This window comes from Lissotriton helveticus, chromosome 10, assembly GCF_964261635.1.
Source record: "Lissotriton helveticus chromosome 10, aLisHel1.1, whole genome shotgun sequence".
Lineage (NCBI taxonomy): Eukaryota > Metazoa > Chordata > Amphibia > Caudata > Salamandridae > Lissotriton > Lissotriton helveticus.
Genome location: NC_136071.1, coordinates 101,681,327 through 101,753,415, shown reverse-complemented (window position 1 = coordinate 101,753,415; position 72,089 = coordinate 101,681,327).

Sequence of the window (72,089 nt, the reverse complement as noted above, 5' to 3'; positions counted from 1 at the left end):
ACTGTGGTAGAGGCTTTTGGTTCATCAGGCCCCATATCTATCTTCTTCTTTGTTAAGAAACTATCTAATTTTGTTAACTTGCTAAGCTCTTCTTCAGCTCTGTGCTTCTTTTTCCTCTTTTGAGCTCCACTTTTATAACTTCTGGTTGACATCTTGCAAACTGTGGGCAGAATATTTAATATAACTATAAACATACTACATTTAAAAGTAATATAATGCATGACATTTTTTTTCATTGAAAATTTCCTGTGATATTACCACTACTTACCAGCAAGCGATATTTTTATAATAAATAACCATGCAAAGAGAAAATTAACAATATCCTCTCAAGTTTTAATATTAGTTTAATTAATTAAATTAACGAAGAAAAAAACAATTAACATATACATTAATACTTAATTTAATACAATCAAAACAAAATAATATGTATTTTTTAATGTGCAGTTCTTTCAAATATATATTTATTAATAACAAATTGTAAATTTATATATTAAACTTACAATTTCTTATTATACTGACAAAAAAAGTTGAAAATATATATGCTATAAGAGCACGCAAGCACTTTGGATTTAACATTGGCGGCCACCGTGTTAACGGAAAGTGCCTGGCTGTAAGGACCTTTGATGTTAACCTCTGCTTCCACCATGCTTTATTCCTTAACTCAGATGTAATGCACGGTGGCATGGCAGCCGATGTTAAAATCCAAGGTACTTGCATGCACTGATCCGCTTTCACCGACTACTACGCAAAGGCAAATGAAAGCATAACGCGTGTTTAAGTCAGTGAAAGCGGATTAGTGCAGGCAAGAAACTTGCATTTAACATCGGATGCCCAGTACCTAAAAGGACTTCTAATTTTAACGTTGCCTGCCCCTGCACTCTATTACTGAAGGCAGATCTAAAGCGCAGAGGCAGCCAACATTAAAATCAAGGGGCCTTTCAGGCATTCCTTCAATTTTATCAACGCTGCTACGGCTGAGTTAGAGGCCCACTTACCTCATAACTGCCCGATTTTACAGACTCTGCAACTGCTCGATTAGGGGCCCACTTAACTCACAGCTGCTCCGGGAGGCCCAGATCAAAAACAAATGCAAAAGTGCGGTTCCAGGCTGCGATGTACTGTTTCAGGCTGCAAATCGCGGTGCTAGCCCGGAAATGACAGGTGGCGCATGACTAAGAGGAAGAACATCAAGTTCTTCAGCCCGCCCCGCCCCAGCTAAGCTCACTTCAGCCAATCGGAGCAGCTGGTTTGTGTGAGGGCGGGCAAGGGCGATGATAGCTGTGAAAGACAATGAAGGATTACAAAATACAATGCTTATAAAGCCTTATATGACGTCTCAATAATTAGATAGCAGCGCGAGCTACTCTTAGAGGGTCGGCGAGCTACTACCGGTAGCTCGCGATCGACCGGTTGGAGTTGGAGACCCTGCCTGCCCCTGCCCTATGCAAATAGCGCTTTGTTCTTCGAAAAGACGCGCTTAAAAAATTGGGTGAAGAGTATGGGACATCCAGGACGTGCAGCATTGGGACTAATAATATTTTTTGGGGGCCCCCAAGAAAGTGGGGGCTCCAAGCTATAGCTTGTGTAGCTTATACGTAAATCCTGAGCTGCTTCTAGGGGCCCCAGCCAACCCTCCAAGCGGGCCCTGAGCCAATCTAGGGAAACTGGACCATTATTCACCAGGGATCGATATATGCGGGACATCCCCCCTCTGCCCAAGTTCCCCATCATAACCTGAGCCTCCAATGGGCTAACCTCTGGAAGGGAGACATGAGGTGAGACATGCGTGTAGAGGGCGTGTCTGAGTTGCAAGTACCGATAGAGTTGGGAGTGAGGAAGAGCGTGGCGCTGCTGCGGGTCTGCGATGGAACGGATGTGGTCTCCCACCCAGACATCTCTGAGCACTGAAACTCCAATGAGGTCCCACCTGCGGAACCCCTGCAGGGACGAGACCTCCCACATCCAGGACCCATGCCAAAGTGGTGTCTGACGAGTGAGTTTCCGGTCCCACCCCACGTGACGTAGGGCCGGGCGCCAAGCCAGAAACACCGTCCTGGTGACCGGGGCCATCGCCTGAGGCACTGGACTACCATACAGAAACGCCTGGACCTGTGTGAAGTCCAACACATTGAGTTCCACACGATAGGCAGGGTCGGACCAGCCGCCCGCATACCAGTCGTGGATGATGATAAGTTTTGTGGCCAGGTAGTAGAGGTGGAGATTGGTCACCCCCATACCCCCGTCAAAGGGGGGAATGCGACAGTGTGCCAGGGATAGGCGTGGTCTCCCGCCTCTCCAAAGAAACCGGGTGAGGACGCCATCAAGCTCGCGAAACCAACTACCCGGAAGGTGGACCGTGATGTTCTGCAGTATGTAAAGGAAGCGTCGGAGGACCATCATTTTGTAGAGCGCACTTCTGCTTTAAGGGGTTTAGAGGGAAGGTCTGGCACTTCTTGAGGTCCGCATTCATCCTGACGACCAAGGGCGTGACGTTCAGGGCCCACTCAAGCTCCGGTAGAAGAGCTACCCAGACGCCAAGGTATTTGATCGAGTACCTCCTAAGAGGGATAACCGACTGCCAGTCGAACCACTCTCTGGAGGAATGCAGTGGGACCAAAATGGATTTCGCCACGTTGAGACGAAGTCCAGAGACCCTCTCGAAATCCGAGAGGACCTTCAGGCATCTGGGGCCGGAACTTTCGGGGTCCGCCAGATAGAGCAGCACATCGTCTGCATATAGGGCTATCTTGTCCACTTGGCTCGAGTCCCAGGCTCATCCCCGAATAAGTGGGTCCTGTCGTATGAGAGCCGCCAGGGGCTCCATTGCCAATGCGAACAAGAGTGGCGAGAGAGGACACCCCTGACGCGTGCCCCTCCGGATCGGGAAGGCTTCGGAGAGCTCTCCGTTAATGAGTACACGGGCTCGGGGGTTAGTGTAGAGAACTTTAATGAGATGGCGGAACGAGGGACCGAAACCCATCATGTCCAGCACATCCTGCAGGTAATCCCAATTCACCATGTCAAAGGCCTTTTCGAAGTCTATGAAAAGGAGGGCTAGGTATGGGGTTAGCCGATCACGGTGGGCCAGGGCCAGGTGTAGGCGATGAATGCAGTTTCGGGTGCCTCTAGCCGGCATGAACGCGCATTGGTCGGGGTGGACCACTTCCTGCAGGAGGGGTCGGAGTCTCTGAGCCAAGACCGTGGCGAAGAGCTTGATCTCCGTGTTGATCAGCGAGATCGGGCGGTAGTCTGCACAACTCAATGATGGCGGCTGCGTCTTCGGAATAACCACTACCGTGGCCAAACCTGACACCGGTGGGAATGTGCCAGTCTCCGCCACATGGCGGAAGAGATCCAGCAATTGGGGGTCCAAAATATCTCGCAAGGCTGCGTAGTACTCCTGAGGGTACCCGTCGGGACCAGGCCTTTTACTGGGGTGGAGGAGCGAGATGGTGTCCTGGACCTCCTCCAGGGTGAAGGGGCGGTCCAGAGTGTTCGCAGTCTCTTGAGAAAGAGAAGGCAGTCGGGTTCCAGTTCCGTCTAGCAGAGCGGCCAGAGGAGCGCCAGAGGGACAAGCAGCGTAGAGGGGCGTGTAGAAGGTAGCAAAAGTTTGTGCTATGGCCGCGGAAGTCACTTGGGGGTTCCATCGTTTGAGCGGATCTCAGGAATAATACGGTTAACTTTGGGATAATCCACCAAATTGGGTGATGTGTTCCCTACTGTGGTGGGGAGCACATAGTGTTTTTAAAATACCCCTCACACACCAAAAAGGACCCTTGGTGTCATGCTTCATCATTCGGGTCTTCGCACCCCTCTACGGGATGCGGCGTGCTGCGACCTATGACTACGCGGGAGCACTGGTAATGCAGACAATGCGTGCTGCATGTGAAGGTTGGGTGTGAGTATGTGGTGGGGTAGTGTGAGTTGGTGAATGTTTAAAAAGTCCCTGGCTCGTGGGGTAGGTCAGAACTAATTTAATGAGCCCCCGGGCAGGTACTATTAAAAATTGTGCAGATTGAGGTGATTATGTGTAAGTAAGCACATCGCCTCTTGGGTGCGTCAACATGTTTCGGAGATCAACTCCTTCTTCAGGACAGGGTGCACCACACCCCACTTTACTCACGTTTTCTTAAGTAAAAAAGTGTATTTACAAAAGAGTGGGGATGTAGTACTATAATGTGCCTACAAATGGATTGAAATTCTTTGCCAATATGCAAACAACCTAAAAGGGAAAAAGAAGACCACAAATGTAGTGCTCCACTCCTCAAATTCGTACAGGGTGCAGTGACCTGTAACAAATGTATCAATAGTGTTGGGTCACAAGACAAATATATGTCATGCTACTTGTGCAGGTGACCCTGTAAAAAATAAGACAAAATACAGTACAAACACACACAGAACAGGAAACACACACTCTAGAGCATTATATTCCTTGTGCCCTTAGGACATAACTTAATAGAGTGGGAAAAACAAGTCATAGAGGGAAAGTAAAGGCATACTTTTTGGTCTTGGTACAGTGCCTCATGAGCCTCCCGACATTGGTGGGTAGCTCTGGCCCAATGGCTCCTGAATGCGGTAGAGCGTCCTAAGGGCAGTATTTACAGTGTTTGCAGCCCTCGTTTGTTAGCTAAATTGTTAAATTGATAGGCGGAAGGGCCTAATAAGGGTATTCCGCTTTCCGGAGATATTGGCGGTTTGTTAATTGTTCCGGAGTCTTAGGGGCTCATGCGCGACTGCTTCAGCGGTAGCGTTCAGAGGTACGCGCATGCGCGGTAGTTCAATCGGACCGCACATGCTCGACTGCTTCTACGGCAGCGATCAAAAGGATGCACATGTGCGGTAGTTGCATGGGGTCGCACATGCACGAGAGGGAGATATCTCTCTCGCGTGTCATTGGATATTGTGAAGGGAGTGGTCGGACATGTGATCACTCCCTTTATTTGGACTGCAATTGGAAAACGATACGAGCTGCTTTTTCATTTAATTAATAAATTCTACACTATGGTTTTTGTAGAGGCTTTTACCTTGAGTAGACCCCATGGCTACTAGGTATTTAGCAAGTCCTCAATGTATACATAGTTTTTTGGGTGACTTTATAAAAAGCAGGTGACAGACACTTGTGTAATCCGAGGGTAGTAATACTTTGTATTGAACTGTGAATAGTCAATCAGGTTACTTGGCCCCAGGGCATTTCATCATTGAGTCCATCAATGTGTGTACCCAGACGGAACACTCAACGCTGCTCCTTTTGGAAAAGACTTTTATCCGTTGGTAGTTGCTAGATTATGGTCCATTTGATGTCATTTACACAATGTTGTGCTTCCAGAAAATGTTTTGCCATTTTGGTGGTTCTTTTTCTACACCTTATGTTACTTTTGTGTTCATTCATACGTGTTTTGATGGCTCTGGTTGTCATTCCCACGTACTCCAATGCACAAGGACACGTAATCATGTAAATTAAATTTTTACTGTTACAGGTGGTGAGACTCCTTTGTTCCCATGTTGTTCCATTTTTGAATGTTAGGTGTCTGCTCTTACTAGTGAGGTGGCAACTGCTGCAGTTTCCGCATGGGAAGTGTCCGTGTATCCCATGTATTGAGGGTGTGAGTGGTTGGCATTCTTTAGGGCGAGTATGGACTAACATGTCCTTGAGATTCCTCCCACGTTTGTGTGCGAACATGGGTTTTTCCAGGGCCAGTTCGCCGCAGGTCAGGATTCGCCTGTTTTTATTGATGATTTTGGTGACCTCATTCGAGTGTGTGTTGTATGTTGTCACACATACTTGTCTTTTAAGGTCATTGTCTGTTCTCGTCTTGTCTTCGAGTAGAGCATCTCGGTTGTTGTTCCTTTCCCGTTTCATTGCGGCATCAATTATGCGATCTGGGTATTGCCTATGTTGTAATTTTGTTTTTAGGTCTTTTGCTTGTGTCTTAAACTGGGCAATGTCAGTGCAATTCCGCATAAGGCGGAGGAATTGGCCATATGGTAAGTTGGTTCGTAGGTGCCGAGGATGGAAACTGTCAAACCTCAGTAGGCAGTTCCTGGCAGTTGACTATGCGTGGTGCATGTGAGGGTTGGGCATGAGTATGTGGTTAGGTAGTGTGAGTTGGTGAATATTTAAAAAGTCCCTGGCTCGTGGGGTAGGTCAGAACTAATTTAATGAGCCCCCGGGCTGGTACTATTAAAAATGGTGCAGATTGAGGTGATTATGTGTAATTAAGTACATCGCCTCTTGGGTGCGTCGACATGTTTCGGAGATCAAGTCCTTCTTCAGGACAGGGTGCACCACACCCCACCTTACTCACGTTTTCTTAAGTTAAAAAGTGTATTTACAAAAGAGTGGAGATGTAGTACTATAATGTGCCTACAAATGGAATGAAATCCTTTGCCAATATGCAAACAACCTAAAAGGGAAAAAGAAGACCACATATGTAGTGCTTCACTCCTCAAATTCGTACATGGTGCAGTGACCTGTAACAAATGTATCAATAGTGTTAGTATGTCATGCTACTTGTGCAGGTGACCCTGTAAAAAAGAAGACAAAATACAGTACAAACACACACAGAACATTAAACACACACTCTAGAGCATTAGATTCCTTGTGCCCTTAGGACATAACTTAATAGAGTGGGAAAAACAAGTCATAGAGGGAAAGTAAAGGCCTACTTCTTGGTCTTGGTTCAGTGCCTCATGAGCCTCCAGACGATGGGGGTAGCTCTGGCCCAATGGCTCCTGTAATTAATATATAGTATAACAGTAGTGAGTACTTACAGGCTGGTGCAGCACAATGGCCCCTTCTTTCTATGGACATTTTACTCACGAGTTACAGCAGTCGTAACGTCCTTCTTCCCCCGAACGCGGCTCCGCAGTGAATGCGGTAGAGCGTCCTAAGGGCAGTATTTATAGTGTTTGCAACCCTCGTTTGTTAGCTAAATTGGTAAATTGATAGGCAGAAGGGCCTAATAAGGGTATTCCGCTTTCCGGAGATATTGGCGGTTTGTTAATTGTTCCGGAGTCTTAGGGGCTGATGCGCGACTGCTTCAGCGGTAGCGTTCAGAGGGACGCGCATGTGCGGTAGTTCAATCGGAGCGCACATGCGCGACTGCTTCTACGGCAGCGATCAAAAGGACGCGCATGCGCGGTAGCTGCATGGGGTCACACATGCGCGAGAGGGAGATATCTCTCTCGCGTGTCATTGGATATTGTGAAGGGAGTGGTCGGACATGTGATCACTCCCTTTATTTGGACTGCAATTGGAAAACGATACGAGCTGCTTTTTCATTTAATTAATACATTCTACACTATGGTTTTTGTAGAGGCTTTTACCTTGAGTAGACCCCAGGGCTACTAGGTATTTAGCAAGTCCTCAATGTATACATAGTTTTTTGGGTGACTTTATAAAAAGCAGGTGACAGACACTTGTGTAATCCGAGGGTAGTAGTACTTTGTATTGAACTGTGAATAGTCAATCAGGTTACTTGGCCCCAGCGGATTTCATCATTGAGTCCGTCAATGTGTGTACCCAGACGGAACACCCAACGCTGCTCCTTCTGGAACAGACCCTTTTCCGTTGGTAGTTGCTCGATTAAGATCCATTTGATGTCATTTACACAATATTGTGCTTCCAGAAAATGTGTTGCCATTTTGGTGGTGCTTTTTCTACACCTTATGTTACTTTTGTGTTCATTCATACGTGTTTTGATGGCTCTGGTTGTCATTCCCACGTACTCCAATGCACAAGGACAGGTAATCATGTAAATTACATTTTTACTGTTACAGGTGGTGAGACTCCTTTGGTCACATGTTGTTCCATTTTTTAATGTTAGGTGTCTGCTCTTACTAGTGAGGTGGCAACTGCTGCAGTTTCCGCATGGGAAGTGTCCGTGTATCTCATGTATTGAGGGTGTGAGCGGTTGGCATTCTTTAGGGCGAGTATGGACTAACAAGTCCTTGAGATTCCTCCCACGTTTGTGTGGGAACATGGGTTTTTCCAGGGCCAGTTCGCCGCAGGGTCAGGATTCGCCAGTTTTTATTGATGATTTTGGTGACCTCATTCGACTGTGTGTTGTATGTTGTCACACATACTTGTCTTTTAAGGTCATTGTCGGTTCTCGTCTTGTCTTTGAGTAGAGCATCTCGGTTGTTGTTCCTTGCCCGTTTCATTGCGGCATCAATTATGCGATCTGGGTATTGCCTATGTTGTAATTTTGTTTTTAGGTCTTTTGCTTGTGTCTTAAACTGGGCAATGTCAGTGCAATTCCGCCTAAGGCGGAGGAATCGGCGATATGGTAAGTTGGTTCGTAGGTGCCGAGGATGGAAACTGTCAAACCTCAGTAGGCAGTTCCTGGCAGTTGGCTTAAAGTGGGTAGTTGTCTTCAGTGTACCAGCTTCTTGGTAGATGTTCAAATCTAGGAATACTAGAGACTTGTTGGAGACAGAGCTGGTGAATTTGAGGAAAGCATTCTGAGAGTTCAGCCATGTCATGAAGTTGGTAACTGACGGTAAATCACCTTCCCAGATTACAAAGACATCGTCTATGTATCTCCTTCAGACGAGAATTTTGTCTCTGAAGGGATTGCTTGAATTCAGGATCTTATTAGTTTCCAAATGGTGGACATATAGGCCCGCTATGCTAGGAGCAAAAGTACTGCCCATGCTGGTCCCATGGCTTTGGAGGTACAGGGTGGTATTGTATCTAAAGAAGTTTTTCTGAGTGTCAGTGAAATGCACTCCAGGACCACACCTCTGGGTGTCTGATATTTCCAAGGGTTGCTAAATAGTACTTCCTCGATGATACATTGCGTTTCGTCATGGGGCAGACTGGTATAGAGGCTCTCAATGTCTAGACTGATCAGTAGTTGAGTATTTGGGTTGAAAGGTATGTCCTTCAGCAGTTGGAGGACCGCTTTTGTATCCTTGAGATACGTGTCAGTGGCCTATACAAGGGGGCGGAGGAAGGCGTCAGCAAATTTTTAAAAGGGCTCGAGGATAGAGCCGATCCCCGAGACAATAGGTCTCCCTGGGGGATTTTCAATGTCTTTGTGTATCTTGGGGATACTGTAGAAGTATGGTGTCTTTGGTGTTTTTTGGATTAGAAACTCCCCTTCTTTTTTTGGAAGCCAGTCATGCGCTAGCGCCTCTTCTACCATCGCCCAGATCCCTACTCGTAATGACTCTGTCGGGTCAGTTGTTAAGACTGTGTAGTTACGTCTGTCAGAGAGAAGTCTCAGACACTCTTGGTCGTATGCCGTTGAGGTTTGTAGGACAATTGCTCCCCCTTTGTCTGCTGGTTTTATCGTGATTTTATTGTTGGTAGCTAACTGCCCGATAGCTTCCTGTTCCACACTACTAGTGTTATGGAAGGTTTTGGGTTGTGTGAGGTCTAAGGTGTTCAACTCCCTCATCCCTGCTTTCTCAAAAGTAAGAACCTCAATGGGTAACATGGCATCTGGTGGGGTGAAGGTGGATTTTGGTTTTAGACCTGAATTAGTAGTCGTCATTTGTGGTTCCTTGTCATGAAAGAATGCCTGCAATTTTATCTTACGGACAAATTCCTTCATTTCAACATGTAGTTTGAATGTGTCCGGTTTATTGGTTGGAACAAACCCAAGGCCTTTGTTAAGTACAGTATGTTGGGCTTTTGTGAGAGGCCAAGGTGTGAGGTTCACCACTAAGTCGGTCTCTTGTTGGCCGAGGTTGATGCTTGGTTGGGGAGGGTCCCTGTCATGCTCCGTGTGTTCATCCTGGGGTCCTCTTGTTCCGTGTCTTGCCACGCCACGGTGTTGCCTTTCCTGTTCCTGCCTCTCTGTGGTCCAGGGCGCATCCCTAAAAAAGGCTGGGCATTGTAATATGGCCCTTCATAATCTGGATTCCATTGTGGATAATTCGGGCCTTGCGGGGTTGGACCATATTGAAATTGAGGGAACTGTGGGGGGCCCATGTACTGATGGTATTGGGGTGGTGCAGGTTGGTAACCCCTCCATCCTCTTTGTTTCGGGTATTGCTGCCTATTTTGCCTATAGCCCCCCTGTTTTGTTTTAACCTCTGTTGTCCACTAGAGTTAGAGCCTGATGATCCACATTCAGAACCCTCACTCTCAGACCCGCTATAGTTGTTTTTGGCGACGTAGCCACTTTTAGTATAGGGGTATGCCTCTTCAGGAACAAAGCGTTCCTTGTCCTTTTTTTTTTTTTTTTTTTTAAAACCTTTATTGTGCATGAAAAGAACAAATACGGGCCCACAACCGTCAGGTCGGACACGATACTTTAACGCACAAATGCAAGCAAAACAGTCCCCCAGCGGAATCAGGTAAATTAGCAAAAATCAATGGACCTTACAGTGAAGAGACGCATGGCGCCGGGGAGAAGGAACAATGAAGGTTACATTTTAAAGTTTTCTGGTCGAAATAATTCAAGAAAGAATAAGAACAAAGGAATACTGAGCCCGTACACTCGCCACATTACATGAGCAGGCGGCATCAATACAAAAAACCAACAATGGAGGTGAATACAACTGACAAAATGGCGGTACAAAGAAAACTACAAAAGCAGTAACCAGGATTCACGTACCCCCAACTGTGCCACCCCCCCCACTAACCCCTATCGCGGACCCAGAAAAGAAACAGGTAAAGAAAGCGCAGAAAAATAGTAAATAAGGCCCATAGAAACTAAATGACAAAAACTAAAACCCTCCCCCCACCCTACAGCAATGCGGAGGCTACGGCCTACCCCACCCCCAGCAGAGTGTCTGTCGCCCACTAAGGAACCCGAAATATAGACAAGAAAGGAAGAAAGAAAAAGGGAAAAATAAAGAAAAAGGAAGAAACAGCCCTAACAGCAGAGAGAAGGGAGCGAGGAAAGAATAAACCAATCCACAACTCCCAGAAAAAGAAAAGATGAGGAGGAGCCAACCCAATATCAGGATCTCCCGGACATCCCAGTCATATAAACCATCTACGCCACATGCAGCAATAAATTTGGAGGACATGAAACAAAAAGAGGGTCAAATTCTGTTACACCCAGAACCCCGGGCCAGCACACAACCCCCCGCCAGTACATCAGGAAGAATAAAGAACCGGACATTTCAAATAAATCGTAGGCAGGGAAAGACAGCACCTGAAACGCAAGCAACACAAAAATAAAACAAAGATTTGCAGTTCAGTCCGGATCTCCGCTAGCCGAGCAACCAAAACCAATGAGTAAAAGAACCGTCAGCCCTGTCCTGAACGTCCAAATTTCTCGAGGCACGGCCACCACTGCGAGTACTCCCCAGGCAGAATCAAGAAAGGCCGAGAAGAGGGCTAGTCATACATATGCACGAACACCGCCGGCCCAATAAACATTTCCCACCCCAATATTGGCAACAAATATAGTCAACAGAAGGTTAACAATTAGGGAGAGCAATTCACATTTCGTAATGAAACAGGCCGAGGTCGGATCCCACACAATCTCCACCCACCAGCCCAGCAATTCAACAAAGGGGACCGCCTAGCCCTGGCCCGATCTGGGGCTCGCCCTCTCACTCACTCTCCGTGATAGTCCAGTGCAGTCCAGGTTGACGAGAGAAAATGGCTGCCTAGAGGAGGGGGGAGGTGCATGTACTTGGAAAGAGCGTCGTCTGTCCCCAGAAAATGAACCTCCCCTGGTCACTAGCTTCTCCGATGTATCCAAGCGACAAAAGTCACAGAGCAGGGAGGTCAAAGTCCGTGATAAAGGAGCAGAGGAAGAGGCATGAGGACAGGCAACTGCCATCCAGGGGTGTGAAGCCATGAAACAACACATACAGTCAGGCACGGAACAAAGGGGAGACAATGCAGCAGCGACAGACCTGGTGGGTGGCAAACAGTCGTTACAAGCCGCAGCAATAGCTACTGTAACCTCCACAGCAGCACTCTGAGGCGGCGGTGTGCCGATAGATTGTAGCAATTCCAAGTCAAAACTTTGTCGAGGATGGACCCCCTGCTCTCGACATCAAGCACGGGCACACGCATCAAGTTTAACACCCAGTACACTGTAGTTGTGCCTCACCGCCGATCGCAGCTCACCCAAAGTCGTCAACACGTCTTGATATGTCCATTCAGGCTGTGGTTCACATAGTTCTGCACTCCCGGGGGAAGTATGCACCCCGGCCCCCTGCACGCAAGTGGGCTCGCTGTTCCACGATGAGGGTGCGTAGTCGTCCGCACAATGGCGAGAGGCAGGCATCGCCATCTTGCCCTCAATCCACCGGAGCGCTGGGGGGGGGAAGGGGGTCGCAGGGCACGACCGATCCACAGCTGTCGTTCCCCGGGTACACTATATCCCCTGCGGTCCGCAGCGTAATCGGGAATTCGCCGGCAGTGCGGCGAGTCAGGCAGACCGAGCGGGGCTCACCGATGTCGGGCAGAGGGACAATAGGAGCCGACCAGAATCATGGCGGCCACGGACAAAGAACTCGTAGACAAAGCACGTCTTCCACCCTGCTCCGTGCAACTCAGCGCGTACAAGGCAATTCTTGGCAGCAGGCGGTGGCCGGGCAGTCTGCGGAGGAAGATGATGTTTCGCTGTCGCCCAGCCCCCGCGGCAGAGCGGCCGTGTCCAAGCACGCGAGGTCCAGCAATGCCCTGCAGAAGAGGCAAGGTCCCGGGCCAGGGCGGTCCGTCCGATAACGTCTGTTTCCGGGCGGGTGGAAAGGTCGGAGGAACACCATCAGAACCAGCTCCGCTTCCCGCACGTTTCGGTTCAAGAGACACCAGGATGACATGCAGGATTGAGGTGCGGGATTCCGGGGCCGGCGGTGCCGAGAGGCTGCACGTCCGCTCAGGTCGCCATCTTGGCTCCTCCCCCCTTGTCCTTTTTTAACTTGTTAAATTTGCTCTGTTTGAGGGTGAGTTCAAAATCGGTCATCTCTTGTTTGAGTTCTTCCAACCTCTTTTTCATCACACTCGGTTTTTCGTATGTTCTAAGTTGGACCTCTATTTTTTGGATGTCTATCTTTAGCTCCTGAGTGATTCTGGTAGCTGTCTTGACTATGAGTACGAGCCAGTCCCTCGTACAATGCCAAGAAATGAGGCACCACTCTTTTTTTTAAATGTACATCCGTTTGGAAGATAAAGGGTTCATTCTTCACTATTAAACCCTGGGGTGATATTTTATTCCTAAGGTACTCCGTCATGAGTAATCCATGTAGGGCAGTTTTTTTTTTGTTTTTAAAAAAAATGTTTTTATTTTTCAGTTAAACATTGTAAACATGACAGCACTGCAAGAATACGTTACAGCAGTTACATAAGTACTGTTAGCGGGCAAAATACAATTACAGCCAGTTCCCGATCATAAATATTGAACATAATAATCTGAGTACAGTGTAACCTTATTACACATATCTTGACCAGTTCCACTAGTCCGAATCTTCACCCTCCTCAGTGACACTTGGTGGTTCGCAAATGTTACCCATGAATGTGTTCCAGGCCCCCCAGATTCTACCCCACTTTCTGGGGCGGCCGCGGTGGATGTAGACCGCCTTCTCTGCCACCATCGCTTCATCCACATCCCTACACCAATCTCGCAGCGTCGGCGAAAGTGCCAAACCCCAGAGCCTGGCGATATTACGTTTTGCTATCAACATGCCCAGCATTGCCCAGTCTTGTTGGCGATGGTTCAGGTCATTGGGCTCCCACACATTTAACAGGCAGCGGCGAGGTTCAGGGAGCAGCGAGATGTCTAAGGTCTGGAAAATCGTGCGCATCACTGCCGCCCAGTAGGTCGCCGTGTATCTGCAGTCCCATATGGTGTGGAAGAACGTTCCCTCCTCACCACAGTTACGTAAGCAGAATTTATGCGTGGCTCTTCCTATCCTGAAGAAAGTTGTTTTAGTGTAGTATGTGCGGTGGAGTATTTTGAGTTGTATCAGTTTCAATCTGGAGGGGATAGCGGTCTCCCTAGGTAAGGCGAGGGCCTCCTGCCATTCAGAGTCTTTGAATGGGCCCACCTCCTCCGACCAGTGCTGTTTCAGGATAGTAGTCACGTCTGGGAGGTTATTTATGAGCTGTCTATATGTGAGAGAGGTTGCCTTCTCCTGCATGTGTTCGGTCAGAAGTCTGTGGATCATCAGGCTCTAACTCTAGTGGACAACAGAGGTTTAAATAAAACAGGGGGGGCTACAGGCAAAATAGGCAACAATACCCGAAACAAAGAGGATGGAGGGGTTACCAACCTGCGCCACCCCAATACCAACAGTACATGTGCCCCCCACAGTTCCCTCAATTTCAAATGATGACTACTAATTCAGGTCTAAAACCAAAATCCACCTTCACCCCACCAGATGCCATGTTACCCATTAAGGTTCTTACTTTTGAGAAAGCAGTGATGAGGGAGTTGAACACCTTAGACCTCACACAACCCAAAACCTTCCACAACACTAGTAGTGCGGAACAGGAAGCTATCAGGCAGTTAGCTACCAACGATAAAATCACGATAAAACCAGCAGACAAAGGGGGAGCAATTGTCCTACAAACCTCAACGGCATACGATCAAGAGTGTCTGAGACTTCTCTCTGACAGACGTAACTACACAGTCTTAACAACTGACCCAACAGAGTCCTTATGAGTAAGGATCGGGGCGATGGTAGAAGAGGCGCTAGCGCATGACTGGCTTACAAAAAAAGAAGGGGAGTTTCTAATCCAAAAAACACCAAAGACACCATACTTCTACAGTATCCCCAAGATACACAAAGACATTGAAAACCCCCCAGGGAGACCTATTGTCTCGGGGATCGGCTCTATCCTCGAGCCCCTCTCAAAATTTGCTGATGCCTTCCTCCGCCCCCTTGTGCAGGCCACTGACATGTATCTCAAGGATACAAAAGTGGTCCTCCAACTGCTGAAGGACATACCTTTCAACCGAAATACTCAACTACTGCTCAGTCTAGATGTCGAGAGCCTCTATACCAGTCTGCCCCATGACGAAACTCAATGTATCATCGAGGAAGTACTATTTAGCAACCCTTGGAAATATCAAACACCCAGAGGTGTGGTCCTGGAGTGCATTTCACTGGCACTCACAAAAAACTTCTTTAGATACAACACCACCCTGTACCTCCAAAGCCATGGGATCAGCATGGGCAGTACTTTTGCTCCTAGCATAGCGGGCCTATATGTCCACCATTTGGAAACTAATAAGATCCTGAATTCGAACAATCCCTTCAGAGACAAAATTCTCGTCTGGAGGAGATACATAGACGATGTCTTTGTAATCTGGGAAGGTGATTTACAGTCAGTTACCAACTTCATGACATGGCTGAACTCTCAGAATGCTTTCCTCAAATTCACCAGCTCTGTCTTCAACGAGTCTCTAGTATTCCTAGATTTGAACATCTACCCAGAAGCTGGTACACTGAAGACAACTTCCCACTTTAAGCCAACTGCCAGGAACTGCCTACTGAGGTTTGACAGTTTCCATCCTCGGCACCTACGAACCAACTTACCATATGGCCATTTCCTCCACCTTAGGCGGAATTGCACTGACATTGCCCAGTTTAAGACACAAGCAAAAGACCTAAAAACAAAATTACAACATAGGCAATACCCAGATCGTATAATTGATGCCGCAATGAAACGGGCAAGGAACAACAACCGAGATGCTCTACTCGAAGACAAGACGAGAACAGACAATGACCTTAAAAGACAAGTATGTGTGACAACATACAACACACACTCGAATGAGGTCACCAAAATCATCAATAAAAACAGGCGAATCCTGACCTGCGGCGAACTGGCCCTGGAAAAACCCATGTTCGCACACAAACGTGGGAGGAATCTCAAGGACATGTTAGTCCATACTCGCCCTAAAGAATGCCAACCACTCACACCCTCAATACATGGGATACACGGACACTTCCCATGCGGATCTGCAGCAGTTGCCACCTCACTAGTAAGAGCAGACACCTAACATTCAAAAATGGAACAACATGGGAACAAAGGAGTCTCACCACCTGTAACAGTAAAAATTTAATTTACATGATTACCTGTCCTTGTGCATTGGAGTACGTGGGAATGACAACCAGAGCCATCAAAACACGTATGAATGAACACAAAAGTAACATAAGGTGTTGAAAAAGAACCACCAAAATGGCAACACATTTTCTGGAAGCACAACATTGTGTAAATGACATCAAATGGACCATAATCGAGCAACTACCAACGGATAAAGGTCTGTTCCAGAGGGAGCAGCGTTGAGTGTTCCGTCTGGGTACACACATTGATGGACTCAATGATGAAATGCCCTGGGGCCAAGTAACCTGATTGACTATTCACAGTTCAATACAAAGTATTACTACCCTCGGATTACACAAGTGTCTGTCACCTGCTTTTTATAAAGTCACCCAAAAAACTATGTTTACATTGAGGACTTGCTAAATACCTCGTAGCCCTGGGGTCTACTCAAGGTAAAAGCCTCTACAAAAACCATAGTGTAGAATTTATTAATTAAATGAAAAAGCAGCTCGTATCGTTTTCCAATTGCAGTCCAAATAAAGGGAGTGATCACATGTCCGACCACTCCCTTCACAATATCCAATGACGCGCGAGAGAGATATCTCCCTCTCGCGCATGTGCGACCCCATGCAACTACCGCACATGCGCGTCCTTTTGATCACTGCCGTAGAAGCAGTCGAGCATGTGCGGTCCGATTGAACTACCGCGCATGCGCGTACCTCTGAACGCTACCGCTGAAGCAGTCGCGCATGAGCCCCTAAGACTCCGGAACAATTAACAAACCGCCAATATCTCCGGAAAGCGGAATACCCTTATTAGGCCTTTCCGCCTATCAATTTAACAATTTAGCTAACAAACGAGGGTTGCAAACACTATAAATACTGCCCTTAGGACGCTCTACCGCATTCACCGCGGAGCCACGTTCGGGGGGAGAAGGACGTTACGACTGCTGTAACTTGATGAGTAAAATGTCCATAGAAAGAAGGGGCCATTGTGCTGCACCAGCCTCTAAGTACTCACTACTGTTATACTATATATTAATTACAGGAGCCATTGGGCCAGAGCTACCCACCAATGTCTGGAGGCTCATGAGGCACTGTACCAAGACCAAAAAGTATGCCTTTACTTTCCCTCTATGACTTGTTTTTTCCACTCTATTAAGTTATGTCCTAAGGGCACATGGAATCTAATGCTCTAGAGTGTGTGTTTCATGTTCTGTGTGTGTTTGTACTGTATTTTGTCTTCTTTTTTACAGGGTCACCTGCACAAGTAGCATGACATATTTTTGTCTTGTGACCCAACACTATTGATACATTTGTTACAGGTCACTGCACCCTGTACGAATTTGAGGAGTGGAGCACTACATTTGTGGTCTTCTTTTTCCCTTTTAGGTTGTTTGCATATTGGCAAAGAATCTCAATCCATTTGAAGGCACATTATAGTACTACTTCCCCACTCTTTTGTAAATACACTTTTTTACTTAAGAAAACGTGAGTAAAGTGGGGTGTGGTGCACCCTGTCCTGAAGAAGGAGTTGATCTCCGAAACATGTTGACGCACCCAAGAGGCGATGTGCTTACTTACACATAATCACCTCAATCTGCACCATTTTTAATAGTACCTGCCCGGGGGCTCATTAAATTAGTTCTGACCTACCCCACGAGCCAGGGACTTTTTAAACATTCACCAACTCACACTACCCCACCACATACTCACACCCAACCTTCACATGCAGCACGCATTGTCTGCATTACCAGTGCTCCCGTGTAGTCATAGGTCGCAGAACGCCGCATCCCGTAGAGGGGTGCGAAGACCCCAATGATGAAGCATGACACCAAGGGTCCTTTTGGTGTGTGAGGGGTATTTTAAAAACACTATGTGCTCCCCACCACAGTAGGGAACACATCACCCAATATGGTGGATTCTCACTGTTTATTTATATTACCTGGGAGAAGGAATCCACCCCTATCTCTCTCTCCCCCCCCTTGTTATTTAAAGTACTTAGACAGCGCACAGCTGTGGGAGTCTTTCCCTACTTCATTCTGAACACACACATAGTACACACACTCTAGTGTGTCCATAATCACCACAATGGAGGATGAACATGGCCTGACCTTCGGTGAAGATGAGATAGACCGAATCCTCGCTGCGGTCAATCCCTTTGAGGGACTTAGCAATACAGACCCCGCCCAAGTACGGCAGACTGGAACAAACTAAACAGCCTTAGGAGAACACAAATCAAAACTGCCCTACATGGATTACTCATGACGGAGTGCCTTAGGAATAAAATATCACCCCAGGGTTTATTAGTGTAGAATGAACCCTTTATCTTCCAAATGGATGTACAATTCAAAAAAGAGTGGTCCCTCATTTCTTGGCATTGTACGAGGGACTGGCTCGTACTCATAGTCAAGACAGCTACCAGAATCACTCAGGAGCTAAAGATAGACATCCAAAAAATAGAGGTCCAACTTAGAACATACGAAAAACCGAGTGTGTTGAAAAAGAGGTTGGAAGAACTCAACCAAGAGATGACCGATTTTGAACTGACCCTCAAACAGAGCAAATTTAACAAGTTAAAAAAGGACGAGGAACGCTTTGTTCCTGAAGAGGCATACCCCTATACTAAAAGTGGCTACGTCGCCAAAAACAACTATAGTGGGTCTGAGAGTGAGGGTTCTGAATGTAGATCATCAGGCTCTAACTCTAGTGGACAACAGAGGTTTAAACAAAACAGGGGGGCTACAGGCAAAATAGGCAACAATACCCGAAACAAAGAGGATGGAGGGGTTACCAACCTGCACCACCCCAATACCAACAGTACATGGGCCCCCTACAGTTCCCTCAATTTTAATATGGTCCACCCACGCAAGGCCCGAATTATCCACAATGGAATCCAGATTACGAAGGGTCGTATTACAATGCCCAGCCTTTTTTAGGGATTCGCCCAGGACCACGGAGAGGCAGGAACAGGAAAGTCAACACTGTGGTGTGGCAAGACACGGAACAAGAGGACCCCAGGATGAACACACGGAGCATGACAGGGACCCTCCCCAACCAAGCATCAACCTCGGCCAACAAGAGACCGACTTAGTGGTGAACCTCACACCTTGGCCTCTCACAAAAGCCCAACATACAGTACTTAACAAAGGCCTTGGGTTTGTTCCAACCAATAAACCGGACACATTCAAACTACATGTTGAAATGAAGAAATTTGTCCGTAAGATAAAATTGCAGGCATTCTTTCATGACAAGGAACCACAAATGACGACTACTAATTCAGGTCTAAAACAAAAATCCACCTTCACCCCACCAGATGCCATATTACCCATTGAGGTTCTTACTTTTGAGAAAGCAGTGATGAGGGAGTTGAACACCTTAGACCTCACACAACCCAAAACCTTCCACAACACTAGTAGTGTGGAACAGGAACCTATCGGGCAGTTAACTACCAACGATAAAATCACGATAAAATCAGCAGACAAAGGGGGAGCAATAGTCCTACAAACCTGAACGGCATACGATCAAGAGTGTCTGAGACTTCTCTCTGACAGACGTAACTACACAGTCTTAACAACTGACCCGATAGAGTCATTACGAGTAAGGATTGGGGCGATGGTAGAAGAGGCGCTAGCGCATGACTGGCTTACAAAAAAAGAAGGGGAGTTTCTAATCCAAAAAACACCAAAGACACCATACTTCTACAGTATCCCCAAGATACACAAAGACATTGAAAAACCCCCAGGGAAACATATTGTCTCGGGGATCGGCTCTATCCTCGAGCCACTCTCAACATTTGCTGATGCCTTCCTCCGCCCCCTTGTGCAGGCCACTGACACGTGTCTCAAGGATACAAAAGCGGTCCTCCAACTGCTGAAGGACATACCTTTCAACCAAAATACTCAACTACTGCTCAGTCTAGACGTCGAGAGCCTCTATACCAGTCTGCCCCATGACGAAACTCAATGTATCATCGAGGAAGTACTATTTAGCAACCCTTGGAAATATCAAACACCCAGAGGTGTGGTCCTGGAGTGCATTTCACTGGCACTCACAAAAAACTTCTTTAGCTACCACACCCCCCTGTACCTCCAAAGCCATGGTACCAGCATGGGCAGTACTTTTGCTCCTAGCATAGCGGGCCTATATGTCCACCATTTGGAAACTAATAAGATCCTGAATTCAAGCAATCCCTTCAGAGACAAATTTCTCGTCTGGAGGAGATACATAGACGATGTCTTTGTAATCTGGGAAGGTGATTTACCGTCAGTTACCAACTTCATGACATGGCTGAACTCTCAGAATGCTTTCCTCAAATTCACCAGCTCTGTCTTCAACGAGTCTCTAGTATTCCTAGATTTGAACATCTACCCAAAAGCTGGTACACTGAAGACAACTACCCACTTTAAGCCAACTGCCAGGAACTGCCTACTGAGGTTTGACAGTTTCCATCCTCGGCACCTACGAACCAACTTACCATATGGCCAATTCCTCCGCCTTATGCGGAATTGCACTGACATTGCCCAGTTTAAGACACAAGCAAAAGACCTAAAAACAAAATTACAACATAGGCAATACCCAGATCGCATAATTGATGCCGCAATGAAACGGGAAAGGAACAACAACCGAGATGCTCTACTCGAAGACAAGACGAGAACAGACAATGACCTTAAAAGACAAGTATGTGTGACAACATACAACACACACTCGAATGAGGTCACCAAAATCATCAATAAAAACAGGCGAATCCTGACCTGCGGCGAACTGGCCCTGGAAAAACCCATGTTCGCACACAAACGTGGGAGGAATCTCAAGGACATGTTAGTCCATACTCGCCCTAAAGAATGCCAACCACTCACACCCTCAATACATGGGATACACGGACACTTCCCATGCGGAAACTGCAGCAGTTGCCACCTCACTAGTAAGAGCAGACACCTAACATTCAAAAATGGAACAACATGGGAACAAAGGAGTCTCACCACCTGTAACAGTAAAAATTTAATTTACATGATTACGTGTCCTTGTGCATTGGAGTACGTGGGAATGACAACCAGAGCCTTCAAAACACGTATGAATGAACACAAAAGTAACATAAGGTGTAGAAAAAGAACCACCAAAATGGCAAAACATTTTCTGGAAGCACAACATTGTGTAAATGACATCAAATGGACCATAATCGAGCAACTACCAACGGATAAAAGTCTTTTCCAAAAGGAGCAGTGTTGAGTGTTCCGTCTGGGTACACACATTGATGGACTCAATGATGAAATGCCCTGGGGCCAAGTAACCTGATTGACTATTCACAGTTCAATACAAAGTATTACTACCCTCGGATTACACAAGTGTCTGTCACCTGCTTTTTATAAAGTCACCCAAAAAACTATGTATACATTGAGGACTTGCTAAATACCTAGTAGCCATGGGGTCTACTCAAGGTAAAAGCCTCTACAAAAACCATAGTGTAGAATTTATTAATTAAATGAAAAAGCAGCTCGTATCGTTTTCCAAATGCAGTCCAAATAAAGGGAGTGATCACATGTCCGACCACTCCCTTCACAATATCCAATGACACGCGAGAGAGATATCTCCCTCTCGTGCATATGCGACCCCATGCAACTACCGCACATGTGCGTCCTTTTGATCGCTGCCGTAGAAGCAGTCGAGCATGTGCGGTCCGATTGAACTACCGCGCATGCGCGTACCTCTGAACACTACCGCTGAAGCAGTCGCGCATGAGCCCCTAAGACTCCGGAACAATTAACAAACCGCCAATATCTCCGGAAAGCGGAATACCCTTATTAGGCCCTTCCGCCTATCAATTTAACAATTTAGCTAACAAACGAGGGCTGCAAACACTGTAAATACTGCCCTTAGGACGCTCTACCGCATTCACCGCGGAGCCGCGTTCGGGCGGAGAAGGACGTTACGACTGCTGTAACTCGTGAGTAAAATGTCCATAGAAAGAAGGGGCCATTGTGCTGCACCAGCCTCTAAGTACTCACTACTGTTATACTATATATTAATTACAGGAGCCATTGGGCCAGAGCTACCCACCAATGTCGGGAGGCTCATGAGGCACTGTACCAAGACCAAAAAGTATGCCTTTACTTTCCCTCTATGACTTGTTTTTCCCACTCTATTAAGTTATGTCCTAAGGGCACAAGGAATATAATGCTCTAGAGTGTGTGTTTCATGTTCTGTGTGTGTTTGTACTGTATTTTGTCTTCTTTTTTACAGGGTCACCTGCACAAGTAGCATGACATATATTTGTCTTGTGACCCAACACTATTGATACATTTGTTACAGGTCACTGCACCCTGTACGAATTTGAGGAGTGGAGCACTACATTTGTGGTCTTCTTTTTCCCTTTTAGGTTGTTTGCATATTGGCAAAGAATTTCAATCCATTTGTAGGCACATTATAGTACTACATCCCCACTCTTTTGTAAATACACTTTTTTACTTAAGAAAACGTGAGTAAAGTGGGGTGTGGTGCACCCTGTCCTGAAGAAGGAGTTGATCTCCGAAACATGTTGACGCACCCAAGAGGCGATGTGCTTACTTACACATAATCACCTCAATCTGCACAATTTTTAATAGTACCTGCCCGGGGGCTCATTAAATTAGTTCTGACCTACCCCACGAGCCAGGGACTTTTTAAACATTCACCAACTTACACTACCCCACCACATACTCACACCCAACCTTCATATGCACCACGCATAGTCTGCATTACCAGTGCTCCCGCGTAGTCATAGGTCGCAGCACGCCGCATCCCGTAGAGGGGTGCGAAGACCCCAATGATGAAGCATGACACCAAGGGTCCTTTTGGTGTGTGAGGGGTATTTTAAAAACACTATGTGCTCCCCACCACAGTAGGGAACACATCCCCCAATTTGGTGGATTCTCACTGTTTATTTATATTACCTGGGAGAAGGAATCCACCCCTATCTCTCTCTCCCCCCCTTGTTATTTAAAGTACTTAGACAGCGCACAGCTGTGGGAGTCTTTCCCTACTTCATTCTGAACACACACATAGTACACACACTCTAGGGTGTCCATAATCACCACAATGGAGGATGAACATGGCCTGACCTTCGGCGAAGATGAGATAGACCGAATCCTCGCTGCGGTCAATCCCTTTGAGGGACTTAGCAATACAGACCGAGCCCAAGTACGGCAGACTGGGACAAACTAAACAGCCTTAGGAGAACACAAATCAAAACTGCCCTACATGGATTACTCATGACGGAGTGCCTTAGGAATAAAATATCACCCCAGGGTTTATTAGTGAAGAATGAACCCTTTATCTTCCAAATGGATGTACAATTCAAAAAAGAGTGGTCCCTGTAGGAAGGTAGATCCCTGACTATGGTTGCCCCCAACTTTTTGCCTGGTGTTTTGCTGGTTTTCTGACTTAGTTGACCTGGGGCCCTGCTATTCAGGACCCCAGGCCCACTGCTCTCTCTGTTAAAATGGATTCCATGTGCCTTAGGTACATATCTAATTGGATACTGAGTCACCTTATCAGTCCCTGTACAGTGTACCTTAGGTACCCAGGGCATAGGTGTACCCAGGGCCTACCAGGGGCTGCAGCATGTATTATGCCACCCCTGGCTGGCCATCCAAATCTGACACAACTGGCTGCACGACAGCTGGGGCAAGGTGGTGTAATCACCCTTTGCTTTAGATATAGTATACCTATATCTAACCCTAAATGGACACACAGATCTCCTATCAGTCACTCCTATGGCAGGCCTTGACAATCCTGAAGGCAGAGTGCTTGGAATCGTGTGAGATGGTGCTCTGGCATGAGCTGAGCCTGTCTGCGGCTTTCGGGATCTATCCCTTAGCCGTTTCCATGATATCGCATACCATATACTCTTAAGTGCATTATAATCCTCGCGGTTATATGCCAACTCTGGTATCGCTTTATCAAAACATGTCGAGTAAGGTGTCATACGAATTGGAATACTAACCCCTCGCCAATTCTGGTGACGGGGTTAGCATTCCACCCTTCTAGAGGGACACGGCATGTATGTAACCTATAACCCCGGTTAAAGTCCGACAGAGCCTTAGCTCCACAAAATGGATGCTGCCACCGAGACACAAGTCTGCCCTCCTGCTGCTGGGAGTCCTCCCAGAGCAGGAGGCAAGGACAAAGGGTTTCCTGCCAGGGGCGGTGCCAGCACCGTCCCAGACAGGGTTTTGTGTATTCTAGGTAGGCAGGGCTTTAGAGGAAGGTGACTGCAAGTGGCACCCCGGTGCTCACTGTGCATAGGCCGGCTTGAACCAGTTCCAGGGACACTCCAGACCCTGAGCTGGGGAAAAGCCCGCCAAAGGAGAAGGGTGTAACCACCCCCCTCCTAGTCCCACCCATAGGGCAGGACTTAATCGCGTGCCAGCCCCCTTTTTCAGGATAAAGGTAGGAGCAGGCCCCCTTCCAGATGAGATCAATCTTTGAATCCTGAACCGACCTTCTACACGAAGAACTCAAGACTCTTCTCAAGATTTTCTCCCTTGTGACTAAGGAGTAGTCACCCTGCAGCAGCAGGCACCAACCAAGCATCGCGGTTTGTTGCCAGTCTCTCCTTCGGATCAAGACTGCTCCAGCACGACGAGAACCGGCTTCCCTGGCACCTCTGACCTCAACCTACATCATCAGCCCAGCTGTGATCCGTGGGTGCGACGAGACCTCGAGGGACCGGCCATCTTCAGAACTGCACGACGCTTGTCCAGCACAACCCCCGAGTGACCCTCGACCGAGTGCTTTGGGGTGAGAGAAGCCCCGACCCTGAGCAGCTCCAGCACCGAAGTTCAGCCCCCCCTGCATCCACGAGATCGGCGTGGGGCCCTTCTGCTTTTTGCTGCTCACCGCGTTGTCCCGGTCGCTTGCCCGTTGGCTAGTGGCCCTTTTACGACGCTCCACGACGACAAAGACTGCTGGTCTGGTTGCTCCAGACTGGCCCTTGCTTCCCTTCTTCAGAGAAGCACCCTGGACCCTCCTGGTCCACTCAAGACGCCATTTTAGGTCCACCGCGTGGGCCTTGCATTTGCCAAGACTTGTTGCCCCAATCCTGGGTCCAGCGACGTCGACAGCATGTACCTTCATGGGACAGCTCGCACCTCCATCCTGGTCGCCGACAACGCCTCCTGGTCCGAGAGACTGCAGAGCCCAGCAGCGCCCACTCACCTGGCTGAGGTGACTTTGTCCGGTGCCATCCTGGTGCCCACCTAAATCACTGGCTAGTGATTCAGAACTTGGTCCCCTCTGCTTACAGGTTTCTTCTTCCCTGATCCAGGCTTGGATCTCCACGAACTTTCTTCACTGGCCGCCTGCCAGCAACTTCTTTCTTCAGGCTCCTGGTTCTTCAACGTGGGTTTCCGACGCAACTTCAACCCTATGCAGCCGCAGCCCCTGGGCTAGGTAAACTGAGTACTCCGGTGCTCCAGCATAGTCCAACACCCTAAGTGTTCGGATCCACTCCCGTTTTCGACCCACCTAGTCGGGTTCGCCCGAGAACAGTAACTTTGCAACTGCTAGCCCTCATAGACTTTTTCCCGCCTTACACGTGAGAGTTCCCACTCTGCACACGACGTCCACAGGCCTCCTGCATCTAATCCCAGTGTTTAGAATTGTAGGCCTAGCGATTCCTGAGTCTAGAAAAGTATTACTTACCTGCTAGCAAGTTCGCATTCCACTTACTAAGTATATGGTTTTTCGTGCCCCTAGGGCATTTGTGTAAATTGTGCGACTTAAAGTATTTTCGTAAGAGTTTTGTTGTGTGCTTAGCTCCCTGACTCATAAAGAGTTCAGGGTAGTCTTGTTATAAATAAATATCTGTTTATTTTCATAACAACTTGTGTGGTGTCCTTTCACTTGGTGTTCAAGGGGTAATGTGATGGTAAAACAGCTGGCTTAACACGCCCTCTAGAGTCTTAGCCTTAGACTGCTCGTATCCATGCTACTAGGATAGCTGGTCTATAAGGTTGACTTACAACCAATCATCAATAAGGGTTGTCTGGACTGATACATAGTGATCACTAGAATAGTGAGCACTGCATATCAGGCCAACTTCTCACATTGGTGAGCAGCGTTGGGATTTGAGCTTGCTGTTGTTTTACCACACATATCCTAAGAATATCATTTGAAAGATCACATAAGTACTAAGGTACATATAACTTAGCTTAGAATACTCTGAGTTCTGAGTTCTACTGAACCAGCTGTTGTAGCTCCTAGGGCCTAGCACACCCTAAACTACAACTCTAGCAAGGGATCAGTAGGCAAACATATAGTGTAGGTAAGTGCACCACTTACACCTCACTAGAAAAGCATGTCTACCCAGGGAGAGTCTACTGAGACCCCCCTTGTGGTTATTGACCCTCCACAGGTCACTTCAAGATATGCAGCTCTCAGTTTCCAGGAGATGAGACAAGTGTGTACCTCCAGGAAACTGAAACAGGGGTCTAACCCCACCATTCCCTTTCTGATAGGTCTCTTAGAGACTTATGATGCGAGAAAGATTTCTCAGCTAGATGGGAATATGCCAGCCTTAGAGGGTACCTCTGGGGATCCAGACCTCCCCAACACTGCAAATGCAGTTGAGGAGGAGGATCAAGAGGAACTCTCTGGGGATGAGGTAGACAAAGGTCTTGAGGTAGTCAGAAGGCTAACTAGGGCCAATTTAGACTTACTTGGGCTAGGATCTGGGGGACCCCCAGTACTGACCCGAAGTGGGCCTAACCTTGGAGTTAGGAGAGATAGATCTCTTTCTAGGGACTCCAATAGATCTCTGCACTCTAATGCCTCTTCTCAGAGGAGAAGGAACTCTCCCCAGAGGAGATTGACTTCCCCCCAGAGAATAGAGCATGAAGCTAGAATGAGACAGGCTGCTCTGAGGATTGAAAGGGAAGAACTTGCCCTGGCCAAAGAAAAGCTTGCCTTTGCTAGAGAGTAGCAGATGAGTGGGATAGTTCCCACTGGTGGCAGCAATCTCCCAAGAGATAGACAGAAGGGTTTAGATACTAAACACATGACAAAGATAGTGCCCCCCTTTAAGCAAGGGGATGACATCCAGAAATGGATGGCTGCTTTGGAGAGGGCCTGCACTGTGCAGTGCATTCCCCAGAGTCAGTGGGCAGCTATACTGTGGCTCTCCTTTGATGGCAAAGGTAGAGATAAGCTCCTCACTACTAGAGTTGAGGATGCTAACAATTACCAGGTCCTGAAAAATGCACTGGTTGATGGGTTTGGCTTAACCACTGAGCAGTACAGGTTGCTGTTCAGAGACACCCAGAAAACTCAGTCTCAGGACTGGTCTGACTTTGTTGATTGTGCCACTAAGGCTTTGGAAGGCTGGCTACTGGGTAGCAAGGTTACTGACTTCACAGGATTGTATAATCTTATTATGAGAGAGCAAGTCTTAAATAATTGTCAGAACCAGTTATTACACCAGCACCTGGTAGACTCTGATCTGACCTCTCCACAAGAATTGGGTAAGAGGGCAGACAAATGGGTCAGAACCAGGATTAGGCCCAAGAACCAAGGTGGTGACCAGAAAAAGGAATCAACCAAGCCTCAAGAGAAGGGTGGGAATAAATCTATAGATCAAACCACATCAGGGCCCCAAAAATCCTCTGAGGGGGGTGGGTCCCAGAATCCTTCTAATAACCAGAAGAAACCTTATTGTTATCCCTGTAAACAGGTGGGTCATTTGAAAACTGACAGCAGTTGCCCAAAGAACAACAATAAGGAGAACATACCCCCAAGTAACATTCCCAAACCTCCTGTTACTACTAGTAGTAATCCCCCAGGTGGTGGGAGTGCCCCCAAGAATTTGGGTGCATTTACTTTGGGAGTTCCTGGGGACTCTGGCCTAACCAGGTCCCCAAACCTAGATACTCTTGTCTGTGAGACTGGCATGGGGTTTGCCAACTTCACAACTTGTCCCAACACTTTGGGCAAGTACAGACAGGAACCCCTCATCAATGGTATAAAAGTTGAGGCCTATAGAGATACAGGGGCTAGCATCACCATGGTGACTGAGAGTCTAGTCCCCTCAAGGCAACTTTTTTCCTGGTGCCACATACCAGGTGACCAATATTGATGGAGTACAGAGAGATCATCCCATGGCAGTGGTTAATCTCAGCTGGGGAGGTGTCACTGGCCACAAGAGAGTGGCAGTGTCACCAAACTTGCCTGTAGATTGCCTACTGGGGAATGATTTAGAGCTCTCAGCCTGGGCTGAAGTAGAGCAAGAAACCCATTCTAAAATGGTAAACCTCCATGGTAAGGTTAGTGGGGCAGTGATAGCCACAGCCCCAGTCCCAGATATCCTCCCTGAACAGGTCAGGAGGGCTGTGCCAGTCACAGCCCAATCTCAGACAGCTTCCTTCCCAGAAAAGGTTAGCAGGGCTGTGATGGTCACAGCCCATACCCAAACTGAGTCCCCTCCTGAAAAGGTTGGTGGAGTTGTGATGGCCACAGCTCAAACTCAGACAGATAATAGTGTTGTGAAGCCTGAAACAATGGATCACTCCACTCAGACAGAGAGCATTGAGGAGGAAGAGAAATCTCCCTCCCACCAGACTTTAGGAAAGGATCAGCCTCCTCAGGGAACTGATCTGAGCCCTTGTGAAGAAACTGCCCCAGAGGTAGTCAGGCCTAGCCTGGCAGAACCCCTGATGTCAGTGGACCCTTCCAAGGTGGGACCCAGTCTGGAGCAGGTAACCTGCCCCTCTCTACCCTGCCTCAGTCAGCCCAGGGCTGTAGAGGTCAGGGAGGCCAGTGTTGGACCCCAAAGGGCCCCCTGTCCAAAAGAATTCCTCAATCAGCAGATTAAGGGCACTGAAGCTAGTAGTCCTAGCCAAGTGAGAATAAAGCAAACTCCTGAGGGATCCCCCTTAAAATTAGTTAGGGACCTCCCACAGATGGGCAATGTTGGGCACAGCCAAACTTGGGACCTGAGGGCCCCAGACCTGACCTGTCCCTCCAGTAAGCCAAACAGAGGGTGATGCACACTTACAACGCAACTTTTACGTCGTAATGCTGTTACAACGCAGCTATTGCAACGCAGGATCCATTACATCGGATGCCATTACAACGCATGGCATTACATCGCATATGCTATTACAACGCATACCATTACATCGTAAGTATTGGTAAGTATATAATTTTTTTTAATTTTATTTAATATTATATAATTGATTTAATTATTATTAATTATAAATAAAAATAAATAAAAATATTTATTTATGTTTTTAAATATTATAAATTAAATTTATTAATTTAAGTAATTTTTTAAATAAGTATGAGTATAGGAGTATATGTTTTGGTGTACTGAGGTATATGTTTTGGGGTGTTTGGGTATTTTTTGGTTTTAGGGCAGGGTTTGGGTTTTGGGGTACAGGGGTGTTTTTAGGTTTCAGGGCTAGGTTTGGGTTTTGGGGTACAGGGGTGTTTTTAGGTTACAGGGTAGGGTTTGGGTTTTGGGGTACAGGGGTGTTTTTAGGTTTCAGGGTAGGGTTTGAGTTTTGGGGTACAGGGGTGTTTTTAGGTTTCAGGGTAGGGTTTGGGTTTTGAGGTACAGGGGTGTTTTTAGGTTTCAGGGTAGGGTTTGGGTTTTGGGGTACAGGGGTGTTTTTAGGTTTCAGGGTAGGGTTTGGGTTTTGGGGTACAGGGGTGTTTTTAGGTTTCAGGGTAGAGTTTGGGTTTTGGGGTACAGGGGTGTTTTTAGGTTTCAGGGTAGGGTTTGGGTTTTGGGGTACAGGGGTGTTTTTAGGTTTCAGGGTAGGGTTTGGGTTTTGGGGTACAGGGGTGTTTTTAGGTTTCAGGGTAGGGTTTGGGTTTTGGGATACAGGGGTGTTTTTAGGTTTCAGGGTAGGGTTTGGGTTTTGGGGTACAGGGGTGTTTTTAGGTTTCAGGGTAGGGTTTGGGTTTTGGGGTACAGGGGTGTTTTTAGGTTTCAGGGTAGGGTTTGGGGTACAGGGGTGTTTTTAGGTTTCAGGGTAGGGTTTGGGTTTTGAGGTACAGGGGTGTTTTTAGGTTTCAGGGTAGGGTTTGGGTTTTGAGGTACAGGGGTTTTGTGATTAGGGCTAAATAAATTATATTTACCATTTATAAATTAATTAAAATATATTTATTAAATTAAATTAATTATATTATATTAATTACATTTTAAATTAAATTAATTAAATTAAAAAAAATATTTTAATTAATTTAATTTCATTACAATTTTAAACATATTTAAATTAAAATAATTTCATTATATTAATTAATTAAAATTAATTAAAATTTTTATTAAAATTAAATTAAATAAATAGATTTACATTTATTAAATTAAATTAATTACTATTTTAAAATGTATTTTAATTAAATTAAATAAATTAAATTAATTAAATTAAATTATTTACATTTTTTTTAAAAAGTATACTTACCTATACTTACGATGTAAAGCCATGCGTTGTAATAGCATCTGCGATGTAATGCCATGCGTTGTAATGGCATCCGATGTAATAGATCCTGCGTTGTAAAAATTCCGTTGTAACGGAATGCGTTGTAATAATCCGCGATATAGTGACACCAATCCAAACAGAGGGACCCAGCCTCCAGCGTTAGGTAGCCAGAGGTTGACCCTGAGAGCTCATAGCAACTCAGTACTGGAAAGAAAGGCACACATGGTAGGTGGTGATTGGAGGAAGTTGAGCCCAACATTAGTGGAGACTCACTTCAGTACTCCATCCCAGCACCAGCCTTTTACTTTGCCAAAACACACTACAGGTAGAGATTCCCTTTGGTGGAGACCCTCAGATACCCTTAGGGTGAGGGATTGCTTAGTGGACCATGAGATAGGGGGTAACCATGCCAGTGCTGGTACTTCCTTATATGGCCACTTAGGCAATATAGGCTTACCTGGTCAAGGATAGCCTTATCTCCTTTCGTTTGGGGGGGGGGGGGTTATGTAGGAAGGTAGATCCCTGACTATGGTTGCCCCCAACTTTTTGCCTGGTGTTTTGCTGGTTTTCTGACTTAGTTGACCTGGGGCCCTGCTATTCAGGACCCCAGGCCCACTGCTCTCTCTGTTAAAATGGATTCCATGTGCCTTAGGTACATATCTAATTGGATACTGAGTCACCTTATCAGTCCCTGTACAGTGTACCTTAGGTACCCAGGGCATAGGTGTACCCAGGGCCTACCAGGGGCTGCAGCATGTATTATGCCACCCCTGGCTGGCCATCCAAATCTGACACAACTGGCTGCACGACAGCTGGGGCAAGGTGGTGTAATCACCCTTTGCTTTAGATATAGTATACCTATATCTAACCCTAAATGGACACACAGATCTCCTATCAGTCACTCCTATGGCAGGCCTTGACAATCCTGAAGGCAGAGTGCTTGGAATCGTGTGAGATGGTGCTCTGGCATGAGCTGAGCCTGTCTGCGGCTTTCGGGATCTATCCCTTAGCCGTTTCCATGATATCGCATACCATATACTCTTAAGTGCATTATAATCCTCGCGGTTATATGCCAACTCTGGTATCGCTTTATCAAAACATGTCGAGTAAGGTGTCATACGAATTGGAATACTAACCCCTCGCCAATTCTGGCGACGGGGTTAGCATTCCACCCTTCTAGAGGGACACGACATGTATGTAACCTATAACCCCGGTTAAAGTCCGACAGAGCCTTAGCTCCACAAAATGGATGCTGCCACCGAGACACAAGTCTGCCCTCCTGCTGCTGGGAGTCCTCCCAGAGCAGGAGGCAAGGACAAAGGGTTTCCTGCCAGGAGCGGTGCCAGCACCGTCCCAGACAGGGTTTTGTGTATTCTAGGTAGGCAGGGCTTTAGAGGAAGGTGACTGCAAGTGGCACCCCGGTGCTCACTGTGCATAGGCCGGCTTGAACCAGTTCCAGGGACACTCCAGACCCTGAGCTGGGGAAAAGCCCGCCAAAGGAGAAGGGTGTAACCACCCCCCTCCTAGTCCCACCCATAGGGCAGGACTTAGTCGCGTGCCAGCCCCCTTTTTCAGGATAAAGGTAGGAGCAGGCCCCCTTCCAGATTAGATCAATCTTTGAATCCTGAACCGACCTTCTACACGAAGAACTCAAGACTCTTCTCAAGATTTTCTCCCTTGTGACTAAGGAGTAGTCACCCTGCAGCAGCAGGCACCAATCAAGCATCGCGGTTTCTTGCTAGTCTCTCCTTCGGATCAAGACTGCTCCAGCACGACGAGAACCGGCTTTCCTGGCACCTCTGACCTCAACCTACATCATCAGCCCAGCTGTGATCCGTGGGTGCGACGAGACCTCGAGGGACCGGCCATCTTCAGAACTGCACGACGCTTGTCCAGCACGACCCCCGAGTGACCCTCGACCGAGTGCTTTGGGGTGAGAGAAGCCCCGACCCTGAGCAGCTCCAGCACCGAAGTTCAGCCCCCCCTGCATCCACGAGATCGGCGTGGGGCCCTTCTGCTTTTTGCTGCTCACCGCGTTGTCCCGGTCGCTTGCCCGTTGGCTAGTGGCCCTTTTACGACGCTCCACGGCGACAAAGACTGCTGGTCTGGCTGCTCCAGACTGGCCCTTGCTTCCCTTCTTCAGAGAAGCACCCTGGACCCTCCTGGTCCACTCAAGACGCCATTTTAGGTCCACCGCGTGGGCCTTGCATTTGCCAAGACTTGTTGCCCCAATCCTGGGTCCAGCGACGTCGACAGCAAGTACCTTCGTGGGACAGCTCGCACCTCCATCCTGGTCGCCGACAACGCCTCCTGGTCCGAGAGACTGCAGAGCCCAGCAGCGCCCACTCACCTGGCTGAGGTGACTTCGTCCGGTGCCATCCTGGTGCCCACCTAAATCACCGGCTAGGGATTCAGAACTTGGTCCCCTCTGCTTACAGGTTTCTTCTTCCCTGATCCAGGCTTGGATCTCCACGAACTTTCTTCACTGGCCGCCTGCCAGCAACTTCTTTCTTCAGGCTCCTGGTTCTTCAACGTGGGTTTCCGACGCAACTTCAACCCTATGCAGCCGCAGCCCCTGGGCTAGGTAAACTGAGTACTCCGGTGCTCCAGCATAGTCCAACACCCTAAGTGTTCGGATCCACTCCCGTTTTCGACCCACCTAGTCGGGTTCGCCCGAGAACAGTAACTTTGCAACTGCTAGCCCTCATAGACTTTTTCCCGCCTTACGCGTGAGAGTTCCCACTCTGCAAACGACGTCCACAGGCCTCCTGCATCTAATCCCAGTGTTTAGAATTGTAGGCCTAGCGATTCCTGAGTCTAGAAAAGTATTACTTACCTGCTAGCAAGTTCGCATTCCACTTACTAAGTATATGGTTTTTCGTGCCCCTAGTGCATTTGTGGAAATTTTGCGACTTAAAGTATTTTCGTAAGAGTTTTGTTGTGTGCTTAGCTCCCTGACTCATAAAGAGTTCAGGGTAGTCTTGTTATAAATAAATATCTGTTTATTTTCATAACAACTTGTGTGGTGTCCTTTCACTTGGTGTTCAAGGGATAATGTGATGGTAAAACAGCTGGCTTAACACGCCCTCTAGAGTCTTAGCCTTAGACTGCTCGTATCCATGCTACTAGGATAGCTGGTCTATAAGGTTGACTTACAACCAATCATCAATAAGGGTTGTCTGGACTGATACATAGTGATCACTAGAATAGTGAGCACTGCATATCAGGCCAACTTCTCACAGTCCCTCATTTCTTGGCATTGTACGAGGGACTGGCTCGTACTCATAGTCAAGACAGCTACCAGAATCACTCAGGAGCTAAAGATAGACATCCAAAAAATAGAGGTCCAACTTAGAACATACGAAAAACCGAGTGTGTTGAAAAAGAGGTTGGAAGAACTCAACCAAGAGATGACCGATTTTGAACTCACCCTCAAACAGAGCAAATTTAACAAGTTAAAAAAGGACGAGGAACGCTTTGTTCCTGAAGAGGCATACCCCTATACTAAAAGTGGCTACGTCGCCAAAAACAACTATAGCGGGTCTGAGAGTGAGGGTTCTGAATGTGGATCATCAGGCTCTAACTCAAGTGGACAACAGAGGTTTAAACAAAACAGGGGGGCTACAGGCAAAATAGGCAACAATACCCGAAACAAAGAGGATGGAGGGGTTACCAACCTGCACCACCCCAATACCAACAGTACATGGGCCCCCTACAGTTCCCTCAAATTTAATATGGTCCACCCACGCAAGGCCCGAATTATCCACAATGGAATCCAGATTACGAAGGGTCGTATTACAATGCCCAGCCTTTTTTAGGGATGCGCCCAGGACCATGGAGAGGCAGGAACAAGAAAGTCAACACTGTGGTGTGGCAAGACACGGAACAAGAGGACCCCAGGATGAACACACGGAGCATGACTGGGACCCTCCCCAACCAAGCATCAACCTCGGCCAACAAGAGACCGACTTAGTGGTGAACCTCACACCTTGGCCTCTCACAAAAGCCCAACATACTGTACTTAACAAAGGCCTTGGGTTTGTTCCAACCAATAAACCGGACACATTCAAACTACATGTTGAAATGAAGAAATTTGTCCGTAAGATAAAATTGCAGGCATTCTTTCATGACAAGAAACCACAAATGACGACTACTAATTCAGGTCTAAAACAAAAATCCACCTTCACCCCACCAGATGCCATATTACCCATTGAGGTTCTTACTTTTGAGAAAGCAGTGATGAGGGAGTTGAACACCTTAGACCTCACACAACCCAAAACCTTCCACAACACTAGTAGTGTGGAACAGGAACCTATCGGGCAGTTAGCTACCAACGATAAAATCACGATAAAATCAGCAGACAAAGGGGGAGCAATTGTCCTACAAACCTGAACGGCATACGATCAAGAGTGTCTGAGACTTCTCTCTGACAGACGTAACTACACAGTCTTAACAACTGACCCGATAGAGTCATTACGAGTAAGGATCGGGGCGATGGTAGAAGAGGCGCTAGCGCATGACTGGCTTACAAAAAAAGAAGGGGAGTTTCTAATCCAAAAAACACCAAAGACACCATACTTCTACAGTATCCCCAAGATACACAAAGACGTTGAAAACCCCAAAGGGAGACCTATTGTCTCGGGGATCGGCTCTATCCTCGAGCCCCTTTCAAAATTTGTTGAGGCCTTCCTCCGCCCACTTGTGCAGGACACTGACACGTATCTCAAGGATACAAAAGCGGTCCTCCAACTGCTGAAGGACATACCTTTCAACCCAAATACTCAACTACTGCTCAGTCTAGATGTCGAGAGCCTCTATACCAGTCTGCCCCATGACTAAACTCAGTGTATCATCGAGGAAGTACTATTTAGCAACCCTTGGAAATATCAGACACCCAGAGGTGTGGTCCTGGAGTGCATTTCACTGGCACTCACAAAAAACTTCTTTAGATACAACACCACCCTCTACCTCCAAAGCTATGGGACCAGCATGGGCAGTACTTTTGCTCCTAGAGTAGCGGGCATATATGTCCACCATTTGGAAACTAATAAGATCCTGAATTCAAGCAATCCCTTCAGAGACAAAATTCTCACCTGGAGGAGATACATAGACAATGTCTTTGTAATCTGGGAAGGTGATTTACAGTCAGTTACCAACTTCATGACATGGCTGAACTCTCAGAATGCTTTCCTCAAATTCACCAGCTCTGTCTCCAACGAGTCTCTAGTATTCCTAGATTTGAACATCTACCCAGAAGCTGGTACACTGAAGACAACTACCCACTTTAAGCCAACTGCCAGGAACTGCCTACTGAGGTTTGACAGTTTCCATCCTCGGCACCTACGAACCAACTTACCACATGGCCAATTCCTCCGCCTTAGCCGGAATTTCACTGACATTGCTCAGTTTAAGACACAAGCAAAAGACCTAAAAACAAAATTACAACATAGGCAATACCCAGATCGCATAATTGATGGCGCAATGAAACCGGCAAGGAACAACAACCGAGATGCTCTACTCGAAGACAAGACGAGAACAGACAATGACCTTAAAAGAAAAGTATGTGTGACAACATACAACACACACTCGAATGAGGTCACCAAAATCATCAATAAAAACTGGCGAATCCTGACCTGCGGCGAACTGGCCCTGGAAAAACCCATGTTCGCACACAAACGTGGGAGGAATCTCAAGGACATGTTAGTCCATACTCGCCCTAAAGAATGCCAACCACTCACACCCTCAATACAGGGGATACACGGACACTTCCCATGTGGAAACTGCAGCAGTTGCCACCTCACTAGTAAGAGCAGACACCTAACATTCAAAAATGGAACAACATGGGAACAAAGGAGTCTCACCACCTGTAACAGTAAAAATGTAATTTACATGATTACCCGTCCTTGTGCATTGGAGTACGTGGGAATGACAACCAGAGCCATCAAAACACGTATTAATGAACACAAAAGTAACATAAGGTGTAGAAAAAGCACCACCAAAATGGCAACACATTTTCTGGAAGCACAACATTGTGTAAATGACATCAAATGGACCATAATCGAGCAACTACCAACGGATAAAGGTATGTTCCAGAAGGAGCAGCGTTGGGTGTTCCGTCTGGGTACACACATTGACGGACTCAATGATGAAATCCCCTCGGGCCAAGTAACCTGATTGACTATTCACAGTTCAATACAAAGTACTACTACCCTCGGATTACACAAGTGTCTGTCACCTGCTTTTTATAAAGTCACCCAAAAAACTATGTATACATTGAGGACTTGCTAAATACCCAGTAGCCCTGGGCTCTACTCAAGGTAAAAGCCTCTACAAAAACCATAGTGTAGAATTTATTAATTAAATGAAAAAGCAGCTCGTATCGTTTTCCAATTGCAGTTCAAATAAAGGGAGTGATCACATGTCCGACCACTCCCTTCACAATATCCAATGACACGCGAGAGAGATATCTCCCTCTCGGGCATGTGCGACCCCATGCAACTACCGCGCATGCGCGTCCTTTTGATCGCTGCCGTAGAAGCAGTCGCGCATGTGCGGTCCGATTGAACTACCGCGCATGCGCGTCCCTCTGAATGCTACCGCTGAAGCAGTTGCGCATGAGCCCCTAAGACTCCAGAACAATTAACAAACCACCAATATCTCCGGAAATCGGAATACCCTTAGTAGGCCCTTCCGCCTATCAATTTACCAATTTAGCTAACAAACGAGGGTTGCAAACACTATAAATACTGCCCTTAGGACGCTCTACCGCATTCACCGTGGAGCCGCGTTCGGAAGAAGAAGGACGTTACGACTGCTGTAACTCGTGAGTTAAATGTCCATAGAAAGAAGGGGCCATTGTGCTGCACCAGCCTGTAAGTACTCACTACTGTTATACTATATATTAATTACAGGAGCCATTGGGCCAGAGCTACCCCCAACGTCTGGAGGCTCATGAGGCACTGTACCAAGACCAAGAAGTATGCCTTTACTTTCCCCCTATGACTTGTTTTTCCCACTCTATTAAGTTATGTCCTAAGGGCACAAAGAATCTAATGCTCTAGAGTGTGTGTTTCATGTTCTGTGTGTTGATACTGTATTTTGTCTTCTTTTTTACAGGGTCACCTGCACAAGTAGCATGATATATTTTTGTCTAGTGACCCAACACTATTGATACATTTGTTACAGGTCACTGCACCATGTACGAAATTGAGGAGTGGAGCACTACATTTGTGGTCTTCTTTTTCCCTTTTAGGTTGTTTGCATATTGGCAAAGAATTTCATTCCATTTGTAGGCACATTATAGTACTAAATCCCCACTCTTTTGTAAATACCCTTTTTTACTGAAGAAAACGTGAGTAAGGTGGGGTGTGGTGCACCTTGTCCTGAAGAAGGAGTTGATCTCCGAAACATGTCGACGCACCCAAAGGCGATGTGCTTAATTACACATAATCACCTCAATCTGCACCATTTTTAATAGTACCAGCCCGGGGGCTCATTAAATTAGTTCTGACCTACCCCACGAGCCAGGGACTTTTTAAACATTCCCCAACTCACACTACCCCACCACATACTCACACCCAACCCTCACATGCACCACGCATAGTCTGCATTACCAGTGCTCCCGCGTAGTCGTAGGTAGCAGCACGCCGCATCCCGTAGAGGGGTGCGAAGACCCCAATGATGAAGCATGACACCAAGAGTCCTTTTGGTGTGTGAGGGGTATTTTAAAAACACCAGCACAGTAGGGAACACATCACCCAATTTGGTGGATTCTCACTGTTTATTTATATTACCTGGGAGAAGGAATCCACCCCTATCTCTCTTTCGCCCCCCCCCTTGTTATTTAAAAAAAAAAAGTAACTTTCGGATAAGACACAAGGTTGTGGTGGAGCTTGCCCTTGTTATCCCCCCATCCATAGATGCGAGCTACCGACGAGTGCCAGAGCATTTTGGCCGATTCCAACGAGATCTGGCGGATTTCTTCGCGAACCGCTGCTAGTTGCCGGGAAGAATCCCCCCGACCACCAGAGAGTTGGTCAGCTTCCATCTGTGTCGCCCGGGATTCCAGCTGTGTGAGCTGGGCCATCTGTTCCGACCGCTTTGCGTGGACCAACCCTCTGGCCTTGCCTGCCTCCCACAGCGTCCCTGGTGAGGGAACCGAGCCTGCATTGGTGGAAAAATTGTGACAAAGTTCCTGGCCGAGTGATTCAGCCGTCAGACCGCTCGTGGACCCGTCGGAGAAAATCCCAGCCAGAGGGAGACTGGAGAATGATCAGAAATCCCTCCGGGCAGGAACGCGGCGCCAGAGACCAGCTGGTGGCCGGCATCAGGAGAAGGTCAATGCGGGAGTGAGTATGGTGGGCTGCCGACATGTGGGTGTAATGATCTTCGCAGGGGTTCCAAACCCGCCACACGTCACAGAGACCCAGGGCCGAGGTCCAGCTTGACAGGAACTTAGCGGTGGTGACACGGGCCTCGGACGGGGTCCCCGTCGTGTTGCACAGGGGCTGCAGAATGGCATTGAAGTCTTCTCCAACCACCGTAAGGCCCTGTGGGAGGGAGGAAATCACTTGTGTAAGGTGGTGGAGTGTCGGAGGCAGGAGTGCAGGGGGAATGGAAAGGCTCAGGAGGTTTAAGGGGCGTCCCACCATAGTACCCGAGGCTACCTGCTCATCGGTCTTGGCGGCAGCCAGGGTAAAGGGAAGGCCTTTCCTAAGTAAGATAGCCACCCCTCGGGAGCCCCGTGTTAAGCCGGAGTGCCAGACCCTGTCAAAGCCGTAACGGTCTAGGAAGTTGCATTGTGTACCCAGGAGGTGCGTCTCGTGGAGGAAAAGAATGTCCGGTGTGTGGTGATGGGCAGCGCGGAGGACAGCCGTACGTTTGATGCGGTCTAAGAGGCCATTGACATTCCAGGAAAGGATGTGGGTGGGTCTAGTGAGAGTGTATGTCATCGAAAAAGATGGGATGGGGAGGGATGGATGGATGACCACAGGGGACCACACCCAGCCGGAGAAGGGTATCCACCCAGATGTAGGCTCATCGAGGGGGCGATGGAAATGGTGATCTGTTCGTCAATTGTGAAAGTCCAAAGAGAGGAGGGGGAACGACTGCCAGCGGCCGTTCCCGATGGCGGCCCGTAGGCGGCCAAAAATAACAAACTGGTAGAGGCAATGAGCTGTGTGTCAGCTGTGGACCTACCAGTGAGACAAGGCTACTAAGGAGAACTGCAACCAGGAGCCTGTAGGCGGCGGAACAAAACAAACTATCGGTGGACAACGGTCTCCCTTCCCTCCCAGCCCACCCAACTGCACCCACCCTACACTTCTGAAGTGGAAGCATCTGTCCCCCCAAAACCCGAAAAAAACTAGCTACCCCACTAAGAGGTGATACGCTATTCTAAAACGATTAGCAACAGTCAACCAGGAGCGTGGCTGTGGAGGACCCCCCTCCATGTACACGGATGTATGCTCACATTAACAAACATAGAATGGATAGCAAAAAGTCACTGGATAGGTCAGAGTCCGGCCGGCAACGTGAAGATACCCCCTGGCCAGGTCATCCAGAGGAGCCAGGGAGGAGCCCTGTCCGCGGGGCCTGGGACGGTGCGTTACCACCAGCTTCAAAGGGGAAGTGGAGGCAGGCAACCCGTTAACGAGTCACACCTCATTCCCCCCTCCAGAGCCCGGGATCACAGGGCTTCCAGACAGGTCCGAATCCGACATGGCCCTTCGTCGAGTGCCGTCCGGTTGCGGGGCGCTGCCCTTGTCGATGAGGGAAGACACCAGGGTCGGGGAAGAGGCCCCCCGGTTCGAAGCCCAAGACGGAGAGCGTCGGGGCATCGCCCCCAGCGACTGGGAGCCCCCTCCCCGGCGGTTGCCCCATCTTCTGGATCCAGTTTGGCGTCGCTGCGCCCTGGGTGCCCCCTGGCCTGGTTGGGTCGTTGTTTTCGTAAGCCAGGTCCAGGCCGCCTGTGGAGTGTCAAAAAAGAAGGTCTTGTCTTGGAAAAACACCTTAAGGCGAGCCAGGAAGAGCAGTCCATAGCGGATGCCCAAGGCCCTAAGCTTTTGTTTAACCTCGTCGTAAGACCGGCGTTGAGTTTGCACCTCTCTTTAGTAATCCGGAAAGACCATCATTTTGGAGTTTTGGAAGTGCAGTGGGCCCTGCGCCCTGGCGTCCTCCAGAATTGCATCTCGATCGCGAAAGTTAAAGATACGGAGGATAATGGGGCGAGCGGGAGCACCAGGAGGGGGTTTGAGAGCTAGGGAGCGGTGAGCACGCTCAACCGTGAACCAAGGGGAAAGTTTCTCTTTGGGGATCCAAGACCGGACCCACTCCTCGATAAAGACATCAGTACGTCCCTTCTCCACTCGCTCCGGAAAACCCAGGAGGCGCAGGTTGTTTCTCCGGGCCCTGTTTTCGGCGTCCTCGGCCCTTCGGTGGAGCTCCGCGGTTTGCGTCTGCAGGTCGGCCACTTGAGACCGGAGAGTACCCACATCGTCCTCCTCCGTGGAAATACGGGACTCCGCCTCTGTAATGCGGGCTGAAGCGTTGCAAAGGTCTTGCTGAATCAGCGCCACATCGACCCGCACCTCCCCGATCTTGGTTTCCACCGAAGCTTGTGAGGTACTGATCGCCTGCAGGATGGTAGAGAGATCTCCTCCAGCCGCCCCAGGCGCGGCCCCGGACCCGACCACCGGGTCGCGATCAGGCCTGGTGTATTGGTCCATTGTTGTTTGGGTGGAGGAGGTGATGGCCGTGACTGCGCGATTTTTTCCCATGGTCCCGAAGAGGCAGGCGGGGGGACCCAAGGGGGGGAGGGGGGGAGGCACCAGTGCCGCCGTCACAGTCCCCTGCCACCCGATACGGTGGCCGGTGCTCCTCCCACCCCCTACAGCAAAAGAAAAGGGGGGGACGGTCGCTGTCCAAGGCAACGGAGGTCCTCGGCGGGCCCTCGGCCCCAGGACCTCCCACAGGTCGCAATCGCAAGCTCCCAGCTCTCCAAAGAAGAGGAAGGGGGGGGGCAGGCACACCCGTGCGCCACCCACCCTAGCAGCCGATCTGCCCCTCCCCCAGCCGCAGTACACCCACCGACTCGCAGCCGCCAGGCGAAGGAAGGCTTTCCAGACCAAGGGGAAAAGTGGAGCAGGAAGCCTGCTGGGCCTCCAGAGTCAGCAGCCCGTCGCCCCGGCCTCAAGGCAGGCAAGGAGGCCGGGCGGCGGTATCTCAGACTGCGTTGCCAGTGGACAGATGTCTCTACCGCCACAATAGTGGGGCATCGGCCAGTTATCTCCCCCAGTCACCGGTTACACAACACCCGCTGCCCCGGCCGCGGGGGGGGCAGGGGGGCGGCGGCGAGTTACTGAGGGGGGAAGTATTGAGGTCTGATGGGGGAGCCCACTCCAAGTCCAAAGCCAGGCCAGGCTTCAGGGCAATCCGACCAGCCCAGCAGTTGCACGGTAGGCAGGCGTGTCCCCGGTCATGGCCGCAACCTCACCAGCCCACGTCACCGCGGCCCGACACGGCCGCCAAGGGGTTTAGGGGAGCGGGGGCCCGCACTTCACATCCCCCGCCTCCTCACCTCCAGTCAGTGAAGCGGCGGACGTCTCCAGCCGCAGGCCTCCTCACAGCCTCTCGTCGGCTCCGCCACCCCGGCCTCAGCAGTCACTTCGGGGCCCCCAGGTGGCCAGGCTCAGGTCCGTTCTCCCTGGGCAGCCTGCTCCAGCCGTGGCTCGGCAAGCAGGGGACACCGCGTCCAGCGCCGCCCAGCCGCGGGGGGGGCCGCGAGCGTCACTTTGCTTCCTGCACACCTCCACTCCAATCCGGAGCCGGTCCAGTAGGGCAGTTCTCACACCCAGTCCGCCATCGCGAGGGTTGCAAGGGAGGGTGGGGGCGGACGATACCAGCCTGGGCTCCCGGCCGCGAGGCCAGGCCTAGGGAGCTGCCATGTTGAGGGATGCAGGCCGCCCGGGGCAGAGGGCCGGCAAGGACGCCCCACGATACTGGCAGGTCCCACAGGGATCGAGGCGGTGCAGGTAGGATATAGGAGGCAATTCCGGGACTTTGGGGCTTAGATTGTTGAGAAGAGTGGGCCGATGCAAGGCAGATGACGGAGGGGGTCCGGAGCACTCTTAGTGTGCGACTGCCATCTTGACGCCTCAAGCTACGCCCCCTTGAAATGTCTTTTAAGTGTAATTTCCAATTGGGAGCAGACAGAGATTTGGAGTTTGGGATCTCTGAACTCACAATATAAAAATATATATTTTGGCGAAGTTGGTTTTTAATTTGCATGTTTAAAAATGCCACTTTTAGAAAGTGGGCTTTATCTTGCTTAATCATTCCGTGCCTCTGCCGGCCTGTAGAATCCAATTCTGGGTGAGGATGACAGTTGTGCATTCACTCTAGACAATAACACAAAGTGAACTGAGATGTGCCTTGCATATCCTGATGAGCCAACACCAGGCTGAAGGGCCTTCCTGAGCTAGAGTAGTGGGATGAGTTGTCACTGACACTTGAATAGGGCTGAGCCTGTCCTCATACAAAGTTTTTCCACTCTCCTGTAGTGTGTCTGGAGCCAAGTCAGGGAAAGGCTGGGTCTTGTGCACTACAAAGACTTTCTTTTGAAGTTTGCCTACTTCAAAGGCAGAAATTGGTATAAGTACTGGAACTGTGACACCATGTCTTAAAAATACTTCTGGACTGAGGACTGTAGGAGAGTAGGGTCTGCAATCCTATGGTCACCCCAGATTTGTGCTTTTTGCTTCACTGGTTTACGACTTTCCCTGGCTGTGGGCCTGCTAATCAGACCCACAGCCTAGCTGTTCTCTCTCTAAATTGACATCCATGTACTTTAGGTGCATTTACCAATAGGTATTGGGACACCTTATCAGTCCCTTTACAAGTGTACCTTAGGTACCCAGGGCATAGGTGAACCCAAGGCCTACCAGGGGCTGAAGCATGTATTATGCCACCCCTGGCTGGCCATCTAAACAGACACAACTGGCTGGTAAGACAGCTGGGGCAAGGTGGTATAATCACCCTTTGCTGTAGATATAGTATACCTATATCTAACCCCAAAATGGACACATATACTCCTATCAGTTACTCCTATGGCAGGCCTTATCAATCCTGAAGGCAGAGTGCTTTGAATTATGTGAGATGGTGCTCTAGCATGAGCTGAGCCTGTCTACAGCTTTCTGAACCAAGTCCTTTAGCTGTTTCCATGATAACACTATACCATATACTCTTAAGTGCATTATAATCCTAGCGGTTATTGCTAACTTTGGCATAGCATTATCAAAACATGTCGAGTAAGGTGTCATACGAATTGGAATACTACCCCCTCACCAGTTCTGGCAACGGGGGTAGCATTCCACCCTTTTAGAGGGACACGACATGTATGTAACTGTGAACCCCGGTTAAAGTTAACCCGAGCCTCAGCATCACAAAATGGATGCTGCCACCACAGACTCAAGTCTGACCTTCTGCTGCTGGGAGTCCTTCCAGCGAGGGAGGCCTAGACAAAGGGTGTCCTGCCATGGGAGGTGCTAGCACCACCCCAGACAGGATTTTGTGTATTAGTAGGACAGGCCTGAAAAGAATGAGACATGCCTGGGGCACACAAGGTGCCCTGTGCATACACCGGTTCCAACTAGTTGCTGGGGCACTCCAGCCCCAGCTCTGGCGCGAAACCGGACAAAGGATAGGGGGTGTAACCACCCCCCTTCCTGGTCCCACCCATGGGAGGGACCTAGTCACTAGTGCAGCCCCCTTTAGCAGGATAAAGGTAGGAGCTGGTCCCATTCCAAGTTAGATTAATCCTGACAACTTTACAAGAAGAAACTCTGTACTTCGACGTTCTGCTCCACAGAAGACTGAAGAATCTCCCTTGTGGGCAAGGAGTGTCCACCCTGCAACTGCAGGCACCATCAAGCGTCCTAGCGGTTCACTTTGTCGTCCTTCCTGCCGGATCCAGACTTCAGAGCCCGACGAGACCCGGACTTCCAGACCTCTCCGCCCTCTACCTACATCTGCAGCACAGCTGAGATCCGTGGGTGCGACGAGACACGTGGGACCGGCCATCTTGAAGAAACTGCACTTCGCTTCCAGCACGACTTCAGAGGCATCCTCGAGAAAGTGCTTTGGGGATTGAGAAGCCCCAGCCCCGAGCAGCTCCTGCACCGAAGACCAGCCCTCCAGCATCCACGAGATCTGCGTGGGGCCCTTTTGCTTGGTTGCTGCTCGACGCGTTGTCTGGTCACTTGCCGGCTGGCTAGTGACCTCCTAGACGATGATCCTTGAAATCTTCACTGCTGGTCTGGTTGCTCCAGACTGGCCCTTGCTTCCTTCCAAAAGAGAAGCAAACCGGACTCTCCTAGTCCGCACCAGACGCCTTTTCCACTCACCGCGTAGGTTGCCTTTGCCAAGGCCTGTTGATGCCGAATCCGGAACAGACACCGCCGACAGCGAGAGCCTGCGTGGGACAGCTCGTGCCTCCATCCTGGTCATCGAAGACACCTCCTGGTCCACGTGGCTGCAGAGTCAAGCGTCCACTCTTTACCTGAACGCGACGACGACATCTGGTTCCTTCCTGGTTCCACACCGGTCACTGGCTAGTGACTTTGAACATTGTCCCCTCTGCTTTCAGGTCTTCATCTTCCTCGATCCACCCGTGGATCGCACTGGACATCTTCCTCCTGGTCGCCTGCAGCATCTTTCTTCAAGGCTCCATAGACTTCGACGCGGAAACCCGACACACTTTGACACCTATGCACCCGCAGCCCGTGGGTAAGGTAACAAGAGCATTTTGGTGCTCAAGGGTAGATTGACTCTCTAGTGTCCAGGTATCCTGTCGTTTTAGTCGTAACTAGTAGGAACTGTCTTTTACTTACCTTTTCGTAATTTGTTCTGTCCATTGACTTTGTTCCGCATCCCGCGTGTGATTTCATACTCTGCACACGCGTCCCGTGGGCCTCCCTTTACTTACCTAAGGTTAGGATAGGGTAGTCCCAGCGAACCTACAGCCTCATTTTCTAAATCGTTCTATTTATACCATTTACTTAGTATATGGTTTGCCGAGCCCCTAGGGCACCATTGTAATTTTGTGCAACTTATACTATTTTTCCTAAGAGATTGTCATGTGCTTAGCCCTCTGATCTCATAAAGAGTTCAGAGGTGTGTGTTATTAAGAAATATACTGTTTATTTTCATAACAACCTGTGTGGTGTCCTTTCATCTGGTATTCAAGGGGTTATATGTGGTAAAACAGCTGGCTTCACATGTCAAAAGAGTTTAGCCTAAGACTGCTCTGTCCATGCTACCATTAGGATAGCTGGTCTATAAGGTTGACTTACAACCAATCACCATAAGGGTTGTTTGGACTGATACAAGGTGATCACTAGAACTAGTGAGCATCCTATATCAGGCCAACTTCTCACAAGGACATTCTGCCAGGAAGAAGATCTGTGTTGCTGTTAAGCAGGACTACCATTTTGCTTGGGTGTGTTGTTCTGCTGCTTGCTGCTTCTGTCTTGGGCAGTGAAAGGACTGCACTTTTCTTTCTACATCCTGCTTTCAAAGTTTTTCCAAGGGCTTGATTTGAGCTTGCCTGTTGGTAGTCTAAGGGATATCAAAGACTTGCAGTGTGACTCTGCTGCTGTGAGTCCTGCTTTGCCAAGTGGTGCCAAAACCATTCCTGGGCCCATGGTTCCCTCTAACATGCGCGGCTGCCTGCGCACCAGGCTTTCCTACATCACGCAAACGGACTTGAAAAGCACGCACAACACCAAATGTCCGTTTTTCATAAACATATGTAAACCTATATGGGCAAAACGTGAGGAGCAGTGGCAGCACGTTTGCGAGGTAAGACGGAAGAGTCGCTATTCAGCCACAGACACGCTGCATATTAGAGAACTCACAGCTTTTGCACTTGCTGCTTGCTCTGTTGAAGTTAGGAGCTAATAGAGGCTTATAGAGGCAGCATGGTGCAATAGTAATGCCGTTGACTTTGAAGAGCAGACAATAGAAAGGGGGTGCAGTCACAAGGATCAGAGTCATGCAAACCAGAGTTTGGCTGTCAACTTATACATTTATACGCAACAAGGACACATTTGACAGTAAATAATTTTTTGCTGAAATGATTGCAGATGCTGCATTTTAAAATATCTTATGGGGTTAAGACACCATTTGCAGAGATATTTGTGTGCCCAGGAAATTTTAGGAGATAATAGTGATGGTCAGGTAACTCTGGGGGTTAATGCAGTTGCTGGAGAGATCTGTGTTTAGTCTAGTTTCAGTTTTGACTCATAATGCTGCATAGAGGGTTAATGCATCTCCTGTAAAGCACTTTGTGTAACATGCAAATCACAATTCTTTTTGTAGATAGGTAAGTGGGTTACTACTTTTGACACATATCCGTTATTACATGCAGTACATAAATTGCAATCCTATTGTAGAACAGTGAGATATAAACCAGCATCAACAAGCATCTTGAAAACTGCAAGGCATGGGTTTAGAACCTTATTGTTATCTTTCTCAATTTGTTGTATAGTGCTGTTAAAAAGGATTCCTTTGCATAGAAAAACATGTATACGAATACTGACAGCCCCAGCATATCTACATTTTAAACCCATACATTTATTTTCTCCCAGTTTTGCACTCCTAACGTATGCCTATCTTCTTCGAGTACATGCATGTAGCTTATATAGGAAGGGTAAACAAAGTCAAAAACCTGCCTCAAATGTTTATTTTAAGTACTTGGCATGTAAAGTGATACTTGTGTGCCTTTGGTTACACTCCATTATGTTGGAATCTAGGTATTAGGCTCCAGGTGGCTCCTAGTCAGGATCATTCTTCAACAAAAGTAGGGCTGTTGGCCCTTTAAATGAGGCCTTTGTAACTGGCCTACTTAAATTGTAAATAAGAAAGTCCCTTCACTGCCTGCAGATTCCTCCTCAGTACCAAAAGCAGACAACCTGTGGGCCTTGCTCAATATGTTCCGGTGTTGGCATATTTCACTTGATCCAGCCCAGATCCTGGTTCAAGCTAAGTAATAACTGCCTCATTCTTCTCACTGCTTGCATCAACCCTGCTGTTCAGTTAATACATATAATGGTAGCACCTTCTCTGTCTTGTCCTTTTCTAAATCTGAGGTGTGGATTCTACAGGAGTAAACAATTCATGTCACGAGGGTGTGTATCTACATTGAAAAACTGGCTCAAGACCTTATTAAATAGAACTATATATGTGTGTAATGCACCTGTTTTGCACTCATTGTAAACAAAGGTTTGGCGAGGTGATGGTCACAAATTTATATAGGTGAGCGAAGCACTCAAATGCATGATCAGTTGCTTGGTGCACGGAGCCTTGTTTGCAGCGCACAAAGAACTTGAACTGCCGCACACAGAGGAAAAAAATTAGGGGGAACATTGGCTGTAACCCCAAAAAAGCAAACCCGATGCTGTCCCCGATGCCGCTGCCTGCACTGAAGCCGCGGTGACCAATCATGAGCAGCACGATGCATCAACCTCAACAACATTGTAGCCCCAGCCTCACCAATGACATCTCTTCACGTCGTCATCAGCGTCGCTGCCTGCACCATTTATTTATTTATTTATGTCATTTCTAAAGCGCGCTGCAACCCTACGGGCATCCTGGCGCTGTAAAAGTGCGACTAAAGAACTGAACAACAGGGGAAAGTGAGTGAAAAAGCTCTAGGGAAGTTTGATTTTAGGGAAAAGCCAAGTCTTTATCCTTTTGCGGAAAAGCATCAGTTTGTTGGTTTTACTGATTGCCATGGGAAGACTATTCCAGAGATGAGCTGCAGCTATGCTGAAAGCTCTGCCACCGTGAGTAGCTTTCCTGATCCTAGGTATACTAAGGAGATTAGTGGATGAGGAACGGAGGGTCCGTGTGGGTTCATACCACTTGAATTTGTCCTGAAGAGGTTTGGGACCCAAACCATGTGCTGCCTTGAAAACGGTGCACAGGGATTTGAACCGGATCCTCTGATGAACGGGCAACCAGTGCAGCTCAGCTAGAGCAAGGGAGGTAGAGGACCGGCGTCCTCGAGAAAGCACCATCTTCGCAGCTGCCGCCTGGATACTCTGGAGTCTGGAAATCAAATAGGCAGGAGATTCCAGTAACAGAGCGTTGCAGTAATCCAGGCGGCTGAGGACGGTACTCCTGACCACAGTTGCTCTGGTGTGTGCTGGAAGTAAGGGCAGCAGCTTTCGGAGGCCCCGCATTAGGGGGAAGCAGCTGCTCACCTGTCTGTTGACGTTGGTCTCCAGACTCAAGTTGTCATTGAGGCTGACCCCCAAATTCCGCACCGTTTTTACTGGTGCCAATGGCTCACCTGAGTCTAAAGGCCAAAACCCAACAGGCAGGTTCCTGGCTATTCTTCCCACTTTGCGTTGCATTATCTCAGTTTTGCTGCTGTTAAACTGTAGTGAGTTTCTTTTTAGCCAGGTTGCCATTTTCATTATGCAGGTGTGGAAGGTCTCAAGAGATTCTGCATGGGCACCATCAAGGGAAATCATCAGCTGCGTGTCATCCGCATAGTTGATCACGCTAATGCCGTGAGCCTTGATGATGGCCATTAGGGGCTGCATATAGACGTTAAAAAGGATGGGGCTGATCGCAGACCCCTGAGGGACCCCATGTGGGACCATAGCGAACTCAGATTGGTACGGGGGCAATGCCACTACCTGCCATCTATCTGACAGGTAAGAGCGGAGCCAGTCAAGTGCCGTACCCTAAACTCCAAAGGTTTTCAACCTAGTCAGCAGGATGTCGTGGCTCACCGTGTCGAATGCGGCGGACAGGTCAAGCAGAATCAGAATTGCTGACTCTCCCCTGTCCGCCCTCATTCTTAGGTCATCCAGGACCATCAGTAATGCTGACTCGGTTCCATGGGCTGGTCTGAACCCAAATTGCTCCTCTTCAAGGATGTTATTCGTTTCCAGGAAGAGGGACAAAGACCTACTGACCAGCCGTTCCATGATCTTAACTGGGTACGGCAGGAGTGAAATGGGTCGGTAGTTCTTATGGCAGTTGGGGTCCAGATTAGATTTCTTTAGCAGGGGTGTGACGACTGCCTGTTTCCACTCTCTCGGCACAATGCCTGTGCCGAGGGATTGGACACATAGCTGACGGAGTACAGGAAAGAATTCAGCCCCAAATTCTTTTACTATTTTGTGGGGTAGAGGATCCAGTGGGGATCCAGATGTTACATTAAGGGCTAATTGCGCGAACTCTTGTTCTGCGGGGGTATCAAATTTATCCAGGATAGCCTCTGGTACTAGGTGTTCATCCATTTCTTCACTCTTCTTTCCATTCTCCATGCTGCTTTGGTGCTGCACTGTGGAAGGGGGGGCATCCTCCATGCTTTCTATAAGTTTGGAATTTTTTTCCTGAAAGAAGGAGGCCAAACCATCACATAGTTCCTGTGAAGGTTTGATATTGCTGTTGGTGCATACAGGGTGGGACAGATCTTTTACAATTTTAAAGATATCACGTGATTTGTTAGAACTTTTTAGGATAATAGCAGCAAAGTATTCTGCTTTGGCTGTGGCAATCTCTTTCTTATATCGGGTTATTGTCAGCCTCCAGAGTAGTCTATTCTGTTCTTTGTAGCCTCTTCTCCATTGTCTTTCTGCCTTTTTACAAAAAAATTTCAGATCTTTCAGTGTTTCTGTGTACCAGGGCGCGGAGGGGTTGCCTCTTTTCCTGATTACTTTCAGCGGAGCTATGTAATTAAGTTTCTTGGTTACATGGTCACAGAGTGAGCGATAATTCGCAGTAATGTCGTTCTCTGGTTTGAAGAGGGTCTGCATCTGAAAGAGGTCAGTCTCCTTTTCTCCTTTCCTCTTTAGTAATCCTTTCCAGTCGCGGCTGATGAAAGTTCTAACCTGTGTATTTACTGGACCTATATTGCCCAGGGTGTGGATATCAAACGTTATGAGGTGGTGATCTGACCATCCCACTGGTTGGATTTTTCCCATGGCTATAAGATCTTCTTCAGCGAAGATTAGATCTAGAATGTTTCCTTCCCTGTGTGTGGGAGTAGTTACCCATTGTTTTAGTCCTAGGTTAGCGCAGGATTGTATGATGTTATGGTAGGCTGTATCCAAAATGCCGTTGGTCCATAGGTTAAAGTCCCCCAGTACTAGTACTCTGCTATGGGTGAGTGTCAAGTTGTTAATGACAGTGATTAGTTCCTGTTGTTGCGTAGCATTAATGAACCCTGGTGGCCTGTAACAGATTAGGCCAGTGAGGCAGTGACCTGAGTCGAGTTTAATCGATATCCCTGACAATTCCGCGCAAGAGGTTTTGTCTATGTCCAACAAGGCAATGTTCAATTCCTCCCTGAAGATGATTCCCGTTCCTCCCCCTCGTTCCTTAGGCCTGGGGTTATGGAGAATCGTGTACCCCTCTGGGCATGCCGGGCCCAGTTCAAGCTCTAAACCAGCCACCGTCCAAGTTTCTGTTAGAAACAGGATATCCAGGTTACTGGATTCGATCAGTAGCTGTATCTCGGTGGCATGTTTGGGAAGAGACCTGACGTTTAGTAACCCACTTCTCAGCTCTTCTTTAGGTCTGCGTCCTTGTACTGGATGCGGTGTCTCGCCAAGTGGAGTATGGCTGTTAGCTGAGGCTTGGTCGGCTTTTGCTAATAGATCGATTGGAAGGGGATTTATATGCGGTAGATAGGTTAGACAATTTGGGCAGGGATCTTTATCCTTAGATTTCGTGTTAGGTGCTAATCGTGGGCAGGTTGCCTTACCTGCCAATGGATCGAGCATTATTAGTGTCTCCCTGCTATATCTAAGAAACGCCTTGTCTGGAGTAAATTGGCCAGGGGGGGTGGCCCTGAGCCCGGGCCGAGCGCGGACGGGCGCAGACGGGCTTGCCTTTGGCGTGCCGCCGGAGTGCCCGCTGCGCCCGCCCGCTGCGCGGACGTGGCATGGTGTTCTTTTAAGGCAGCCGGAGGTTGCCGAAGCCTAGAGCGCTACCCCAAAATGGCCGCCAAACTCGGGCCACAGGAAGTGAGGGTGCACTGGTATTACGCCTGCCTGAAACTCCCTCCACACAAACAGCACAAGCTGCGGTGGACCGGGGAGGGGCGGCGCCGAATACCGAATGGAGACGAAGGTGAGTAAATTCGGGCAGTGCGTAAAAATACAAGTAGTAAAAACAATTTCGCTTTTTACATCAGCGTTTCAACAAGAAGTCAGGAACAGTGGTTATAATTCATCTTTTTAAGCAGTGTATATCAGAATGCTAAAAATGCTTCTAAATCAAGCATTGATGCGCCTATCGGCGCACGATCAGTAAAAGTATTCCCAATTCACGCAAACACTCACTTACAATGCTGCTCTTATTTCAGCAGCACCAAAGCCGAGTGCACCACTTGTGAAGAGCACAACACATTGCCTTGACAACAGCGCAGCCCCCGGTGTACCAAGGACAGCGCCATCGAGTCCGATCTCTTCTCCGATGTCCCTGACTGCATCATGGCTGAGGGCATCACTCGTGAAGAGCACGATGCATTGCCCAGTCTCACACTGCAGTCCTGAGTCTGCCGATGACAGCGCTCAGTACCGATGCCGCACCGCTTCCTGCTCTGATGCTGTGGTCACTGCTCGTGAAGAACAGGATGAATTGAAAGCGACGACACCTCAGCCCGACCCCACCGACACCAGCGCTCCTCACCTCGACATCACAAACCTCCTTCACCAGCGTGTGTGGCACAAAAGCCTCAATGACTTCTGCCCGACTTACGGAACCGACGCACGCTGATGACACCTCATCCATCGCAGCCCCAGCCTCACCGTCGAAGACGCTTTATTCCGTCATTGATGCCGCTGTCTGCTATGAAGCCGAAAGCACAAATCATGAAGTGCACGACGCATCGCCTCGATAACATCGCAGCCCCTGGTGTACTGACGACAGCGCCATCAACTCCGACCAAGTCTCCAATGCTGCTGCCTGCGCCGTGGCTGAGGGTACCGCTCATGAAGAGCACAACACATCGTCTTGTCTCACATTGCAGCCAGGGTCTGACGACGACAGCGCTCAGTACTGACTCCGCTGCCTGCACCAAAGCCGTGGTCACTGCTCGTGAAGAGCACTGCACTACGGATTGACCGCGACGACATTGCAGCTCTGGTCCCGCCGACGTCTGCACTCCTGACCTCAAAATCCCGGAGCTTAATCCCCAGCGTGTGTGGCGCCAAAGCCTCTACGACTTGTGCCTGACTTTCGGAACTGATGACTGTTAATGCCCCGGATGCTTCATCTTCGGATGTTATCGCCAGGTCCCCAAGGCCTCTTCACTTCCGAAGGTACTGTTTTGCAAATTTATCCGACGCCGTATGACTGAACTGTTGGATTTGTGTTGATCACGATGCCTTGATAGCCCCGGTTGGTGCTATTCAATTCAGGGAACTGTATTTTTTAGTCTAATCTTTCAAAATTTATATCTTTACTTGTGTATGTTGGATTTTGATCGTTTTGGACTTGTTTTGCTCAGATAAATATTGTCTGTTTTTAGGTTGAGCCTAGCTCAGCGCGCATGCGCTGCACTAGGAAATCAGCCTCTTGGAATCACTTTTCTACAAGCTTGTGCGTGTGGTGCTAATGCGCTATAGGCCTTTGCGTCTGGCTTTAACACGCAATTGGCCAAAGGCGTGTGGATGTCCCAGCTTTTCGTGAAATGTTTACTCCCTGAGCGTTTTGCTCTCGGGACCAGTAGCGGCATGCATCTGTTTTGGGTCAGGTTTCCTTGCCGATTTTATTAGAAGGCGCATCCCCTCCACCCTGGGCAAGCGGACAGACCCCACCTCTACAAGAGTGCGCTTTCACGGTTGCGCTTATTTTCTCAGCCTTGTCTAATTAGCTTTAACTTTCGTGCTCGTGCTTTTTAGAGCAGCGGCGCACGCAGGTGCCATTTGTTTTTCGAATTCGTGCTTTCTAGTTTTCATTTCACCTGTGTTTAATTACAGTCCACACAGCCAATCGGCTGTGCAGTTCTAATTGTTCTGGAATGTGTGTGACTCCTGGTTAAAGATGTGTTTCGTGTTCAGTAATCAAATATCCGTATTTAGGAAGGCAAAACGTTTTTTGAGCTACCGAAATGTAACATAACTGCCAGGATGCATTGGAATAATTTCGGAACAAGAACATAATGCCGCGTGTTGAGGACAAACGCATGTCTGCAGCGAATCGAACAGCTTGGCTTCTCCTGACTTAGCAAGCGTTGCTCCCTGAGCTGCAGTTACTCCTTGCATTATTGTTGGTTCTTTCACGCCGTTTGCTATGCTACCAGCCTATGCTACGTGTCTACTCTTTACCCTATGAAGGGAACATTGCTGGCACTGCTGACAAAAGTAGTGTTTAATATTCCCGCAATTTCGAGGCCCGATAGCCCAGCAGACTTCAGAGCGGTAGCAGACACGTAAAATGTCGGTCCGTGGAGCTTCTTGGAGGTGGTGGGCGTTTTACTGAAATACAGCTGTATTGCCTATTGAAAACGTGCCACAGAAATAAGTCATCAGTCGTCGAAATGTTTGCAGTAACGTGGACTATTAAAATGTAATTTCCTGTTTAATCCAAACAGCCGGTCAGCAGACCATATGTGTTTCCGCTCTATAGCAGGTCAGTTTCAACTTTGTATAGCGCTTCATACCTCACCGCGGGCTTCGAAGCGCATTGTCGTGCAAGCCTAAATAGACACTGGGAGTGGATTGTCATGGGCACGGGGCACGGCCCAACCAACCTGTTCCCCGCATGTAAAGAACCTCCATAGCCAAGAACCCTTATGTCAAATATGATAACCTGTCCTTAGGATCCGCTTCTGAAGTTGGCTGCTCTAACATTAAAGTCCCATCCAGGGCCGCGCGTCTTGTTTACATGATGGCCTTAGGTTTGTGTGTCTTCAGCCGATACAGGTATAACATGACTAACACTACTAAAATTCAGGCTCTCTAGGGACCTCTAGTAACGACATGTGGTAGTGCAACATAATGCACCCAGCGCTGTATATTCCTACACAGGAACCTCTGTAACTACCTGTGGTAGTGCACCATAGCTCACCCTGCGCTTCTATTGAAGGCCCCCAAAGGTCTGCGAGGAATTGGAGTTCGATCACCAGCAGGCCTCCCAAGGCCCAAAGGAACTCCAGTGTGGTCACTGGATAGACTGTGCTACAGCACCTCTGATTCTAGCACTGTTTAAGTGTACTTAAACACCTCATATATTTGACTGTTTAAATTGGCTGCATGTCTACCCTGCACCATTCTGGATTTCACACCATAGGACCTGGCCACCATGTGTGGCCATCCGCCATTGGGAGTTGGACATCTAATGGCAGAGAAGAGAGGTGTGCTGATATCCACGGGTATTGTGGTGGCTGGGTAGATTGAGGGATGGGGAAAGGGGCAGTGAGGGTCTGTCCTCAAAATCAAAGATGTTAGATCTGGTTGGTGAAGGTCTCCGGTTCAGTACTTCTTGCTGTTGGAAGCCTACATGCGATCCTGCTATGATCCCTACACCAATAAGGAGGAAACTCTCAACTATACCACTGCGCCAAGGGAGCCACTCACACTTGAGGTATGGTATGGCACCCCTTGCCAAAGCACTCCCTCTCCCCTTTTTGGGGAAGGATCCAGCATGTAGGCCTTGGAGTCTCAGAGAACCCTCTGAGAGAGTCCACTGCGTAAAGGGAGCCTCTCGCAACAGAGATAGGGAAGTGATGCCACTTATCCTGGGATCACAGCTTACTGGACTTTGGACGTTGCTTTGACTCGTCTTCCGGTTTGTGTCCCCGTCACCCTTACCCTCCTCTTCCCATGCTGTGTCTCTCACCCTCTCCTCCTAGTTCCCGCCTTCATTATCTGTCTACACAAAGACAATGCCACCCACACAAGCATTTTGCGACAACCTCGCATCTTTCTTTAAAGATAAAATCGATACCATTATCCACAATCTGAACACCTCCCCTCCGTTGGGCAGCCCCAACAACCCGGGGGCTAGTACCATCGGCTCCGATTCGTCGCATTCAGGTCACCTCCCCACGGCAAGGTTGCGGGAATTCCCCCCCATTCCAGAAACCGAGTTTGAAAGACTGGCGCTCGGAATCACCTCGGGCTCCCCTCTTGATCCTCTACCTTCAAAAATTTGGAAAAGCTTTGGAACCGAACTCTTCGGCACTCTGCGCAGAATCTGCAACCAATCCTTGCACTGCGGATATGTTCCAACTCCATGGAAGCAAGCTCTTGTCACCCCGCTGCTGAAAAAGCCCTCCTTAAACCCTGAATGTTTATCGAACTATCGGCCTATCTCCCTCCTGCCATTCCCGGCAAAAGTTGCCGAACGATGGGTTAGCTCCTGTCTTTCTACTCACCTGGAGCAGAACCACATCCTGGACGACTTCCAATTTGGCTTTCGTCCAGCCCATGGCACCGAAACAGCTGTCCTGACAGCAATGGAGGATCTTCGTATGCGTGCAGACAGGGGCCAAGCAGTAGCTTTGATCTTGCTGGACGTGTCTGCCGCATTCGATACGGCTAACCACAGGCTTTTGCTGGAGAGACTCGGTGAGGCTGGGGTGGATGGCATGGCCCTGCTATGGTACCATTCTTACCTGCGGGACAGGAGACAGGCTGTGTCCCTTCCCCCATTCCAATCCGCATTCGCATCTGTGCCCCAGGGAGTGCCCCAGGGCTCCTCCATCAGCCCCATTCTTTTCATCGTGTATCTCAAACCCCTGATCACGTTAATAAAGACCCACAGGTTAAAAACTATCAATTACGCGGACGACACCCAGCTCATTCTCTCTTGGGAGGGAGAAGACTCTATCCCCTTAACATCTTTTCACGACTGCCTAAGAGAGACGGCTGGGTGGTTGCACAAAAACTCCCTGCAATTCAACTCCTCCAAAACTGAGGTTCTGTTTTGTGCTGGTAACCGAATACCACGCCCATTCCCGAGCGATTTTTGGCCTCCGGAAACACCGGAAAAACACAGCCAGTCACCTCGGTCCGCAACCTGGGGGCCATGCTTAACAACAAGCTGAGTACGGAAACCCAGGTTGCAAAAACAGTGGGGACTTGCTCGGCCCTTTTGCGATCCCTGCGCAAAATCATGCCACTCCTTCCCGCACAAGCTCGGGCGTTGATAGTCAGGTGCACTATCCTTAGTCGCCTTGACTATTGTAACGCATTGTTACTTGAGTCTCCAGCTGTGCTGCTGGATCGACTCCAAAGAATTCAGTCGGCCGCCGCCAAGCTAGCTCTTGGCTGGACCAGAAGATCCTCTGCCACAGCGGCCTTAGCCGAGCTACACTGGCTCCCTCTAAAGCAGCGAGTGGCATTCAAGGCCCTTTGCCTTGTCTTTAAGGCTCTGCACGGAGTCGGGCCCAGACCTCTGCAAGCCTTGTTCTCCTGGTACACCCCCAACAGAACTCTCCGCTCTGCCTCAGCCTGTTTGGTAACAGTTCCTAGATACAACAAAGTCAGGACTGGGGGTAGATCCTTCAGAGTCGCAGCGGCTAAACTGTGGAACAGTCTGCCCCTTGACATCCGCCAAATATCACTACTCCTCCCCTTTCGGAAACGTATCAAAACCTGGCTATTTCCTTAAACTCTAATCGCCTGCCACTCGCTCTCAGTTTCCTCAGCTAAAGAGTATTCTCCAGCGCCAGGAAACCTGCAAGGTGTCAGCTGCGCTATACAAATACTTTAAATAATAATAATAATAAATAATAATAATACTTCCCCTGCTCCCACCCCCTCCCCTGAATCTCTCACCTTGCCTGCTTTTCCCCTTACGTAACTATGTTGCATGCACTAAGAACTGTGTAACCTTTGTAACGATGTAACCTGTAACTATGATCTGATGCTCATGTAAAACGCTCTGATACCTCCGGGTCTAGCCAGCGCTATATAAAACCTTTAAAATAAATAAATAAATATAGTGGCTGATAATGTGCTGCATGGCTAAACACTTATAAGATCCCAAAGGTGAGACATATTGGCTATGCCAATGCTTGTTCTACACTGGTGTGGAGTCCTTTTGTAGTGTTTTCACTTTGATACTGTGTATGTGAGTGTGTGTACAAATACTTTACTTATTACTGGTTACTGGGATTGGTCTTGTACACTCAAACAAACCAATCCAAGCATTTACTCCAGTTTCTTTGTAGTAGGTTAAAGTAATATAAATTAAGTGTGATTATTAGTGGTAAAAGATGGACATGTGGGTTCGTGAAGATGTTTTCATGTGGTTAGTAGATACGCTGGAGGAGATTAGGTGATATTTAGTTGTAGGGATATCACTTTCCTAAAAAACGGAGAGGTTGTGATGTTTGAAATGAGCAGTGCCCAATTTGCAGATATATATAATTGAGATTAAGACAAACATGCACATTACTTAGGGAATATTGTTCTCAAAGAGAAATGACTTGCATTGAATGAAAAGAATGGAGAGAGCAATTTAAAATGACAAGCATTTGCAATGCAATAGGTCTCGCATTTGCGAGAGTTTGAGCTATTGGCATTCTAAATGACAATGCTTTTTATTTATGTGTTTTGAAAACGTGCAAGCAGTGTTTACAGTCCTTGCTTACAAGAAACAAGGTTGGCAGTAGCTGTAACTCTTTTACTGCCAGCCTTGCTTCTATAAGTACAAAGTGTGTATGTACACACCGTTTGCAAGTTTTCAAAACACATAAATAAAAGGCGTTATCATTTACAATGCCAATAGCTCAAACTCTCATAAATGCAAGCCCTGTTGCATTGCAAATGCTTGTTTGATAATGAAAATTAATGCCCCAGTCATGTCAGAGGCTAGGACCTTCCTCCAATATCTCTACTTCCTCCGACTTACACCTCTTCTGCAGTGTGTGCTGCTCTTGGATAGACAGTAAGTGCACAGAGAGCTGATTTCCGGTTGCAGTCTCTCCAATCAATGACAAATAGATTGACCAATTCATTCACTCATTCCAGTTTTTTTTAATGATTTTAGTTTTGGGTTAACTTTGCACCATTCATTCACTCACTCACGTACTCACTCACTCATGCCAGAGGTTCATTGTTTTGGAATGATTTCAGTTCTGGATATACTACTGATTCATCAATTCAGTCACTCAATAAGTTACTCACTCATGCCAGATGTGTATTGTTCTCGAATGATTTTAGCTCTCGCTATATTTTGATCCATTCATTCATTCATACACACAATCACTCACCTATGCCAGATTGGCATTGGCTCGAAGTTATTTTAGTTCTAGGTGTACTTTGAGAAGAATGTTGTTATATTTTTAAATGATAATGTGTAGAAAAACATTTTAGTACATAGCCATCTTGAGGAGCACACATTGCGCCATTCTCTTATTTCTATTCTGATTGGCTTGCTTCGCTTTCATATTTATATTTAGGAATAGCAACAGCGGATTGCCAAACTGTGTGTATGTGTGTAATAACACACATCCACTAAAACTAAATGAACTCAGTACCTGAAACACATGGCATTGATTTCCTCTATACTCTCCATTTTCCTAACAGCATAAAAGAGCTAATACGCAGTGATATATTTACCATTTGTTTTCATTATTAATGCCACGTGACTTTCCTTGTTGATGCCTTTTTGACAAGAGGCACATTGCAGAGCATAATCCGATGCTGTACTTCACAGCGAAACCTCTTAAGAAACAGCTTGCATGCTGGGGAATGAGTCACTGCAATAAGCGCAGGCTCGAGTGTTTGTATCCCGGCTGATCTGCAAGGCACTTCTGAAGAGGTGTCCTGTTGCTAAAATACCAGCTGTACAGTACAGAACATGACAGAGTATTTTCTGTGTTTATAGCATATCTGTATGTATTCTTAAGGCGGTCACGTGACTTCGAGGATTTGGTGATAACGTCGCATCGCTGATGCACCCTTTGGGAGAACAGAAGAAACAAAAACAAGCCAAGGAGCCAAAATGAGAGTTTTACATTTTTGGGGCCAATTAGCCCAACGCCCCACGCCCCACCCCTACTAACACCTATATAGGTGCGTTATTAAAATGATAAATACATATAATTATCAGCATCCTACATCTGGCGCTATATTTACACAATGAAGGGGCCACTGAGTTTCGCACGGCCCCTTCGGTAATATGGTTCATGGCAGTGCAGAATGTGAGTCAGCGCATGCCAAGGGGCATTCCAGTGCTTAATTTAAACGAGGAAGCGGTGCTGGAAGAGATAGGCAGGATCAGTGTGGGAACCTAGCAGCGAATCATCACCTTTCTAAATGACGGGCACCCTGGCTAATAAGAACGCTGGGTGCGCGCGCGACCGGGCTGACGTAACAACCAGCGTGGTAGGCTGTACCTTTACTCTCCAGGAAGAGCAGCGTGTGAGGTGATGCAGCGGAGCCTGTAGCAGCGGAAAGAGCCCGGTGAGTGGGGGGAGGGTGTGTGTGTCTGTGTGTGTGTGTGTGCGCACACGTGCGTCTGTGCATGCGCCCTGATCCAATTCCGGCATGCTGTTCACAGGAGCATTGGCGCGCGACCTGATCTGATTACTGAGGCTGCGCATGCCCATCTCCTGTCTCCTTGAAAGCATAGCCGGTAACTATAGGTCTCGCAGGCGAGACAGCGATTCGCGCTGCATCGCCAGGTGCGAGACCTAAAAAAGGAGGTGTTATGATCAGAAGTTTAAAGTAAAGATCAGATTGTCATTCCGGATTTTATGAATATAGAGGATGTTTTTGAGATAGCATGCAATTTGAGGATACAAGACCAGAAAGAAAGAACATTATTTGCATGTGAAGACAGTTCTATATAAGGTACTTTGATAGGCTCTAGAGGAAAGTGAACAGCTGCCTACTGCTTAGTTACTACTAGACCACTTCTTCAGGAAGGAGAGCTGATCCGCTAAGGTGGTGGAAGAGTAAAGTAATGGCTGCAAGAAAACATTGAAAGGAGATTCTGCAAATGCTGGAGAGAATATCTGTTGATGATAAGCCTCAGGTATGACTCAGTATTATTTATAAAGCACAGTGGCATCCATTAGGGGACCTCTAGTTTGCATTGTCCAAGATGGAGAGTGAGAGCAGCTCCCCCAGACAGTGGATGTACATTGCCAGCATTTTTGTGGGAAGACTTTCTTGGCAATGGTCTACCGTTTTGACTCCCTGAAGCACTGCCCTTTGATATATGGTAGGGGTGAGGGGGATACATGCAGATTCTGTCCTGCAAGGTGGAGGAGACCCTTTAGGTCAGGCCAGCTTTTTGTCTTTCTTGATCATTCTTTCAGATTGGCTGATGGCAAGGAACTGCTGAAACTTCACATATCTATGTGCTTCTGTTATAAGTGGTTCGGGTCAGAGACTACCCCACAGTGATGGGCCTCATTACACAAGGCTGTGCCTGGAGAGCAGCCTGACAAGGACATTTGGAATGAGAACCAACTCAAACTGGCTCTGCTGTTTTATCCAGCTGCCAATTAAAGCACCCCATGGCGGCTCTGCGGCCTGCAAAATGTGCCCCCAAATGGATATTAGGAGATACTGCTTAGACACTTTGCACTTTTTATTGGCATTTCCTAAACAATCTGGGTGGGTGGACAACCTCACTCCCTGCCCTTGCGACAATATGGCAAACCAGAGCACCTTAGATTTTACCCTTTTTTTTGCACTTTATAAAGAACCGAGTAAAAGATTTTTGGCACCCCTACTAATGAATATTGGTCCATGTACATATGTTGAGGGGTTTAGATAGCTGCAATCTCTGACCAATTTGTTATTTGCAGTGCGGTGTCAAATTTTTATTAAAACTGCAATGGGCATTAGGAAACGTTATGAATTTACAGTAACTGGCTGGGGAGAAGAAATGATTTGTATAGCTCATTAAAAAAATATATATATATTTTATGGCCGATGAGGCATTCATTTTTAATTGTGATTATACCTCATTAAGGGTGTATTGTTTGTTTGTTAAACTTTTGTGGTCTTGTGCCGAATAAAGTTAATTTGCATTGATTGGATATTAGGAGTGCACAGTAGCATTTCTCAGTGCTCTTCTAAGACTCAGAGACCAGACAGGTTTACAAAATCTTCAAATATACAATTTGTTGTTTACAAAATCTTCAAATATACTAGTTGTTGTTTAGAACATCTTCAAATATACTAGTTGTTGGAGATAAGTCACTGATGGAGGGGTTTCCCAGGAATAGGAGAATGTTTTTCCTCATATAAGGAGATAATGTGCAGCCTTCCATATACTGTCACCACTTTCGGTTTATTCTCCAAGTTTACACTCCAGGGTAGGGGGTTCCATGGCGAACGCGAACATTAGCAGTGATAGAACCATTACATAGTTTGTTTTTTTTTGTTTTTTTTTTGAAAGACCTTTATTGTTCAAGTTACATATACACAGCTTTGTGCCTACAACCCTCTGCCAGGGCCGGCTGCAATCAGTGTACCAGGTAAAACAAGTAAAACCAGTAAGAATCGGCACTAGCGTTAGAGTGCATATTATGAATACTCGACTCAGGAAGGCACAGCAGATGATTGCATTAAAAATGTACATAGTTCACCAGAAGGCTGTGGCCGTAACGCCCTGAGGGGATCTCGGTCTCTTTCAATATAGTGAAGAACCAAACTCAACAATCCCTTAAAACCTAAACCTCCCCCCACCCCCCAACCCTGGTCCTCGTGAGTAGTCCCAACATGTAAAATAGATCGTCGTTAAGGTAATTCTCCCTGTTGACAACAGGCAAGTAGCAACCCAGGCCGGCAGTTGCAGAAAGACCTACACACAGTGAGTCAAAGAGCAGTTGTAAGGAACAATACAAGCATTAGATCCATTGTCCAGCTACGACGTCGTGAAGACCCCAATGGCTTCCGGTACTCAAGGACATTGTGCAGGACAGCCGATACACGCTCCCTCAGTCACAACTCATTCGGATTCAGCACCTCCTTCAGGAGAGGCAGCCCTCGCATTGCTCTCACTGTCAGAATCGTCCAGGGATAGCATATAGAGCGTAAATGGAGTCCATATATCCGGTGGTCTTGCCGCCTCAGGGAGCCCCTCATAGTAACAATTAAGCTGATCTCTACAGTAGGCTAGATCATTCAGCCACAGCCGTACTTCAGGCGCTCTCCTCCCCCCCCAACAAAGCGCCACTCTTCGCTTGGCCAACTGGAGCGCCAACACCACAAATCGTCTAAACTTAACCGACACACCGGAGACAATGCCCAGCAGGCAAATGCGCACATCTAACGCAACCGCAGTCGATGTCATAGCCGTAAGCATCTCAGTCACCGCTTTCCAGAAGTCATACACTCGCGAACATCCCCAGGCCAGGTGCACAAAATCAGCGTCATCCTCACCGCATCTAACACAGCAGGCAGATTCACGAAGGCCAAACCTAGCCAGTTGGACCGGCGTGTAGTACCACTGATGTATGTACTTAAAATGCAGAAGCCGAAAATTACCATTTATCATGTACCCTCCTGTCAAAGTACAGCACTCAGTCCAGTCAACATCACTCAAAGGTTCGGGAAGACTTCTATCCCATCTGGCTCTAGCCTGGATCGCACCCCCCCCTCATCTTCCTGCGCCGCCCGGTATAATCTAGATAACAACTTAGATCTATCCGTGGTGGTGTATAGCAACTGTAAAGCCCCAAGTGTCTGCGGTTCTCCCGGGTATGTCGGATACAGAGTATGCACCGCAGCCCGAAGCCTAACATATATGAAGGTAGCCATAGTGGCGTTATTAGAGCGGCCCGTCATTGCCTGCAGGGGAATAAACGATGCGCCAGGGAACAGGTCCCCCATGGTTTGAAGCCCAGCGTCCCTCAGAACCTGCAGTCCCCCCGTCTCATTAGACACCGAAATGCCCGAATGATAGAGCAGCGGCATGGCCGGCGCATACAATGGCAACCTGTCTGCCCGCCTGCCCAGTTCCTCCCAGGCCTTCGCCGTGATTCCTACAGTGTCGACCTCCCCCTTTCCAAACACCGAATGGTCATTAACAATTTTGGCCCTCAGTGGATATGGTAAAACTGCACTGGCTTCTAGAGCCACATGCGGCGTGTACGGAGGGGCACACAGCCAGTAAATCGCAAAATGAGCCTGCGCGCAGAGATAATAAAGCTTCATGTCCGGCACGGTGAACCCCCCTAATTCATACGGTTTGGTCAGTACCTCCCATGTCACCCGAGGCTTCTTACCCGCCCAGGTGAGAGTTATTAGCAGTGACCGCAGTCTGGCAAAGAAGTGTGATTTCAGGGGAACGGGAACATTTACAAAGAGATAAAGAAACTTCGGTAGAACTACCATTTTTATTAAGGACACTCTATCTGCCAGCGTCAGAGGGAGCCGCGTCCAGCGTGCCACCTGATCCTCCAGCTTGGAGACAGCCACACCATAATTAGCCCTAATAATTTATTGGGGATCCCTGTGAACCCAGACACCAAGATAACGAACCGACTCAGTCGCCCATTCCAAGGGGAATTCCAACGGGACCCGACACGTAACATCCGTAAGAGGCAGCACAAAGGATTTGTCCCAATTGATGGTCAGTCCAGAGTGGCGACCAAACTTGATGAATTCCCGGAGTATGTTTTCGAGGTATGTCGCCGGTTCACGAACATAGAGAACCATATCGTCAGCATACATTGACACTGCCAGAGAGCGAAGAGGAAACTTCAACGCCGCCTCCGCATATTTCTGCCGCAGAATACAGGCTAGTGGTTCCATCATGATGGCAAAAAGTAGGGGCGAGAGCGGGCAGCCCTGCCTCGTCCCCCGTTGTATCGGAAAAGAGGAAGAAACATGACCATTAACCCTCACCCTAGCCGTGGGCTCAGTATATAAGAGTGCAATTAGTGAAGTGAAAAAGAATGGTACCCCCATCCGGTGTAAAACCGCCAGCATATACTTCCATGCCACTGAGTCAAAGGCCTTGGCGGCGCCAAGCATGACCGCCACCGCAGCCAATTCCGGTTTGAGGAGATGGAGCACAGCAAAAAGCGCCCTCAGATTATGTGTAGTCGACCTAAGAGGGACAAATCCTGACTGATCCGGTAATACCATAACGGGGAGAATCAATTGTAGTCTTGTGGCTAAGACTTTGGCAATAATTTTCACGTCGGTGTTCATGAGCGACAGGGGGCGATACGATTCACATTTATTCAGGGGCTTCCCCAGTTTAGGCAACGCCACCAGCAACGCCTCTCTCATAGTCTCTGGGAGCCGGCCACATTCCTTCGCCTCCTCCAAGACCCTTGCTAGCTGTGGGATCAACAACTCCGCATATTCCTTATAGAATTCGGAGGATAGGCCATCAGTGCCCGGCGCCTTCTCGTTCGGTAAAGCAGCAATCGCCTCTCTAAACTCAGCCTCAGTGATGGGATGCGTCAGAAATTCCTGTTGCCCTCTGGACAACCATACCAGAGCTATGTCCTCAAAGTACTCATTCACTTCCTCCTCGTCTGCCGTGTCCCTGTGCTCATAAAGTTTTGCATAATGTGTCGCGAAGCAATTCAGAATGCCCTCCGAACTCGTCACCACATCCCCATGATCATCAAGCTCCTGCACAGAACAGTACCGCGCCCAGGGTTCCCTGATCCTGTCCGCTAGGCCCTTCCCCGGCCTGCCACCCTCCCCATAGTATCTGGCCGTGGAACGCTTGGATAGGAATTTCACCTCTTGCTCCGCCAAATCATTATATTCAGTGACTTTCGTCCTGATCGCAGCCAATACAGCGGCCTCGGCACCGAGCTCCAGGCGACGCTCCAGAACCGCCAACTCCTTTTCCAGTCTGGCCATAGAACCCCGCAGGGACGTCAGCACACCAGATCTCAGGCCAATGCATGCTCCCCTTATCGTCACTTTGAAGGCCTCCCACACAACACTCATAGTGTCGACAGATCCCACATTCTGCACAAAGAACTCCTCAATAATCTGACGCAGACTCTCACGCAATACTTGATCAGACAACACACCAGGGGAGAAACGCCACGTGAAAGGAGCGGGGGCAAACATAGGCAGTTTCATCACCAACTTCACAGGCGCATGATCGGAGATAGTGCGAGGAAGGTGGTCAACATCCGTCACCCATCCATGTACATCCCGAGTTACCAGCCAGTAATCCAACCGTGACCACGTATCATGCGCCGATGTGTAACACGTGCCCTCTCGCCTAATCGGGTTCCTCATTCTCCAGACATCCAATAGTCCCAAGCCATGCATGCCCTCACATACCGCAGCCGTTGCCTTCTTACGCCCACACGGCCTGTCCTGCTTTTTGTCCAACTCAGTATCCAACGTGACATTCAAGTCACCACCACAGATGATAGCCGACGGGGGAAGCGCATAAAGTTTGTTCCAGAGAGTTACATAAAATTCTGGGTCATCTACATTGGGTCCGTACACATTAAGCAGGACGACCTGCAAACCACACAATGTACCCTGCACAAGAATATATCTACCCTCCCGATCAACTTCCTCATGATGTATTTCAAACTGGACATTTTTTTTAACCAAAATCATCACTCCCCGGGCATATGAGGAATAGGACGTGGCCAGCCGGACTCCCGCCCATTGCTTACCCACCATTTCAGCCGCCCTCCCCCGAAGATGAGTCTCTTGAAGAAACACAACCTGAGCACCGTGCCTATTCAGAAAAGCAAGCATCTGCCGCGTCTTTTGCGGCCGATTAAGTCCCCGCACATTCCACGTGATACATGTGAGTTTACCCCCTCGATCCATATCGCCAATCAGTTAAACAGCCCAACACTTCATATGCCCCCACCCACACCCTATCTTCAACCCAACCATCACCACCCAGCGACCCAGCATGTTCATTAGCACTCCAGCAGGTTGCCGCAAACAAATGCCAACAGGAAGCAATACAGTACATAGGCAATTCAGAACCCCAGACTCCGACCAGGACATGAAACATTACCCCAACAAACTCCAGGAACTCATCCCCCAACCCCCCACCCACTTCAGCAGCCCCAATTTGCCAAAGCCATCCCGTGCCCCCCCCATTGCAACCCCCAACCATGCAATCAACTGTGCGTGGGGATCTCCCATAGCCAGGGGCGCAGCGGCGCACAACTCCCGCCAGAACACTGACGAGAGCAAGACCAGACTCGATGTACAAACCCCCCCCCTTCCATAACCCCCATCCGTCAAAAGTTCAATGCAAGCAATGCAGCAGTGAAACGTGAACACATCATTGCATAACATCCAGGAAGCTCATCATATATCAACAGAGATGACCACAGGTGTGCACAGTGCATAAGCCGTCCACATAATAGGCTCCCGAGCCGCCCCACAGCCCTGCATCCAGCCTGCCCACTCTCAGCATCAACAGTGCACCTGTTCAATACCGCAGTTCAAATGGTGCATTTAGGCTGCTGGGCCGCGGCACAGTCCTTCCGCCCCTCGGCAGTAGCCACAGTTACAGGTCTGAACAAGCCCAACTCCCCTTGGCTGCAGGATCGGGCTCAGCCGCCCCCGTCGCAAATCCAGAAGAGGCGCAATGCAGCATCGCTCGACTGCGCACCCCCGTCGGGAAACGTTCACAAAAAATTAGGCAACTTCATCTCGCTGTCCGTCATCGTCTTCCTGAAGCCCTTCAGACGCCCTTTTGCGTTTCTTCTGTTTTTTGGCGTAGTCCATAGCCGCCTTAGGAGAGGAAAAAATCTTGTTATCCGCCGGTGGTCCTATCCGTAGGCGAGCAGGATACAGCATGGCGTAAGGAACGCCTTCGTCACGCAGAAGTTGTTTCACTGTGGCAAATTCTTTGCGCGCCGTCTGCACCGCCACGGTAAAATCCGGATAAAACTGAAGCTTGTTACCCTGATATTCAATGGAGCCTTTCTCCCTTGCAAGGCGCAGAATGGTGTCTCGGTCTCTATAGTTCAAAATCTTGGCTACTATCGGACGCGGTTTGGCCCCAGGTGGTGGTCGTTTAGCCAGGGAGCGATGAGCACGCTCCACTATGAAGACGCTAGACAGCTGGTCCGCTCCAAAGATGTCTATAAGCATACGTTCCATAAAGTCCTCCATGCGACCAACATTCGTGGACTCTGGCAGGCCCGTGACGCGGATATTGCTCCTTCTGGATCTCCCTTCCAACTCCTCATTCTTTGTTTGAATGACCGCCAGAACCCTCTCCATGTTGAAGACCTTAGTCGAGACCGTCGCAAGGCCGTCTTCGGTAGCTGACACCCTCTGTTCCACCTCTCCCATCCGTTCATTTTGGCGATCAAATTGCGTCGCCATGTGGTCCAGTCGGTGATTGACAGACTCCATAGTACCCTCGATCGATTGGAGGGTCTTTTGCATAGCAAGCAGCGTGGATTCCAAGTTCGGAGCCCCCCCCGTCGCGCCCCCCGGGTCGTTGTTAGTTGGCTCCTGTGAAGACATGTGCGTCGTCTTTTTGGCCTCAAAGGTGATCTTCGGCTGGTTCCTCTCCGTCCTACCCATGGTGGCGCTCTGCGTGATCCAGGCCCAGCCACAGTCCGTGCGCAGCCAAAGTGTCCCACTATCTAGCACTCAGCGCTTTCAGTGTAGGTCAGGCCAACAGCGCCCACAATCAACCGCTCTGTTTTAGTCCCTGGGCCTTAGGTTGCATGCAGTCCACCCAGCTACGCCCGCACCGCAGCGAATGTTCTCCCGGTGACACCCTCAACTCTGCCACCGAAGCAGTCAACAGTGCACAAAATGGCGGGCACAGGACGTCTGTTCACCACATAGCAGGCAGCCCAGCAGCTTCCACAAGCACCCGGTTTGCTATAATCCCTGGGCCTCAGTCGACGTGCAGTCCACCTTGAACCATCTGCACCTCAGCAAGTATACACCCGGTGGCGCCCTCGCCACTGCCGCTGATGCAGCCAAGAGTATGGAGAATGGCGGGCACAGAACGCTCTTCCTCCTCGCAGCAGCACCCAGCCAGCCCACTCCGTGCAGCAAGCCTCCCGCCACCGCTCAGCGCATTCCAGCAGCGCCGCCCGGGCCTTCACCTCTCCGCAGGCCGTCTCCGCTCACACCCCACCAGCCGCGGTTCACACAGCGCGGCCCCACGCGGCCCAACACCACCTCCGCAGCCCCGGGCTCGCGTAGCGCCCCGCCCCACTCACCGCAGCCAGTAGAGCCGGGACCCGACCGCCTTCGTTTCTGGTTCCTCCAGAGGCTTCCACGCCCGGCAGCGCCACCTCATGCGCCAAGCCGAGCGGCACCCAGGCTCCACACGCCGGGAGTAGGCGGTCACCCAGCTCGGTCCGTAGCGTGCTGATGTCCCTCTCAGGCCGGGGGTCCGTCGGCTGCAATCCGGGGAAAGGCCGAACAGTTCAAGGGACGCCCACCGCAGCGGCTGCCCAGCCGGAAACTGCACCAGTATCTCTCCGGCAGCAGCGGAGTCAGCTGGGCTCAGTTACGGGGCTCAGGGGGTACAATTAAAGGATAATTAGGCAAATGTTAGCTGGTCTCGGCGGAGCCTCACGCAGGTGCGGCCATCTTGCTCGGCGCCCTCTAGCGCCCCCCAACCATTACATAGTTAATTAAATCTTGACATATGAAAGAGAACGGTAGAGTAGCGGACCATAAAATGCCACACCTAACCCGTAATGTCCACAAATATGTGCCTTCATAATTCCATAGTATGTTGAAATGTGTGTACTCACTTTAGACACCTGCTGCCAAGGTGCCACCATGCAAAGGGATTAAACTAGTAAAAATAGCAGAAGGATTGGTTCATAGTTCAGCACCTATTGCGGTGCTCTACTATGGGTGGATTAGCCCACACCCTCCATATGGTTAGATCTTGATATGGATGCTCACAAATAAGGGCCAATGAATTAAATGGAGGTTTATACTATGGTTACATTGGGGCAGATCGATATATAAAACTACAGCTGAATCACAAATGCAATTTGTGTTGATGATCCTGGAATGGATAAATTAGATGAATCCCTTACTACTATTATGTCCTGAAGAAGTCCATTTGTATATGGACGAAACACGTTTGCTGTGTACATATGAAGCATTTTAAAGAAAAAGAAAAAAAAGAAAAAACTTACATCTATATACATATCTTGGACTTTCTGTATTGATATAGAAGTGGTGAATCCGGAATTCTATTTTTAAATCTGTCATATGTATATCGTCTCAACTAGAATGATACTCCTTTTCTATGGTCTGTGTCTCAGGGGGCACAACAAGGATCTTTGCCAACTTCATGCGCACCCGGGGTCTCTGGTACAACTAAAGGTGCTGCAGACATCTTCAAATCCAACACTCCCCGCAAACGCCCACATCAGCTCCAACACAGGAACTGGAACAAGATCTCCGACGACCAGCTCGCCACCACTCTCAACAGCTCCGCTCCCACCACCACAGACGATGACCCCACCACCGCCGCCCGCACCCTACACAACTGGATCACCAACTGCGCCAACACCATCGCCCCCCTCAAGAAAACTTCCAAACACCACCCCAAGAAAGCCAGCTGGTTTTCCACCGAACTTCGAGACTCCAGACGCAACTGTAGACGACTTGAAAAACTGTGGAGAAACTCCTAAACCACGACTGACCTCGACAACTTAAAAACAGCCACTGCGGTCCACCACAAGCTCATCAGACTGTCCAGGAAGGAAGCACTCCAGTGCAGAATCGCTATCAATGCCCACAATGGAAAGGAACTCTTCGGCATCATCAAAGCGTTCGCCCAACCCAACAGGGAGACCAACGACATCCCACCCTCACAGGACCTCTGTGACAGACTCAGCATCTTCTTCCATCACAAAATCAAGACCATCTATGACAACTTCGACGTCAACAACCCCCACGAGGAACGCCCACCCACCACGCCCAGCAGCACGCAACCGTTGCTCAACAGCTGGGCCGCCCTCAGCATCGAAGACATGCTGAGGATAATAAAGAGCACCCACTTCGGGGCCCCCATGGACACTTGCCCCACCTCATCTAGCACAAAGTCGCAGACACCATCGCCCCTGAACTCCGAACGCATCATCAACCAATCCTTCAAGACCGCCTCCTTCCCCAATGACAGAAAACATGCCGAGATCAACCCACTCCTGAAAAAACCTTCAGCAGACCCCACCCACCTCAAGAATTTCAGATCGATCTCCCTACTCCTGTATCCAGCCAAGGTCATGGAAAAAGCCGTCAACAGCCAACTCACCACCTACATCGCAGAGAAAAAAAACCTTGACCCCTCCCAGTCAGGCTCCAGAAAGAACCACAGCACCGAGACCTCACTCTTCGCAGCAACAGACGACATACGTGCCCTCCTCGACAGAGGAGAGACCATAGCCCTCATCCTCCTTGAACTCTCCACAGCTTTCAACACTGTCTGGCACCGCACCCTAGCCCTGAGACTCCCCGATGCAGGAATCCGGAACAAGGCCCTCGATTGGCTCCGCTCTTTCCTCTCCGGCAGAATGCAATGAGTCAGACTCCCTCCATTCCTCTCAGAACCAACTCCAACAACCTGCGGAGTCTCACATGGATCATCCATCAGCCGGACCCTGTTCAACATCTACATGGCCCCTCTCTCGTCAGAGCACACGGACTCAACATCACATCATACGCAGATGACACCAAACTCATCCTTCCCCTATCCAACAAACTCAACACCGCTAAACTCAATTTTCAAATCGGAATGGCAACCGTCGTCAGATGGATGAAGAGCAGCTGCCTTCACTCAAAACGGACAAAACAGAGATACTCATCATGGGCCCACACCCCAACGCCTGGAATGACACCTGGAGGCCACCTGCTCTCGGAGACCCCCCCGACCCCACCGACCATGCACGTGATCATCCTGAACTCTGAACTCAAAATGGACCGCCAGGTCAACGCCATCACCTCCTCCTGCTACCACACCCTCCGCCTACTCCGCACAGAAAAATGGCCATGCACACCTTCATCAGCAGCAGACTGGACTACGGCAACGCACGCAACGCTGGGATCAACAAGAACCTCACCCGTAAATTCCAGAACGTCCAGAACGCTGCCGTCAGACTAGTCCTCAACCTACCACGTCACTGACACATCAGCCAACACCTGGGGACCGTACACTGGCACCCCGTAGAGAAGTGAATAACCTTCAAACTCCTTATCCACGCATACAAGGCTCTAGACAATGCCGGACCCGCCAACCTGAACAACCGTTTCGTGTTCCACGCACTCCAGAGCTCCTTCCGCTCGGCCCAACTCTCCCTCGTAACTGTACCTCGGATCAAGAAAAGCAGAACTGGGGGCGGGGGGGCGCTCCTTCTCCCTCCTTGCAGCCAATGCATGGAACTCCCTCCCTCTCCACCTCCGACAGACTACATCGCTCCCCAAGTTCTTAAAGGACCTCAAGACCTGGCTCTCTGATGGGACGCAGTGAACCTGCAAGGCCGGAGGAACCAGACCCCCCCCCCCATACCTCAGCACCTTGAGAACCGTTCCGGGTGAGTAGCTTGCGCTTTACAAAAAAATAATTGATTGATTGAGAGATCTGTGCTAACTCAGAGCAATTCCATGGGTGTGTTCCCTCATTTGCATTTGGCATAGTATTAGTCACATGAAAATGAGGGGACACCTTCACACCCGCACAACATTGTAGATGCTTGAGTAAAGGCAAAGAAGCTGT